The sequence below is a fragment of the Notamacropus eugenii genome, chromosome 2 (genome assembly GCF_028372415.1).
Source record: "Notamacropus eugenii isolate mMacEug1 chromosome 2, mMacEug1.pri_v2, whole genome shotgun sequence".
NCBI lineage: Eukaryota > Metazoa > Chordata > Mammalia > Diprotodontia > Macropodidae > Notamacropus > Notamacropus eugenii.
This window is the reverse complement of record NC_092873.1, coordinates 102,581,595-102,653,683: the sequence shown is the minus strand read 5'-3', so window position 1 is coordinate 102,653,683 and position 72,089 is coordinate 102,581,595. Positions and strand designations below refer to the sequence as shown.

Genomic DNA, 72,089 nt, shown 5'->3' with positions numbered 1-72,089 from the left:
GAAGCTTCTGCAATGAATTTATCATGTAGTTAGAAATGTTGGTATTTTTATCTCCTACAAGACCGTGAGCTCAGTAACAGCTGGAATCTTGCCATATATAACCTCTGGAGGCACCACCTCCAACACCCAGTACATGGTTTCCCAGGCAGTAAAAGCTTGATACAGGTTGAATGAAAGAACAAATGCATGAAGCGTTAGAATAATTTTTATTTATAGACTCCCAGGCCACACAATGAAGATCCAGAATCCATCAGGAGAGACAAAAAGGGAGGTAGGAAGACACGAAGGGTTGAAGACAATCCCAAAAGGCAGGGAGTTAAAACAAGGTTGGAAGTGGAGCTTAGGCCAGGCTGGCAAAGCCCACCCTGTTGTTGGCAAGGTCAAAGACAGAGTAGTAGTTCCTCAGGAAAACATCCCCAAGGATCCAGAGGGGCTCGCCACTCTCAGAACTCAGGTAAGTGGTCATCATCCCCACCTCACAGTAGGTGCTGTCACCCTGGAGGGGAGAAGAAGAGGAGTCCATTAACCATGAAGACCCACTTCCTCTAGGAAGTTGGCCTTGACTGTGGAAGTAGGATTCATTGAGCAGGGGATATTTGCCTTAGGCTTCAGATTCTATCTCTGGGCAGGAAAAGTTCTGAATTTTCTCTTGAAACCTTTCACTGATCACCCCATCTCATCAGGACCTGTGCCTCCCTTGGATTAATCCTGCCACTAAGGAGATGGGAAAGTAGGGGCACGGAATGAATACTCATTGCTTAGTATCATTGTTCATTCTCTTTGTTTAACCTCTTTTGCACTTATATTGGAAAATCCAGAAGAGCCCAGATTATGTTTTCTATCTGTCCATAACCTGCCAAAACATGCTTACACTCTGTGCCTAGCACCATGCTGAATACATTATTTAATGTTTGCTATTGAGTGACTGATCAGCAATATCACACTGAGCCACACTGGACTTCACAGCACAGTGCCTGTCACATAGTTAGCATTTAACAGAAGTTCCATTTATCATCTATATGTCCATCTCTCTCTCTCCCTACTTATCTATCTATCCACTTTTGCTCTCTGCCCCTGCAGTCCTCCAAGAGAATTTCCAAAATAGGGTCCAAGAGTCAGGTCCGGGAAGTTGCCCTGAAGGGACTAATCCAGGATCTAGAGAGGACTAAGTATTGACCTGTAACCATTCCTCTCTGCCAGTGACCCCGATTCTAGGACCTGCACAGTGGAACAGGCTGCCCTATGAGACACTGAGCTCCCCATCCCTGAGAGTATTCAAGCTGATGTGGAAGACTACCTCATGGAGATGTTGTAGCAGAGATGACTCTTTTGTGTGGGAGTTGGGTCAGATTACCACTGATACCCCTTCCAATACTGAGAGTCTAGTATTCTATCACATCACATCCTGGAAGAGTCATGTCATAGGGGTGTATCTGTTTCCCCCAGTCCCCTAATCCTGTCTTCTGTCATCCTTTTTATCCTAAGGAACATGGAGGACAGGGAGCAAGGTATATTTGAGGGTGTGATCCTCTCACCTACAGCTCAATTTTTCACCTCCCTCCCAAGAAGAAGAATAGTTGATCTCTCCTTTACCCTCCCTGCTCACAAGGACCACTCCTGAGCAGGCAAGAATGCCTAGTAGAGGAATGAAGGGGACTCACCTCAAGGATGTAGGCAGAGGGAGGAAGGGGGAAGTCCACACCATTGATGGTGAAGGTGAGTGTAGGCAGGCTGTCGATATTGCTGCAACTGACCAAGTACTGGAGGACAGAGACACAGGAAGAAGATATGTCTATGGGGGCAGGTACTTAAGAGCTCTACCCTCTCATGAGTCTCCAGAGCTTCTACAATATGTTCAGGAAAGTCTTTCTGGCCCAAGTTCTAGCTCCCATGATTACCCTCTCCATACCAATCCTGCCCCATACCACTAATCAAACCGTATGCCAACCAAAGGACTCCTAACTCTGATATCCTCATAAACAGAAATATGAGTCAGAGCAGCAAGGTTTTGAGGGGGAGCCAGCAATAATGATGGTAGTACTTTAAGGTTTACAGAGTGCTTTCCTCCTAGCAACCTAGTGAAATACCAAGCCCAAGTATAATTATCCCCATTTTGTAGATGAGGAAACTGAGTCTTAGAGAGGATCCCTTACAAGTCCATCTTCATCCTCCTCAGCTCCAATGTACTGCATCAGCTCAGAGAACATATCCTGGGGAACAGTGAGGAGGGAAGTGCCAGTGTCCACAATAGCTTGGCAACCATCAGAGCACCAGCCAGTAGACTCACCACCAATGGAGAACCTAAAGGAAGACAGTCACTGTTTAGAGACAGTTCTTGGTCGTTTTTGCTGCCCTCTCCTGCATTAAAGGATCTTTCTGCCATATCAGCCTCAATTTGTCCTTTGCTGACAAAATTCCACTCCTCTCATTTCAGAGAAAATCCAAAATTCCCAGCCTGGGTCATTTTGGTAATCCCCAAGTCAAAGCATTTCAATCTACTGGGTTTCTTCCCTCTACCTTGAGACAGCATTTGAGACAATGGCATTTATCTTACTTCAGTCCCCTTTCCAGATAAGAGGCATGGGTCCCACACCTCCATTCTCCTTACTCATATTTCTTATTTATGGACCCATCATAGAGCTGGTCCCTCTAGACTTGATCTCATCCTTTCTTTGTAATACCTATTTTATATAAAGACCCAGGATATCAACCCATGTTAGCCATGACTTTTCTCCCTAGACTTTGGCTCACTTCCCTTTGGCTCTCATTTTTCCACCCTGAAGGAATAATCTTCAGTAATACATCCATTCTGAGTCCCTCTCTCCCCTCCCTACCACACCTCACATACCCACTAATGCCAATCTGCCAGTAAGCTTCCTCAGTGACAGGGGTCCAGTTTATGTCTCCAGTGTACAGACTGGTGTCCACTCCTCCAAAAGTGACTTCACCTCCATTGTCAGAATTCTCATCCCTGAGGACACAGGAAATATTGGCTTTGAGAAATAGGCAGGGACAGGCTAGGGGAAAAGTATTTTTCTATTTCTTTTTCCTATTTCCTGCCACAAAAGTTCTTGCTCAGCCCATAGGTCCTGATTACTCATCAGCAACCCCTGCTCCACTGTTCTGCTTCCCACATGAAGGAGGCACAGGCCAGTCAAAGTTCTTCCTAGCACCCAGGGTCAAGTGGTAAGATAGCCTTGGATCTGAGTCCTGTGAGTTCATCCTGGGGCACTAGGAAGATAGATTTCCTAGGCCTCAGAATCTTTGGAAGAGCAGCATGGCAGAGTGGAGAGAGAGCTGGTCTCCCAGGGTCAAGAAGCTGGAATTCTAGACACACCACTATCTATAATGGCTATGTGAAGGTTAAGCAAATCACTTAACATTTCATTGAGATTTCCAGGGCTATAAATTGCATTGAAGCTGCTAGGTGGCACTGTAGGGGATAGAGGGCTGAAACTGGGGTTAGGAAGTCTCATCTTCCCTAGTTCAAAACCAGCCTCAGACACTTAATAGCTATGTGCCCATGAGCAAGTCAATTCACCCTCTTTGCCTCAGTTTTCTTATTTTTAAAATGAGCTGGAGAAGGAAATGGTAAACCACTCCAGAATTTTGTCAGGAAAAATCTGAAAAGGGGTCACAAAGTGTCAGACACAATTGAAAAACCACAAAAATAACTTTCACTGCTAGAGAGCTTCTATCTGGAAACCCCCTTTACCAATGAAATCTCAGGTCCCCTCTCTTTCTCTATCCAGCTGCTTTATCTCTGATGGAAGATGGAATTACACAACCTCCAAGATCCTTTCCAGTCCTAAAATGATGATAAAAACAGTGCTCTCTATAATGTCTCCTGGCTCTCTATCCCTCAGAGTCTGTGATTCCAGACTGGGAAAAGAGGAAGCACTATGACTGAAAAGCTCAGGCTGGCCTTCCACAGCTTCCCCAACCTCCCTTTTCAACACAAGTCCCACTGCTCGCGAAAGGCACCAGACTTGCCAGTCAGGTCAGTCTCCTCACTGTTCTACTCACCTACTGTAAGCCTATCAAGTCAATCCAGGTACTACCCCCTCTCCATCAACTAATCCCCAGTCAGCCTCTTGATGGAAGGGACCACCTCTTAGCTTCCCTCTCTGACTCAGCCCCATCCCCATTCCACCTTCATGGCAGCTAATCAATAAATACAAATGAATTCACTCATTTACCCATTGACAGGGGAGAGAAAAGGAAAGAGCCACAGTGAAGTGACTCTTAACCTTTTCTGGGTATGTCACAGACCCCTTTGGAGGTCTGGTGAAGCCTGTGACACCTACAAAAGAATCATATTTTCAAATGCATAAAATAAAATTCATAAGATTACCAAAGAAACTGATTATATTGAAAAACAGCTGAAATATATATATAATATACAAATATATATATATGTGCAAGTGTCCATATGTGTGTGTTTGTATATGTATGTATAGATATTCATAAAGCCCAGGTTTAAAAGTTCTGCCATAGAGAATTTCATGCCCTGGAATCAGGAGACAAGACAGGGTCAGGAGGAGGATGAGGGAACAGAGGAAGAAGTAAGCCAAGTCACCTACCCACTAAGGTAGAAGGCAAAGACAGCCTCATTCAGCAGGTCCTCCTGCAGGAAGCCCTGCATGACAGTGGTTGCCCCACCAGCACTGATGGCAGGATAGGCCAGGCCCAGGATCCCATCAAAATTGGAATACTCAAAGTCAGTGCCAGGCTCAGTCTCGCTCAGGCCAAACTCTTGCTTGGTGATGGAGATGTCCTGGATCTGTGGGAGTCGGGGAGAAGTCCATCAGGAAGGACTGGCTCAGAAGGAGGCCATGGGGACAACAGCTTTTCCCCCAGGCCTACAGATGAGCTTAGTCTCCCCACCTAAGTGAAGCAAATGAGGAGAGGGTCATGACCCACCCAAGCTCTGTCTTGATGTAACTCTTGTGTTGGGGAGGAGTTTGAGGAGCAAAGGCCATGGGGACTTGGGACCATCTCTGCATGGAGCAGCATGATACATAGCTCTGATCCTCCTCCCCACATGCCCCATGGTCCTTCAGGCTCCTGAAGCCAGACTAAGCTCACTACAGAATGAAGAAGAAAAGCCAGGGAATCAGAAGTTCTTTTCATCTATGACCAGTCTTTCCACAAACATGAAGAGAACCTAAGAGTTCAGCCTGCTGCCTCTGGCAGCTGGACTCCCACATGTCCCTGCTCCCAGGTGTCCAAGTCCTGCATCTGGAATGGAGCCCCCAGTGGGCACTGAGTGTCTACTCATTCACTCCCCTTAATCACTTCTTCCCCATAACCACTCACTGTCACAGTGTCATAGCCAAAGACTCCAGTCAGGCTCCCTGATCCATACTCAATAGAGAAGGTCTGGTCACTGCTGGTGAAGGTGGAAGAGTCACTGGGATTGAACTGGGTATGAGTGGCTGTTCATACAAAAAGAGAATGTCAGTAGATACCAATAACTCTGGATCTCATCACCCCATTTCCCACTTCTCTGCATGGTAGTGCAATGGAAAGGGCATTCATGGCATTAGAAGATTTGGGTTCAAGTCTCATCTGTGATGCTCAGGAGCCACATGACTCTGGGAAAGTCATATAACCTTTTAAAGCCTCAGTTTCCTCATCTATAAAATGGTGATAATAATATCTCTACTTCTCATCTTATGTAGTGGCTATAAGTCTGTCAGCAGCTAAAGCCTGATATCATGGGGCTCATCATTATTAACATTCTCCCTCTCTCTGATGGCCCTTCTATGGGATCACCTATTCACCTCCAGCCCTCAGCCTGGGACAGTGAAGGGCTGACCTAGCGGAGGAGAGGGGCAGGTCTCTCAGGGGTTGGGATTTATAGAAGACTGCCACAGATTTTTCCCTTTCATGTCTGTTCTTTGCTAGGTGAAATTCTCATGTTTTATCCTTGAAGAGTGCCCTTTATTCTTCTCTCCATTTAACCTCTCAGGTCTTTCTGAGCTCTAACTCCAAGGATCGAAATCCAACTTCAGGACACAGTTCAAATGTTGATTCCCTGAGCTCTCCGAGCCCCCTTGGTGCTCCCCTTCCACCAAACTCCTCCAATGCTGACTGTTGGTACCTCCTAATCTGACACATAATGACATCCTGTCTTAGGGAGGAGGGGAGGGCAACTCCTACCTGTGGTTCTGTGGCTCTGTCACCCTCACAGGGTGAAAGTTGCCTGAAACTTAGTCTTGTAAATAGAGCACTTAGCAGAGTGCCTATCACATAGCAGTCACTTAATTCATCCTAGCTGACCCACTGACTGAGAGTCTTAAAGAGTTGCCCTGGGATAGGAAGGACAAATTGCTGTTGGTCACTTAATCAGAAAGGAGGAGAAAGCAGGATTTGAATACAGGCTTTCAGAGATTTACCTAGAAGGCTTGGTAAGTGAGGTGACTTAAGGTTCGATCCACAAACACCTCACCTGGTGGGGGATAGCAGTTTCCACCTATTTATCTCCTCCATCCCTTCTCAGCTGCCATCATGCCTGACCACACCTTCCAATCCCTCTGAACTGTTTTTTTATACAATGTCCTGTTTCTGCCCAATGTACAGATATACTGTGGCCCAAACCCAAGGATATTCATCAGACCTAGAACAACTCTATGCATGTCCTGTCTACCTAGGAAGATGGCAGAGCCAAGATCAAATCTCACAGTTCCTTTGCATTCTCCCATGCTGTAGGTACAGAGTAGGTCCATTATAAGAATATGGAGGTTGGACTGGAATAGAATAGGATAAATGTGCTTCTGCTTGGCTCTGCTTTGGGTGTCCTATGTGATTGAAAACACTGCTAGTCCATTCTGACCCTGAAGTTCACCCAGCAGTCCTTTCTTGCCTCCTTTGAGGAAGGTGCCCTATTTTCTGCATGACTACTTTTCCCCTCCCTTTCTTTCCCAGCCACACCAGGGTACTCACTGCAGGCCTCGCTCTGGCAGTAGACGGAGCTCACCCACAGGTTGGAGGAGCCAGTGTCAAAGAGGACCAGGAAGTTCTGGGCTGGGGTCCCAATGCTGATCTCCCCATAGTAGGACACCTAGGGAGGAAGGCTGGGTAACTGTACTGCAGAAACCCATCCTGTGCCTGACACATAGTAATGGCTTGAGGAATGCTAATTGTCCTGCACACTCACATCATCCCCTGCCCACCTAAGGTCTAGCAGCATCTAGCAAGACTGGGCTGTGGGCCCAAGTCCCTTCCATCATTTCAATCTGCCTCCTTCTCCAGTTGCCAGCCATGGAATCACAGAAACTCAGGGATGGAAGGTCCTTCAGGGACCATCCAATCCAACCAATGCCTGAAAGAGGCTTTCTATAAAGTACCAGACATGTGGTCATCTAGTCTTGGCTTAAGCAGCTTTGGGGAGGGGAATTGATTGGCTCAGGAGGCATTTTTAAATTGCTTGAATGACAGCTTGAGTTCTTCCAATCCAAATTTGAGACTACATTTCTCCTTATTCAATTTCATCATGTTCAATTTCTCCAAGTGCTCTAGTCTCCCAAGGTCTCTGTGGCTCCTGATACTGTCATCCAACCTGTTCCTTGGCTATTCTCACTGATCTTTGTGCCACCTGTCAATGCAATAATATGGCGGATCCCATCCTGAGTCTCAGCATGCTCACCCCTATTAAAATTGCAGGTTCCTCCAGGCTAAAATTTTGTCCCTCTCTGTCAAAGTGGGAACTTCCTAAGGGTGGACAGCATGTCCCTTTTTTTCTGTCATCCAGGATCCACCCCCCAGGACATGCTCATCTTAGCTGACTGGTACACTGTGAGCTGTGCATCCCAAGACCCCAGGAGAGCTGAGTCAGCCTTCAGCCTGAAGAGAGAGAAGATGCTGACTCACATCCATGTAATTAGTGAGGGGCTCATAGCCAACAGCAAACTTGTTGAAGTACTTGGTGGCAGGGTCCTGTTTGTGGGTCTTCAAGTAGTCATGCAGTACCCCCTTCTCCTTCATCACCTGCTTCATGGACTTGAACCTCTTCAGAGGGACCCTGAGAGGGGGCAGGAGGAGGTGCTGTTAGTGCCACTGTCCCAGAACTCACTTCCTCCCTGACTCTGTCAATCTCATCCACAGTCCAGCAGCAAAGGCTCCACAGACCAGGGCAACAAGAGCTAAGTGACAGAAGGTATAACTCCCTCCTACCTTTGCCTATGACTCTGCAATCTGGTCTCTTTCAGACCCAGCTTTTCAGCACTGACGTCTTACTCTTTTTACTTCAACTACTATCTTTGACAGAAGACCTTCCAATTTGGCCTCCAGCAGGTAGTATGCTCTTTCCTTACTCAGAAGTTCCTCTAAATTGACTTTGTACATTGTTGTTCACTTGTTTTAGTCATGTTTCACTCACTGTGACCCCATTTAAGGTATGTTTGGCAAAGAAACTGGAGTGGTTTGACATTTCTTACTCCAGCTCATCTAATGGATAAGAAAACTGAGGAAAACACAGCTAATGACTTGCCCAAGGTCAGAGAGCTAGTAAGTGTCTGAGGCCAGGTTTGAACTCATGAAGCTGAGTCTTCCTGACTAGGCCTGGCACTCGGTATCCACTGCAGTGCCACATAGCTGCTTCTTTGTATACTTTTTCTTTTTACTTCTTTTTTTCTACTTTTCTCTTTGCACTGGTTCAATTTTCTCTGCACCACACTTCCATGCCCTATTCGCCTAGATGATACAGTGGAAAGAACTTAGGACATTAAGTGAGGAAGACCTGAGTTCAAATCAACCTCAGACATTAGCTATTTGTCTTTGGCAAATCACTTCACCTCTGTCTGCCTCAGGTAACTCAGTTGCAAAATGGGAATAATGATGTAACCTCTCCCTCAAGCCCATAGGAAGGGGACTCTCTTTTAATTGGTGGAGATAAATGCCCTGACCTTGGTGAGAGCGCAGGATAGAAATGGCAAGAGAGGAGAGAGCTCCAATCTTTGCCAGGTCCTTTTGGGATTCTTCAATTAAGAGTCCCTTTTGAGCTCCTCTTTGGGACTTTTCAGGGCCAGTCCCATTTGGGCCTCTTGGAGCACTAGTCTTCTTTAAGACTCTTCAAAGATTGAATTACCTCAGGTTCTTCTAGATTCCAACTTTAAGAGAGAAGATGGAAGAGGTCAATCTCACTTCAGGTTATTGAAGGAAAGGTCTCTGAGAGGACATGAGAGGAGCATGTCTATCCCCAGCCTGCTATTCTAGAGACTTAGGTTCGACCCAGGACATTCTCTCTTGACTGAGATGAGTTATTTCACTCCCAGTGAGAGAGTTTTATCACTGTCTTGCCTGGTATACATTCTCCTGTGCATACCTTTTCTGATTTCTATTTTGCTGCGATTTTGAGAAGTGAAATTTCTTTGAGATACTCTTATTGGTGTTCATCATGGAATTGGTATTTGATAAGTAAGAAGTCAAGTCCTGGATACAGAGCTTGAGGTCCCCCTTCTCCCCAAAATGACCAAGTGCTCAGAAGGTAGATGGAACCAAGTTATATCCTCTGGACTCAAAATATTTATGAGAGCAGATGGGCATAATGCTAGTCCAGAGAGTGGACTCCAGCCCCAACCTCCTGCTTCCCCTCCTGGCAGGAATGAAAGTCTCCCTTGGAGAAGGGTAAAAGAAGAAGAGCCTAGAAGGGTCTATTCTTCCTCCCTTAGAGCCCCATACAATGACAATCCCTCAAAACTTGTGTGTCCCTCTCTATACATGGGGCTCATCTCTTCCCATTCCCCATGATAGTTATTGTCTACCTCCCAGTGTTGTGAGGATCAAAACAGATAATATTTGTAAAGCACTTAGCATAGTGCCCAGCACATAGTAGGTGCTTCATAAATGCTTGTTTCCTTTCATCATCATGTCCCTCCCTCCCCATAGAATGTAAGCTTCTTCAAGAACTATTTCGTTATGAAAAGTTTCCTGTGCCCATCTTATACACAGTAAGTATCAATAAATGCTTCTGGGTTTTAATTGTGTTGTCATGTACATTGGAAATTTTAGGTTGGAGGGTGGGGATGGCAAGGATGAATCTAGGGTCAATTCTCTACCTATGACCATTTCCTGCATAGCTCAGTTTCTTTGGGATCTTTAATTGCCTTTTCAGAAGTCTCTCTGCTAAAGATTTACTTGATGATCACACACAATGGCTTACATTCCGTGTGCTCCTCCCTCTTTTCTAAAATAATAGACTCACAGACCTGAAGCTGGTAAGGACTTCAAAGGTTTTCTGACTCAACCCCCTCATTTTGACCCTCAGAAAATGAACATCCAGAGGGCTTAAGAGGCTTGCCTAAAGTCACCTGGGCTATAAGAATCTGAATCCAGATTCTCTAACGCAAAATGAAGGCTTTTACATCTTTTCCAAAATGTCACTTGATTCTCATCTAACTCATGTTACACCTAAGGGAGCAGAAAGATGGTTCAGTGGATAGAGAGGTAGAATATGGAGTGAGGAAGGCCTATATGCAAATCCTCCGTCTGATATTTACTAGCTATGAGACCCTGGGCAACTCACTTAACTTCTCTGTGCCTCAGTTCTCCTAACGTGTAAAAGGGAGATAATAATGCTTATTTCCCAGGGTTGTTATAAGGATCATATGAGTTAATATATGTAAAAAGGAAATGAGGGAAGTGAGGAGGATAGAAACAGGCATTTATATGGTGTATATTATGTGCCAGACACTGTGCTAAATACTTTACCAATATTATAAACATTTTGTGAATTTAAGGCACTATACAATGCTAGCCATCATCATCATCGTCATCATCATCATCATGAAACTGAGGTCTAGAGTAGTTAATTGACTTGTACATTACACTACAGGTAATAAGCAGCAAGATTCCAAACCATTCTGACTCCCAGTCAGGGCTCTTCCCGCTACACTGTGCTTCCTTCTCCCTCCTCTCTCCTGTGCTCTGTTCTCTGCCATCAGTTTTCTTCAAACCTTCCCCCACCCACACTCAGGACTTACTTGACGATCTTGTTTGCCTCTGCAAAATGGAGGCAGACAAGGGCAATAATCAGCCACTTCATCATGATTGCTTCCTCTTCAAGCAGCTCCTACAGACACCACCTGCTGAGGTCCTCTCTGAGCTGAAGGAACCACTGGGGCCTCCCATATATATACCCCCAGAGGGGCGTATCTCCTCTCCTCCCCACTTCCCCCTTCCAGCCTCAGTCAACAGAATAATCAGTTGGCGTAAGTGGCAGGTCAGGGGCCAAAGTGGTCTGAGCTTCTGATCCAGAGCTTGGCAGCTTAATCTGCTCTTAAGTACCCAGAGCCTCTTGGTCCCAAACAAATAGAGCCAATGTTAACATGATACCCAAGTACAAATTAGCTGTGGGACCCCCTCCCTTCTCCTCACATCCCAGGCTATCACCACTAGCTTGGGAGGGAGGAAGGAAAGGAGTGAAATAGTGATGTTAATGTTTCCTAGCTTACAGGGAAGGACTGTGCAGAGCAAAGTTTAGGAAGGACTTTCCTTGAGAAAGGAAGATGGAAAGACAATAATTTGGAAGAAAGAGTCCTTGAGGCCCTCTCTATGTAAGAAAAAGTTAGTCTGGACTAGAGGAGAGACCCACTTACACATAGGTTGAAGGATTGGTGGGACGCCCTAAAGATCCTAGTTGTGGCTGGTGGTTCTTTCTTCTCCTATATACCAGACATCAAGGTCAATGGGCTTGAGATCAAGAGAAAGAACTTAGGGAAGAATGACTATATTGAAATATCATTAAATTGGACAAGGACAGTGTCTGCAAGCTCCATGAGGGGAGAAATCATGAGGGAAAGAATCTTAGAATGCATTTAGAGAATGCATTTTCTCCAACCCCTTCCTTTGTTGAAGGAGGAAATGGAGGACCAGAGGGATTACATTTCTTCTGCCCTCAATCCTCCTCTGTCTCTCTTTCTTGGAGAGCTCATGTTCAGCACCCCATTGTTTCCACTATCATTCAGTTCAACAAGAATTTCCAATATGTCAGAAAAACCTGAAAAAAGTTACCCGAACTGATCCCGAGTGAAGTAAGCAGAAGCAAGAGAACCTTATTCTTAGTAACAGAAACATTATGTGATGATCAATTATGATAGACTTAGCTCTTCTCCGCAATACAATGATTCAAGATAATGCCAGAAGACTCATGACTGGAAATTCTATCCATGTCCAGAGAAAGACCTATGGTGCCTAAATGTAGATCAAAGCATTTTTGCTTTTTGTTTTTTCTTTCTCTCACTTTCCCCCTTTTTTCTCATTTTTCTTTCACAACATGACTAATGTGGAAGGAAATACATTTAACATGATTGTGCATGTACATGTAATAAAGAGAATTGTATCTATTGTGTCAGGCACTTTGCTGGTAGTTAGAGATACAAAGAAAAAAAAATCAATGTGTGCATACCCTCAAGGAGTTTATACTCTTCTGGGGGTGGGGTTGAGGCCAGCAACAAAGATCTGTGATATCAGTGGCTGGGGTAGTCCCTACACTAGGACAAATAATACCATTACATAGATTCCATAGGTAAGTGTCTATGACCAAAAAACATCTCCCAATGGCCAATATTCTTGTGTTGATTTCTTTTCCTCTTTGTTAAGGTTGGTTCTGTAATAATGAACCCCAGGTCCATAACTGGATCTAGATTTCCTAGCTTGATAGGACCTTCCCCTGGTAAAGCCTTTGAAAAACCAGTGACATTCACACAATGATGATATAAAGGAAAGGAAATTTAGTGAAGGCTTTTCTATATATTCATTTTAATAATGACAAGAAAAATAGAATCAGGAAAGGTAATCTATACTACATGGATATCTGTTTTGAGGGCAAAGTTGAAAAAACTTGTACCTTATCTGCACCAAAGATGCCAGGAAAGCATTCTTCTAAGAAGTTACTCTTACTATGCTAACTGGGACCTAAATTAGACCCTCTACTCTTTCTCTACTCTCTTGGCATTTTATTAGTTCCCGAAGGTTTAATGATCAGCTCTGTGCAGATGACTCCCAGATCTATATTTCTAACCATAACCTCACTCCTGAGTTTCAGTCCCACATCACTAACTCTCTATTGGACAGTGCTAACTGAATGTCCACAAAACATCCCATATTCAATATGATCCAAACAGGGCTCATATTTCCTCCCAAACTCATCCCTCTTCCTAACTTCTTTGCTTTCATCATGGACACCATCATCCTTTCAAATCTCAAAAGTTCTCAGTTAGCTTTATCCTTCACTCCTCACTCTCATATAGTCAATCAGAGGGCAAATCTTTTCATTTCTCTTTTCATAGAATCACTGGAATCAAGTCCCTTATCTCTGCTCACACAAGCATCACTTGTCATATCATCTCTTCCCTAGATTATTGCACCCACTTCCTGACTGATTCCCCTGTCTCACTTAATTTCCCTTCTCCAATCCATCTTCCCTACCTGCTTAAGTCATTTCCTTAAGGTTCAAATCGAACTATGTCACTCTTCCATGTAATGAACTCCAATGTCTTCCTATAACCGATGGTACAAAAATATGAACTCTTTGGTTTGGCTTTTAGGCTCCTTCACAATTCAATCAAACTCTAAAATCTCATTGTACGTTATTCTCTTTCCCACTTAAGCCAATCCAGTCTTCTCTCTGATCCTTACAAAGGGCACTCCATCTTCTGTTTACAGACTCTATGCCTAAATGTTTTCTCTCTTCATCTCTATCTCATCAAATCTTGCTTTTCCATGAAGTTGCAGGTCCCATATATACACACGCACACAAGCCACACACACCCATCTACATTTATACACACACACACGTATATACATTCATATATACATGTATACATATGCAAAACATCTTGTTGTGCATCATTTCAGTTATGTCTGACTCTTGGTTACCCCATTTGGGGTTTTCTGGGCAGAAATAGTGTATTGGTTTGCCATTTTCTTCTCCACTTCATTTTACAGATGAGGATATTGAGGCAAAGAAGGTGAAGTGACTTTCTCAGGAGCATATAGCTAGTAAGTGTCTGAGGCTGGATTTGAACTGAGGTCTTCCTGATTTTTGACTTGACAGTCAATCTACTACACCACCAAGTTGACTGTATGTATACATACAAACAAATAAAACTTAGGGACTCCCTAAGCCAGTATTCCTCATTGTAGGCTGCAGTTCCATTTGGGGCAAAATTCTTGACTTGTACCAAGGTTTTTCTTCTAAAAATCTTACCTTCTTAAAGTCACAGAAGTCCACTCCTGTAATTTCATTGGTGTAGGGAATTCTGGAGTGGAAACTGCTTCCATTGAGGGAGATCAGTAACTCACTTACCGTGTATGAGTCTTGGAGAATCTTAGCTTGGGCCACTGAGGGGTTTTGGGACAGTGGATAGAGTACCACGCTTGGAGTGAAGAAGACTGAATTCCAATCTGACCTCAGACAGTAATTAACTGTATGACCCTGGTAAACCAATTAACCTCTGTCAGTCTCAGTTTGCTCATCAGTCCAGTGGGACAAAAGTGGTCTGGGAAAGGTGTGGTAAGGATCCAGAGAGATAACATTTGGGAAAAGCACTTAGCACAGTGCCTGGCATTAAGCCTAATTCCTTCTCCCCCCTTCCTACTTTGCAGACCACCTGATCTATGCCTCTCACTTTACAGATGAAGAAACTGAGCCCCAGAAAGGCCAAAGGACTTGCCTAAGGTAATCACACAATTTGTATATGTGAGAAGCTGGACTCACCCCCAAGTTTTCCTGCCTTCAAGGCTGGCTTTCACTCCACTACACCACAGTGCCTCCAGCTAATGTAACTCAAAGGAATACAGAAATTTAAACCCAAACAAAGCTCTTCTCTAAAGAACATCTGTGAAGTAGGCAGTACTAGTATAGGATCGTGAGTTCATTGATTGAGAGCTGGAAGGAACTTAAGATGCCATTATTTTGCCCATATTATAGATGAGAAGTCTGAGACTGAGAGATTAAGTGATTTCTAACATCCCACTGCTTGGGAAGTTTCTGAGGCAGGAGTCAAACCCAGGTCTCCTGAACCTCAACTAGTGCTTTCTTCCCCATGCTATACTGCCTCTAAGCATCAATGAAGTCTTATGAACAATGTTACCAAGCCTTTCAAAAGCAGAATGTACAAAGAATGCTGGTTACCAGCTTCTGCAAGCATAACTTAAAATGCCAGGTATTAAGGGGGTCATTTCCATTCCTTGTGACCCCTCAAAAACACACTCTCCCAATGCTTCAGCGCCTATCTGGACATTACCAGTCAGCCTTTTTGGACTGTACCCAGAGACCTCCCCATCTCCACTCATTTCCCCTCAGCCCTAACCTCAGGTGATTACAAGAGGAATCTGGTGCCAGGAACATTGTCTTCTGTCCTGGTCATCTGTGGTGTATTTAGCAAGAGAACCCATCAGTCCATGTCTCCTACTGAATATCTCTTCAAAGTATGCTATGGAGCACCACATCCTTATTGTTCTCTCTGGAACATTTGTGGAGTACTTTTGATAATAATTTCATCCCTCTGGGTCTTGTTTCTTTCCCTGTCAAATAGAAGAGTTGGACTAGACAGCCTCTAACTTCCTTCCAACTCTGATACTCGGTAGTTCTATGAAGCTCTAGACTGTCTTGGCTTTGGCCATCCATTCACAGGGGATCATTCTGGAGACCACGGTCCTAGGAAGGACAAAAGTAGGAAAGGCATTTGCTCCCTTCTCTTCCAACCTTCTCCTGACCAGTAAGTTTCTGACAATCTCAGGCCAGTCAGGCAGCTCAAGAATGGTCCAGAAACTTTGGATTGCTTCTGCAAAGCTAGAGTCAATGATCTGGAATATGAAGTTGAACCAAAGTGGGAAGCTGGGTCACAGTAGGAAGTAGGAGCTGATAGAACAATCCAAGAGAAGTTCAAGGTAAGTATGAGAAGCTTTTTTTCTTCTTCTGGGTCTCAGAATAAAGGTTTTGACCACCCGAATAAGAAATAGAGGTGAGTTCCATCAGGTGTTTTAACAGGGTCTATGTATTTTCATTCCCCATGCCACAAGACCAGCCCCATCTTCCACCCTCACTCAAATGTGGTGCTGCTGGACAGTTCTCACCAGCATTACTTTCTCATGTAATCCTGGGCTAAGTCTGGCAATCAGTACTGACAAAGGAGCAGACTAAACAGATGGCTATAAAGAAATAATCCTTCCTGGGTACTTCGGGGAGAATTGTGAGGTTATTGCTTCCTGATTGTGTATGTATTAGTGGTCAGATCACCAGTAATTGTCTTCCATTACAGGACCTCAGGAAAGTCACTCAATTTCTGTCAGCCTCAGTTCTCCCACTTGTAAAAAAGGAATAGTAAAACTTTCTTAGAGGGTCACTTAACATTTCTGAACCTCAAAATGGGGATAAAAATCTTTTAATTTCCTCTCTCAGAGGTTTATTTTAAATCCAAAAAAAGAAAAGACATGCAAATAAACTGTTTTCTGGTTGTAAAATGAAGTATTAGGTTTTGGGAGAGAAGCATCATGGTAGACAAAGTACTTGGGGACAAGAGATCAATTCCTAATTCTGAGCATGCTCACTTCAAGCAAAAAATCCTGGGACTTGTCTTTGATCCTGCCACCAAATCATAAGTACCACTGGATATCTGTTCTGCAGTTGAACTCTTCTATGAGTGTTGACTTCCCTGATGAAATCTTCTTTGAGAGTAAGGACTATCTGCACTTTTTATTTACTTGCTCAGCACAGTATTTGGCACACAGTGATCTCTTAGGAAATATTTTTCCATTCAGTTCCATTCCAGGGTCAGGGTTTGTTTTTGCCTTTCTTGGTATGACCTGAGCTTATTACAGTGCCTAGAATAAGGTAGAAGTTTAATAAATGCCTTTTGATTTGATTTGATTTATCTTGTTTGAAATGCATTTTACTGATGTCATTGGTCTTTACATCATACTGTATTCTGATGGGAAGAAATTCTTCTCCTTTTCCAGCACGCAAGGCATGGAAAGCCACTGGCAAGTTATACCACATTCTGCCTCTCTGACATGAGGAGGGAGCTATAGCCGCCTGTCTCCTCACTGACCTTTGTACAGAGCCTGGAACCCAGTAGACATTTAATAGATACTTGTTAACTTGAGTCTCCTTGAGTTCTCTGGGTTCTTCAATATTTTTCTATTTCTCAGTGTGGTTTCCTTTTGTGGTATTTTCATTTGCATTGTGGCAATCGCTTTGTAGATTGATCTTTGGGTTCTCTTTATGTCACTATAGGATGTAACACAAATCTTGTCATTTTTTTCTGTAGACCTGTCATTCATTATTTGTTACTAAGCATTAATATTCCATCACATTGATATACTAAAGTGTTTTTTTTTTTAGCAATTCTCCAATTTGATGGGGATCTAACTTTATTTCCAGTCCCTTACTTCCACAAATTGTACTACTATGAATATTTTACTAATTACATAGGACCGTTATTTCTGTCTTGGGCTTCATCAGGCATATGCCTACAGGTGGGATAGCTGGGTCAAAGGGCATGGAAGCTCTATCAATTTTCTTGTATAATTCCAAATCGATATGTAGAATGACTGGACCCACTCACAGCTTTACCAACAGTGAGTTATTGTACTTGTCTTTCCACTGTCACTCCAGTATTGATTATCCCTATTTTCATCATCTTTCACAATTATCAGATAGTGTTGTGAAATCTCAAGATTGTTTTCATTTTCATTTTGTCAATTTAGGTGATTTGGAGCACTAGACAGTTCTTTGGAAAATTCATTCCTAGATTGGGCCTGAAAAATGAATATTTTATCTCTCTTCTGAAGACCTAAATACCTATATGTAGTAGATAATCTGGTACCTATCTTCTGATACATTAAGAATTGTCACATGAAAGAGGGATTAAATGTGTTCTGGCTGCTCTAGAGGGTATTCCTGGCATTCCTAGCACAACCAGAATCCTATAGGTACAAGTTTTGAGGAGGTAAATTTTGGCTTTAAGAAAAAGCTTTAAAAAAAAGAGTTTCCTAATTTTGGAGATATCCTAAAGAATTGATACGGAGTAGACAAATGGGGTGCATTTGCTGGGTATCAGCAGCTACTGAGTTTACTGTCACAAAGTGATGTCCATGTGTCTGGAGATCTTCCAGCGCAAGCTGGGTGATGTCTCACGAAGGATGTTAGAGACAGATTCCTGTTCAGGGGAAGATTACATTAGATGACATCTGAAGTCTCTTCCACATCTTAGATGCTTTCATTCTCTATGGGGGAGGGAGGATTTACAAGAGGTTTGCAATCACATCGTTCTTCCATTTCTTCTTTCATTCCATCCAAGGATTCACACAGAAACTGAGGGTGAGAGTTCAGAGAAGCTGAGATTCCCAAGTATGTGCTTTTCCATAAAGAAAACTTTTCTCCCTGAACTGCTTCAGATACAACCTTCCTTTCTCAGTTTGCTCATGTGTAAAATGGGGTTTCTGTGAGGATGAAATGGAATAAAACTTGTAAAGTACTATATGAATGCTATCCCACTGTCTACCTATGTATCTATGTATCTATCTATGTACCTATGTATCTATCTATCTACAGTCTCTCAGGGATATTATGCCACAAGCACCAGCTATGGATGAACCATAGAAGAGTCATTGAATTATGGTATTTTAAAGTTGAAGGAGAGTTTAGATATAACCTAATCCAAACCTTTCACTCAATGAATGAGGAAACTAAGGCATAGAAAGAAGTGACTGCCCTGAGGAACAGAACTTACATCTTCTGACTCCAAATGTTATTCTCTACCCACTGCAAGGAGAAAGAGGAAGCAGCTCACCTGTTCTGCTGGTAGGGAAAGAAAGTATGTTTTGTCTTCCTGAAAGTTATATATCCTTTGGAAATACTCCGTTCAATTTTGGACAGTACACTTAAAAATTTATTTTTATTAAGGGATTTTAGTCTTCATATCTCTTTCCTATCTAAATATATATCTTTTCCTCTCTTTCCCCACAAGCTATTTTGCTTTGTAACAATAATGAAAAAAAAGGATTTTTTAAAAATTCAAAAAAATAGTTTGCATAAAAGATTTAACCTTCACATCACCAGAAGCCCCTTCTTTATTCCTCACTTCTTTCTGCCTCATTCTCTGGTCCACTCTACCTCCACTGCAACTGCCTTGCTTTACACCCCAAATAGGGAACCCTTCCCCTGCTTTCAAGTTCCCCTTATGTGTCATCTTCCCAATTGGAATATAAGTTCACTGAAAGTAAGGAACATCTTACTTTCTTCTTTTTGTATCACCAAAACTTAGCCCGTTGTTTGACACGTACTAAGTATTTAAAAAGTGCTCTATCAGTCAACGAATCAAACAACATAGCAGCAGCAGCAGCATCACTAACATTTTTATCGTGCTCACTATGTGTGAGGCACTGTGCTAAGTGCTTTGCTATTATTATCTCATTAGAGACTCATAACAACCCTGGGAGGTATGGACTATTATTGTCCCTATTTTATAGATGAGAAAACTGAGCTGGACAGAAGATACATGGTGTGCCAGGTTGATAGAGCCAGTGAGTATCAGAGGCAGAATTTGAATCCAAGTCTTTCTGCCTGCAGGCCACGCTGTCTCCTACCCCATACATACAATATTCTGAACTCATCTCTGCAGAGAAAGCAGGGAGGGTACAAAGGAAGAAGTGGGAAATGAGAGATCAAAGTACATGGCCTCTCCCCTTCCTGAGAAGATCAGGGAAGTTCTTTGCTTGATCCTCAGTGTCTGGGACTGCTTCACGATGATTTATTGATTAAGGATCAGGAAGGTAGACTTCTCAAGAAGAGCTGTCCCCCAGGTGATCTACAAGAGCAAATGATGGGAGTATCCATCCTTTTTCTCCCTTTTCCATTGTGTTTTATCTCTAATTCAAGCTATCTTTTTAAATCTGTTTCCTCTGCTTTTCTAACCCTAAATTGTCCTTAGACTTCACTTTGCAGTCTTGGAATTACCTCATCAGTAATTTTGAGGTTGAAAATTCCTAAGTTAAAAGTTCAGGCACTGGTTTAGTAGAAGGAGATTGCCTCAACAGTGTGTGATTTGCAGAAGGAAGAAGATTGTTTTGCATTTAGGGGATCCAATCCATACTATGTTAGGGTTGGATATGAGGACCTTGCCTGTATTTGTGATAGTGCTTAACTTTGACAGTCCAAGGAGAATGAGAAAGATTTCTTCAGCAGCCACATAAAGGACATTTACCTTCAGTTTAATCCTAATAAGTGTAATTACTTATATTTATGTTGTACGTTTCTGTATTTATTCATGAGGTCCTGCACATCCCTTGAATATTAGGTATTTTCTGCATTGGGAAGAATAAAGGCTTTCCCATACCTGGAATCCCTCACTGTGCATGCACTTAGTGACTGAGCTAGAGTTGGGGAGGCTGTTTCCCACTTTGAGGAAGAACATAGACAAATGTTCTACCTAAGCTCATGCCTGGCATATAGTAAGGATTGAATAAATTATTGTTGAACTGATTTCATATTTTAACTCTCCATTTTTTCAGTCAGGAAAGGATACAGATCCTTCTGGAAAAGCAATCTGTGGGACCACCCTAGAAAAACCAAAAATATAGGTGATGGAGATATTGAAAAAAAGGAACCATATTTGTAAAAATAAAATCGCTTCGTGGGTGAAATTGGAAAGAATTATATAGTCACCTTAAGAATTAAGTTCCAAACACTTGTGCTCAATATGATCAAAGGTCATACAAAATTTAAGATATGGGATATAGCTTGCCAGTAGAAATCTGGTAATCTAAGAGATGGTCATTCCGCCCAAGCTCAGCGTGCCATTACATTACTTAATGTGGGTTATCTGCCCCTCGTTCCCACTTCCCACTGCCAGCCTCAGTCAACAGAATAATCAGTTGGCATTAATGGCAGGTCAGGAGTCAAAGGGGTCTGAGCCTCTGATCCAGAGCTTGGAGGCTTTATCTGTTATTGAGTACCCAGAGCCTCTTGGTCCCAAACAAATAGAGCCAATGCTAACATGATAACAAAGTACAAATTAGCTGTGGGACCCCCTCCCTGCTTGTCATGTCCAAGTCTATCACTCCTAGCTTGGGAGGGAGGAAGGAAGGGAGTGAAGTGGTGATATTATTGCTCTCTGGCTTACAGGGAAAGATTGTGTTGAGGAAAGATTAGGAAGGACTTTTCCTTGAGAAAGGAAGATGGAAAGACAATCATTTAGAAGAAAGAGTTCTTGAGATCTACTCCATGTAAGGAAAAGTCAGTTTGGACTAGGGCAGAGACCTACTTACACACCTAGTTACACCTACACATAGATTGAGGGATTGGTGGGATGCCCTCAGGATCCAAGCTGGAGGTGGCAGAGGTGGTGGATCTCTGCTTCTCCTACATACCAGACACCAAACTCAATGGGCTAGAGCCCAGGAGACAGACCTGTAGGAAATCTGATGCTATGTAGAATCATAAAATTGGGAAAGGACAGTGACTGTGTAAACTCCATGAGGGGAGGGACCATGAGGTAAAGAATCTTAGAATTCTTTGAGAGAATGCATTTTGTGCAACTTTTTCCTTTGCTAAAAGAGAAAACCGCAAGTGTTCATTTTTTTTTCTGTATTCCACTCTCTTCCCTCACTGCACTCCCATTCTTCATGAACTCAACTACAATTCCCTATTACTTCCGCTATAATTCAGCTAAATTTAACAAAAATTGCTAATATATCACAAAATCCTGGAAAGATTTACATGAACTAATTCAGAGTGAAGTGAGCAGAAACAGCAGGACATTGTTCCCAGTAACAGCAACCTTAGGTGATGATCAACTATGATAAACTTAGCTCTTCTCACCAGTAGAGTGATCCCAGACAATTCCAAAAAACACATGATTGATAATGCCATCCACATCCAGAGAAAGAACTATGAAATCTCAATGTAGAGTGAAGCATTTGCTTTTTGGGGTTTTTTTTCATGGTTTTCTCCCTGTTTTCTGATTCTTCTTTCACAACATGATTAATGTGGAAATATGTTTAATACAATTCTATATGTATGACCTAAAAAAAAAAAGAATTCTCAATATATCTTTTGCATCAGGCATTTTGCTATGCATACAAAGAAGAAAAATCAAGCTGTGTGTACCATCAAAGAGTTTACTTTCTCCAGAAGGTGGGGTTGAGGCCAGCAACAAAGATCTGTGATGTCAATGAGTTGAGGCAGTCCTCTCACCAGGACAAATAAGACCATTGCATAGATTTCATAGAGAAGTTGCTATGGCCAATATTCTGGTGATGAGTCCTTCTGCTCTTAGCTAAAGCTGGTTCTGTAACCATGAGCCCCAGGTCCATAAGTGGACCTGGATTTCCTGGGTTCATAGGATCATGCAAGAGCTTGAGCTTCCCTGTCTTAGAGAAACTAGTCACCTTCAAACAATGATGATAGAACAGAAAGGAAATTCAGCAAAGGCTTTTATATACATTCATTTTAATGATGAAATGCAAAATAGAGTGTTAGGATAATCTATATTGCATGTACACCTCTTTGGAGGGCAAAAGTAAAGAACTTGTACCAAAAATCCCAGGATTTCCCTATTCTAAGAAGTTAGCCCAGATAGTCTAACTGGGACCTAAATTAGACCCTCTACTCTTTCTGTACTTTCTTAGGATTTTATCATCTCATGAGGATTTAATGACCAACTCTGTGCTGGTTATTCTCAGAACTATATATCCATCCTGAACCTTGCTCCTGAGTTTCAGCCTCACATCACAAACTCCCCATGGGACATTACTAGCTTGTTGTCCCCCAAACACCTCATATTCAATATGATCAAAACAAAACTAATTATTGTTCCTCCCAAACTCAACCCTCTTCCTAACTTCCCTGTTTTGGTCTTAGACAACATCATCGTTCCAAGTCTCAAAGTCTCTCACTCAGCTTTATCCTACACTCCTCACTCTCACGTAGCCAACCAGGAGACAAATCTTGACATTTCTCCTTTCACAGAATCAGTGGAATCAGGCCCCTTGTCTCTGCTCACACAGCCACCACCTGAATCCCTTCCTCTCTTGCTTAGATTATTGCAACCACTACCTAATTGGTCCCTCTGCCTCACTTCTCTTCCCCAGCTGCTAAGGTCATTTGCCTTAAGGTTCAAATCTGACTATGTCACTCTTCCATTTGATAAACTCCAGTGTCTTTCTCTTACGTCTAAGATAGAAATAAAAATTCTTTTGTTTGGTTTTTAGCATCCTCCACAACCCAATGAATCTTTCAAGCCTCTTTGCACATTACTCTCCTCACTTAAGGCAATCTAGCCAAACTGGTCTCTCTCTGTCTCCTGTTTACAGGCTCCATGCCCAAGATGTTTTCCCTCTTCATCTCTATCTCCTTAAATCTTGCTTTTGCATCAAGTTTCAGCTTAAGTACCACCTTCTTCTACATGAAACATTTCCTAATTACTCCAGCTGCTAATGCCCTCTCTCCCTAACTACCTGGTGTCTAACTTTGCTGTTGTTGGTGGTGGTCAGGTGTGTCGAAATTTTCATATCCCATGGACCAGAGCAGGCAGGCCCTTTCCAACTTGAGAAGTTCATCTTCTGATGTTATATCTTTTAGCATTTTGATACTGTCCCTGGGATGTCCTTGGCAAAGATACTGGAGTGGTATACTATTTCCTTCTATAGTGGATCAAAGCAAACAGAAGTTAAGTGACTTGTTCAGGGTTTCACAGCTAGTAAGCATCTTCAGTTGGATTTGAACTCAGTCTTTCAGACTGCAGGCCCAGTGATCTACCCACTGTACCACTTAGATGTCACATACACCCACACACATACACACACATATATATGCAGACCATTTTGTTGTGTTTCAGTCATTATCATTGTGTCTCTCTCTTCATGACCCCCTTTGGGTCTTCATGACCCCCTTTGTGTGTTGGCAGAGATACTGGAGTGCTTTGCCATTTCCTTCTCCAGCTTCTCTTTACAAACGAGGAAGTGAGATAAACAGACTGAAGTGACTTGTCCAGGGTCCCACAGCAAGCAATTGAAAAGGCCAGATTTGAACTGAGGTCTTCCTGATTCCAAGCCTAACACTCAATCTACTGTGCCATCTAGTTGCAATCTAGTAGTACATGTACATAAACATCCATAAAATTCAGGAATCTCTAGGACAATACTCTGCAGTATTAAGCTGCAGCTCGATTTGGAGCAAAATTCTTCCCTTCCATCCAAGTTTTGCTTCTAAACGTCTTACCTTCTTAGAGCCCATAAAGGTCCCTAAATGGTTTCATTGGTGCAGCGAACTCTGGTGTGGAAAACTGCCTCCACTGAGGTAGATCAGCAACCCACTTGCAACTCAGGAGTCTTAAAGAATCATTACCTCAGCCACTGAGTGGATTGTAGGATCAGGGAACCCAGAGATAGCTGCTGGGTCAGGGGAAAGAGCAGCAACCTTGGAATGAGGACGACTGAACTCAAATCTGGCCTCAGACACTAATTATCTGTATGACCCAGGGCAAGTCAATTCATCTCTCTCAGCCTCAGTTTGCCCATCAGTCAGGTGAGACAAAGAGTAACACCTAGCCCAGGAGGTGTGTGCTTAGGATCCAATGAGATAACATTTGGGCACCCCACCCACCCCTCCTCCACCTCCTGCCTCAGAGACCATCTAGTCTGGCTCTCTCATTTTACAGATGAAGAAACTGAATCCCAGAAAGACTGTGTCTTGCCCAGAGTGATCACACTATTTGAATGTGTAAGAAGCAGGACTGGAACCCAAGTCTTCCTGCCTCCTTCACTCTACTATACCACACTGCCTCTAGCTAATATAACTCAAAAGAATACAGAAATGTAAGCTGCAGAAATCTCTTCTCTACATCACATGTGAGATGGGCAGTACTAGTACAAGATCATGTGATCATAGATTGGGAGCTGGAAGGGATTTCAGAGAACATTATTTTGCCCGTATCAGAGATGCATTATTTCCCAATATCCCACTGCATGGGAAGATTCTGAGACAGGATTCAAACCCAGATCTCCTGACCCTTAGCAAGTGCTCTCCTTCCAATGCTACACTGCCTCTAATGATCAATGAAGATTTTTGAACTAGATTCCTGAACCCTTCAAAAGCAGAATCCCCAATGAATACTGGTTACCAGCTTCTTCAACCATGATTTGTACTTCAGGAGAAAGGAGTCATTTCTATCCCCGGGCCCCCTGAAAATCCCATTCATCCAATGCCTCATCTCATTCCCCAACTATACATTTGAGAACTCCTCAGTCAATTACCTTCAAAATGAACCTTGGCTTTTTTGAACTATGCCAAGAGGCCTCCACCTCTTCAACACCAGTAATTTCCCCTCAACCCAAGACTCAGGAGGTCAGGGAAGGAATCTGGTGCCAGGAGCTCTATCTTCTGTCCTGGTCATCTTTAGCAAGAGAATCCATGACTCCATGTCTCCTATTGAGTATCTCTTCAGAGTATGCTATGGAGCACCACATCCTTGCTGATCTCTCTACAACATCTGTGGAATACTTTTGATAATTACCCATCTCACTGAGTCTCGTTTCCTTCCCCGTCAAATGGAAGAACTGGACTAGATAGCCTCTTTCTTCCATCTCTGACTTGCTGTAGTTTCATAAAACTCTAGCCTTCCTTGGCTTTGGCCATCTCTTCACATGACTCTATCGGAGATCTAGGGGATCCTTTCGGAGAACGCAGCAACAGAGAGGATGAATTTAGGAAGGACATTTGCTCCCTCATCTTTTGTCCCCTCCTTGACAGTAAGTCCCTAAAAATCTCAGGACAGGCATCCTGAAAGCAACAAGTATGTACACTTTAACACAAATATATACAGTTCCTCCTAGTCTTAACCACTTGCTTTGGGCTCTTCCCACAGGCTGAAAACTCTGAACAATGGAAGTTGGAAGGTTTGCCCTCAATGATGGTCAAGAAGGATTAGATTGATCTACAAAGCCAGAGTCAATAACCTGGAATATGGGGTTGAACCAAAGTAGAAAGCTGGGTCACAACAGTAAGTAGGTGTTGGTAGTGCAATCCAAGCAGAGTTTAAGTTAAGAGTGAGAAGGCTATTTTTTTTCTTCTTCTGAGGCTCAGGACAAAGGATTGGTCACTAGAATAAGAGAAAGAGCTTGAGTTCCATCAAGAATTTTTACAGGGCCTATGTATTTTCATTCCCCATCTCATAAGGCCAGTCCTACCTTTCATCCTCACTCAAATAACTTCTTGTTGGATAGTTACTACCAGCATTACCCTCTCATATAATCCTGGGCTAAGTCTGGCAATCAGGACTGACAGAGGAGCAGACTAAACAAGATGGCTATAAAGAAAGGATCCTTCCTGGGTTTGGGGGAGAGAATTATAAGAGGTTATTGTACATTTATTGTCTGTATACTGGAGTTTGGATTACCTGTATTTAAGTCTTCCATTGCAGGACCTCAGGAAAAGTACATAATGTCTCTGAACCTCAGTTCTCCCAACTGTAAAATTGAAATAGTACTACTTTCATTTGGGATCACTCAATACTTCTGAGTTTTGAAAAGGGGATAAAAATGTTTTATGTTTCTCTCTCAGAGGGTTGTTTTAGATCCAAAAGAAGACATGCAAATACATTATTTTGTAATTATAAAATAATGTATAAGGCTTTAAGAGAGAGGAGAATCATGGTGGAAAAGGTACTTGGGGACAAGAGATTAATTGGTAGCTCTGAGCATTCTAGCTACATGCAAAAAATTCTGAGACTTGTCATTGACCCTGCTACTGAATCATTAGGATCACTGATGCTCTTTCCTACAACTGAACTCTTCCTTATGTTTTAATTCCCTTAGTTCTTTCAGAGAGAAATATCGTACATTCTCAGCACAATATTTGGCACACAGGAAGCATTTAGGAAATATTTTTCCATTCAACTTCACCCCATGGCCAGGGCTTGCTTTTGTCTTTCTTGGTATGCCCTGAACTTAGTACAGTGCCTAGCATATGGTAGGGGTTTACTAAATGCTTTTTCATTTGATTTTACTTTTCTTGTTTAAAAAACATTTTACTGATGCCGTTTGTTTTCACATAATAGTCTTTCCTTCCTCTCCATCCAGATGTAACTGTCACTTGTGACAAAGAGAAAGTGATGAAACAAAAGCACCTGACAAATGGAAAACCCTCTGGCAATGTATACCACATGCTGCCTCTCTGACTTGATGAGCAAGTGATATTTCCCTGATTTTTGATTGAACTTAGCACAGTGCCTGGAATCCAGTAGGCAACTAATAGATATCTGTTAAATGAACTCTTCTGGAGTTTTTTGGGATCTTCACTTTTTTTTCTTTTTCTCATTGCGCCTTCCTTTTGGCGATGTTTCCATTTGCATTGTGGCAGTCACTTTGTAGGTTGATCTTGTAGATGGTAGTTTATTTCACTGTGTGAAGTAACACAAATCTTTGCAATTTTTTCCTGAATGCCTATCATTCCTTGTTTGTTACCATGCAATAATATTTAATCACATTCATATATCATCATTTTTTTTCAGCCATTCTCAAACTTGATGAGGAATTTAACTTTGTTTCCAGTTCCTTCCTCCCACAAACTATACTATTACAAATACTTTAAAACTCTTATTGGACTGTTATTTCTGTCTTTGACTTCACTGAGGCATATGCCCAGGGGTGGGATAGCTAGCTCAAAGGGTACACAAGCTTGATCATTCCTCTTGAATAATTCCAAATTGTTATCTAGAATGTTTGCACCTATTTACATCTAAACCAGTGGTGAATTATTGTACCCGTCTTCCCATAGTATCTCAAGTATTGATCATTCCAATTTTCATCACCTTTGCCATTTTTCAAAGAGTGCTGTGAAATCAAAATGTTTTTTAATATGCATTTCTATCACTTTTGGTGATTTAGAGGACCCAGAAAGTCTGTTGGAAAATTCATTCCTATACTGGGCCTTCAAAATGAATATTTTATCTTCTTTTCTGAAGACAAAAATACCTATATATGGTAGACCTGGTGCCTATCTTCTGATACATTAAAAATTTCATATGAAGGAGGAATTAAATTTGTTCTGGTTACCCTGGAGGGTATTACTGGCATTTCTAGTTGAACCAGGAGCTTATAAGTACAAGTTGTGAGGAGGTAAATTTTGACTTAAAAAAAGAACTTCCTAATTTTGGAGATATCCAAGAGAATCAAAATGGAGTAGAGGAATGGGGTGTGTCTACTGGGGCAGGAGGAGGTACTGGGTTTACTGTCATTGGGGGATCTTCTGGCAGACACTTGATAATCACTTTGTGGAACTGTTGTAGAGAAGATTAGTAATTTGGATAGAAGCTTGGACCAGATAACCTTTGAAGTCCCTCCCATATCAGTCACCTTCATCTCAGTCACAGAGCAAACCAGCAAGGATAGATCCAAGTAGAATGAAGTTTGATATCCTTTTTTTGCCATGGAACTAGGTGACTGGATCCTTAAACTGACAGTTACAGATACACAGAGTGGTTACAGCAAACAACTTTGTCCACTTTGGGAGATAAAAGGGATTGAGATAAGTTGTTCCTTCATTTCTGGAGGTCTGAATTAAATCATCCAGAGCATTTCCCCATCTAACTCTACCTCGAGATTATGCTAGACATTCCCCTTTTCTACCTGCCTCCACCCTCCTTTGTTCCTATTCCAATCTGAGCTTGCCTTGGTTAGTCGGATTCCTTTATTATCAGTCCACGTTACATCAAGCCTCTGGATAGCAGGTTTCTGCTCATCATCCACCAACTCAGGACTCTCTCAAGTAAAACCTTTCCCTTTTAGTTCTTCTTCAGTTCCTTTCATGCTGGGGTACACACTTTTTAATTTGTTTGGATAATAGCTCTAGTATTGGCAGAGAACTTTCCTAATGTGTAGATGAACATGTTGATAAGCCTATCTTTGGAAGTGTCTATTAGAGTATTTATAAATATATCTGTGGAAATATATTTATCTGTCAATTCTTCCCATACTCCTATAGGCAGACTGGAGGAGGTGATAGGTTCACTGTGTTCTGCCCTCAGTACAACACATGTGGAGTACTGTGCTCAATTTAGAGAGGAAGGAAATGGACAAACTGGAGCACATGCAAAGGAATAAATTCAGAATGATAAGAGGTCAAGAAACAATACCAAATGGAAGGATGACTTCACTGAACCAAGTGGTTGGCTCAAACATCATGATACATATAAAATACTATGCCAACTCTAAAGTTATAGCTGCTGAGTCAGATGGGTTGGGGTCAGAAAAGAGATTCAAGGAGTACATGATAGTAGACTTCAAGTATTTGAAGGGCTGTCCCAAAGAAGAAACTTGTTTCTGCTTGACCCCAGAGGAAAGACCTTGATCCTTAGGTAGAAAGTACAAAGAAGCAGACTTAGACTCCAGGGAAGGAAGATCTTCTTAAGAATGGGAGCTGTTCAAAAGTGTTATGGGCCACCTTCAGAGATAGTGAGGTTCATGCATCTGGAGATCTTTCAGCATAGGCCTGGTGATATCTCCTCAAGAATGTTAGAAAGGGATTCCTGTTCAGGGGAAGACTGAATACCTTCAGATGACATCTGAAATCCCTTCCAAATCTTAGACACTTTGCTTTTCTGTGTTTGAGGATGGATTTACAAGAGGTTGTTTAACACATCTTTCCTCCATTAAGGATTCACAGAGAAGGTGAGGATGAGAGGTCAGAGAAGCTGAGATTCCCCAATGTGTTCCTTTCCAACAAAGAAAACTGTTCTCCCTTAACTGCTTCAGGTACGACTCGTCTCAGTTTGCTCATCTGTAAAACAGGGATAATAACACCTACCTCCCTAGGTTGCTGTGAGGATGAAATGAAATAATACTTCTAAAGGTTTTTATAAACATTAAAGCACTGTATACATGAAATCCATCTACCCATGCATCCATGAATCCATGCATTCATGCATCCGTGCATCCATGCATCCATCCATCCATCTATCCATCCATCCATCTATCTATCTCTCTGTCTTTCTTTCTACCTTTTACCTATCGACAGTCTCTCAGGGACCTTATTCCAAAGCACTTGTCATGAATAATCCATAGAAGGTTCATTGGATTTTGGTATTTTAACATTGAAGGACCAGTTAGATATATTCTAGTCCAATCCCTTTATTCAAAGCATGAACAAACAGAGGCTCAAAAAGAAGTGACTGGCCCTGGGAGCAAAACTGAGATTTGAACTTTGTTGAAATGTTCAAATGTTATTCTCTCTCACTGCAAGGAGAAAAAGGAGGAAACTCATGTGCTCTGCCAGTAGAGAAAGAAAGTATGTTTTATGTTCCTAAAAGCTACATATACTTTGGAAATATTGTGTTGAATTTTGGGCATTACATTAATAATTACTTTTATTGATGAATTTTGAATTTTACATCTATTTTTTGTCCAAATGTACATCTCATCCTTTCCTCCCCACAAAGTTATTTTTTGTAACAACAAACAAAAAGCATTGTTAAAGAAAGCAAAAGAAACCCCTGCTTTATAACAACAACAAACAATTTAACCACAATGTCATCAGAAGCTCCTCCCTTTATACTCACTTCCCTTCTGACTCATTCTCTGGTCTACTCTACCTCCATCGCAGCAGCCTTGCCCTCCCCCACCCCCTGCACAAAGGGTGCCCTTCTCCTCCTTTCCAGCTCCGTTTCTGTGTTATCTTCCCAATAGGAATGTGAGCTCATTGAAAGTAAGGAAGGTCTTACTTTCTTGCTTTTTTATCACCATAACTTATCATACTGTTTGTCACAAAATAAGCAATTAATAAATGTTTTATCAAACAACCAAGTAATATATCATCATCATCATCATCATCATCATCAACATTTTGACAGTGCCCACTATGTGCCAGGCACTTGTGCCAAGTGCTTTACAATTATTATCTCATTAGAGCCTCATAAAAACCCTGGGAGGTAGGGGCTGTTATTATCCCTGTTTTGTGGAAGAGGAAACTGAGCAAGGGAGAGGTTATGTCATGTGCCCAGGTTAACACAGCTAGTAAGTATCTGAGGCTGGATTTCAATTCGAGTCTTTCTGACTGTACATTTCTGTGTCCCCTAACTGACATATATGCATTGTTCTGAATCCACCTCAGCAAAGAAAGCAGGGAGGGTACAAAGGAAGGAAGAGTAGGGAATGAAATAACAAAGTACATGGCCTCTCTCCTTGCTGAGAAGACCAGGAAAGACCTTTGATTGGTCCTTAGTGTCTGGGGATTTTTCCTAATGATTTATTGATTAAAGATCAGGAAGGCAGACTTCTCAGAAAGAGCTGTCTCCTATGTGGTCTACAAGAGCAAATGGTGGCAGGGTCCATTGTTTCCCCCTTTATCTCTAATTATCTTTAATTCAAGCTATCTTCTTAGATCTGTGTCCTCTGCTTTTCTGTGTCTAAGTTATCCTTAGACTTCGATTTTCAGCCTTGGGGTTATCTCGTGAATAATCTTGCGGTTGGAAATCCCTAAATTTGAAGCCCAGGCACTGGTTTAAGAGAAGAAGATTGCCTCAACAGTGTGTGATTTAGAGAAAGAAGAAGATTGTCTTGCATTTGGAGGATCTAATCCATACCTTGTTAGGGTATGATATGAGGACTGTGCCAGTATCTGTGATATTGCTGGGAGATGCTTAATGTTCACAGTCCAAGGAGAATGGGATAGATTTCTTCAGTAGTCCCACATAGACCTTTACCTTAAGTTTAAACCTAAAGAGTATAATTAATTATGGGTATGTTGTATGATTCTGTATTTGTTCATGGGGTTCTGCACATCCCTTGAATATTAGGTATTTTCTGCATTGGGAAGAATAAAGTCTTGCCGATACCTAAAGCCCATGCTGTGCACTGAGTGACTGGGCTAGAGTTGGGGAGGCTGTTCCCCACTTTGAGGAAGAACATATTCCAAAATCCTAATAAACTCATGCCTGGCATATAGTAAGAGCCTAAAAGTGCTTCTTGAATTGATTTCATATTATCAATCTTCATTGTTCAGTCAGGGAAGGGTGGAGGGCCTTCTGGAAAAGAAATCACTAGGACCACCCAAGGAGAACCAAAATTTTGGGTTAAACTCGTATTACTTGGTGACAGTAATACTGAAAAAAGGAATCATGTTTGTAAAAAATAATTTGATTGGTGAATTTGAGAAGAATTGTTTAGTCAACTCAAGCATTAATGTCTAAACTCTTGTGTTCCATACCATCAGAGGTCATAAGAAATTTAAGATGTTGGGATACAACTTGCCAGTAGAAATCTGGTAATCTAGGAGATGGTCCTTAAACCTAAGCTCAGTGGGTCATTAGAATGTTTAACGTGGGCTATCTCCCCTCCTCCCCACTTTCCCTGCCAATCTCAGTCAACAGAATAATCAGTTGGCATTAATGGCAGGTCAGGAGTCAAAGGGGTCTTTGCTTCTGACCCAGAGTTTGGCTCTTTAATCTCCTATTTAGTACCCAGAGTCTCTTGGTCCCAAGCAAACAGAGGCAATGCTAACATGATAACCAAGTGCAAATTAGCTGTGGGACCCCCTCCCTTCTCCTTATATCCAAGGCTATCACTCCTAGCTTGGGAGGGAGGGAGGGATGGAGTAAAGTGGTCATGTTAATGCTCTCTAGCTTACAAGGAAGGATTTTCCTTGAGAAAGGAAGAGGGAAAGACAATAATTTGGAAGAAAGAATCCTTGGGGCCCTCTCTGGACTAGGGGAGAGACCCACTTAGGTTTGAGGGATTGGTTTAATGCCCTCAGGATCCATGCTGCAGGTTGATGGACCTCTGCTTCTCTTTTATAACAGACACCAAAGCAATGGGCTAGAGCCCAGGAGACAGACCTTGAGGAAAACTTATTCTATTATAGAATCATTAAATTGCATAGGGGTGGTGACTGTGAGCTCTGTGAGGGGAGGGACCATGTGCAAAAGCAAGCACCTGACACATACGAGGGGTCCACTGACACAGGTTCTTAGATCTGCTTTTCTAAAAGAAAAAGCAACTTTTGAGGGGTCAGCAATCACTTTAATCAAGCACATGGATCATTCACTTATAACGGGGGAAAAGTCAGCACTCTGAACTTCAGAGAAAATACAGAGAAATCTAAATCCACAGACAAAGCTTCCAAACTGTCTGACAGTAAGCAATACATACATCACAAATCAACAGAGAGATGCAACTGCCTGACCATGCATACTTAGTTATCAGAGAGGGAAGCACCAACATCAGGGTTTTCAAAGCCAAGGGCTCCTTAGGAGCTTCCTAGAGTCTTATCTGGCCAAATAAAACACTTGATTAAGCCCCAAAGTAAAACTTCACCCTCAGGGTATTGATACATTTTTAGAGTCAGAAGGCATCACAACCCTTGAGAACTAATGCCTCATTAGAAACTTCAAAAAAGGTGTGAGCCTTCCTTCAGATCTTCCCAGGTCCATTAATAGGTGGGGAAGATCCTCTTTAATCACATTATTCAATCAGAGGCACTTGATAATACTAAAACCAAAAAGGCATTATCAATGCACCATGAGGGAAAGAAATTTACAATTCATTTGGAGAATGCATTTTGTCCAACTCCTTCCTTTGTTAAAGAAGGAAATGGAGGACTAGAGGGGCTAAATTTCTTCTGTTCCTCACCCTCTTCTCTGACTGTACTCTTTCTTTATGAGCTCATCTACAACAGTCCCTTGCTTCCACGATCACTCAACTAAATTTGACAAGAACTTCTAATATATCAGAGAAGCATGGAAAGACTTACATGAACTGCTGCTGAGTAAAGTGAGAAGAACCAGGAAAACATAATTCCTAGTAAGAACAACATTGTACAATGATCAAGTATGATACACTTAGCTCTTCTCAGAAATACAGTGATCCAAGAAAATTCCAAAAGTCTAATGACTGAAAATGCCATCTGCATCCAGAAAAGGAACTGTGGAGTCTGAATGTAGATCGAGGCTTATATTTTTTTTGCTTTTTGTTTCTTGCAGTTTTTCCCTTTCATTCTGATTTTTCTTGCAGAACATGATTAATGTGGAAATATATTTAATACAATTGTACACGAATGACCTAAAAAAGAGTATTTCTAATAAAGCTCTTACATAAGGCATTTTGCTAAGGATACAAAGAAAAAAATCTGGCTTTACATACTCTCAAGGGGCTTACGATCTGCAGAGGGTGGGGTTGAGGCCAGCAAAAAAGTTCTGTGATTTCAATAGTATGGAGTAGCCCCCAAATCAGTACAAACAGTAACCAATGCATAGATTCCAAAGATAAGCTACTATGGCCAAAACAACCATCACCCAATGGCTAATATATGATGATGAGCTCTTGTGCTCTTAGCTAGGGCTGGTTCTCTAACAATGAGCCCTATAACTGGGCCTGGACTTCCTAGATTGATAGGAGCATGCTAGAGCCTGGGCTTCCCTTGCAAAGCCTTTGAGAAACTAGTCACATCCACACAATGGTGATATACTGGAAAGGAAGTGAAGTGGAGGCTTTTATGCATACTCATTTTAATGATGACATGAAAAAAAAAAAGAATTAGGAAAGGCAGTCTATAGTACGTGTACACCTGTTTTCAGGGCAAAAATAAACAAGTTGTGCCTTAGCTTTACCAAAGACACCAAGTTAATAACCCTGTTCTTAGAAGTTATCCCTGATATGCTAAATGGGACCTAAATTAGACCTTCCACTCTTTCTCTGCTTTCTTAGGATTTTATCATCTTCCAAGCAGTTAATGACCTACTCTGTGTTGATGATTCCCAGATCTATATGTCCAGCCCTAACCTCACTCCTGAGCTTCAGTCCCACATTATTAACTCTCTATTGGACATTGCTAACTGGATGTCCCCACAACATCTCGTATTCAATATGACCCAAACAGAACTAATTATTGTTTCTCCCCAATTCACCCCTCTTCCCAACTTCCCTGCTTTCATCATGGACATCATCATCCTTCCAAGTCTCAAAGGTTCTCACTCAGTTTAACCCTTCACTCCTCACTCTCACATAGTCAGTCAGGAGACAAATCTTGACATTTCTCCTTTCACAGAATCAGTGGAATCAGGCCTCTTCTCTCTGTTCACACAGCCACCACCTGAATCCCTTCATCTCTTGCCTCGATTATTGCAGCCACTACCTAATTGGTCCCTCTGCCTCACTTCTCTTCCCTTCTCCAATCCATCTTCCCCAGCTGCTAAAGTCGTTTTCCTTAAGGTTCAAATCTGACTATGTTACCTTCCATTTCATAAATTCCAGAGTTTTCCTCTTAGATCTAGGATACAAATACAAACTCTTTTGTTTGGCTTTTAAAATCCTTCACAATACAATGACTCCTTCATGTCTCTTTGTACATTAATTTTCTTCCTACTTAAGGCAATCCAGTCAAACTGGTCTTCTCTCTGTTCCTTACACAGGGTACTCCATCTCCTGTTTACAAACTCCATGCCTAAATGTTTCCCTCTTCATCTCCATCTTTGTAAATCTTGCTTTTCCATAAAGTTGCAGCTTAAGCACCATCTTCTTCTACACGAAGCTTTTCTTAATTCCTCCAGCTGCTAATGCCCTCTGCACTTTGTTGTTGCTTTTCAATTGTGTCTAAATGTTTTCATTTTCTCTTTCACAGTTTTGTTTTGAATACAAAAGAAAACGCACAAATAAACTGTTTTGTAATGGTTTTGAGAGGGATGAGGCATCATGGTAGCAAACGTACTTGGGGACAAGAAATTTATTCCTAACTCTGAACATGGTAGCTCTATGCAAAAAAATTCTGGGACTTCTCATTGGCCCTGCCACTGAGTGTGAAGGACCACTGGGTCTCTGTCCTGCAGCTGAACTCTTCCTTAAGTGTTGTTTCCCCCAATTAAAATGAAAATTCTTTGAGAGCAAGCATTATACGCATTTTTCTCACCATATTTTTAATAGTATTTTTTCTCTGTAGCATGACAAGATGATTATTGGCATTCATTTTTACAAGATTTTGAGTTCAAAATTTTTCTCCTTCCCTCCCCTTCCCTCTTCCAAAAGTGGTAGGCAATTTGATATGTTATACATGTACTATCATGTAAAACATATCATATTAGTCAAGGTCTAGAAAAAAGAAATAGACCAAAATGAAAAATAACAACAAAAAGAATAAATTAAGTGGAAATTGTATGGTTTAATCTGCATTCAGAGACCTTTATCTGGATGAGGATAGAATTTTTCTCCCTGAGTCCTTCTCACTTGCCTTGGATCAGGTCATCACACAATGCTTCTGGTAATATGTACAATATTTTACTGCTTGATTTCACTTTGCATCAGTTTGTACAAATCTTTCCAGGTTTTTCTGAAATCTGCCTGTTCATCATTTCTTACTGCAAAATACTATTCCCTTACATTCATATGCCACAAGTTGTTCAGCCATTCCCTAATTGAAGGGCATCCCATCAGTTTTCAATATTGTGCCACATGAATAGGGCTACTATATGTATTTTTGTACATGTAGGTCCTTTCCCTTTTTTTATAATCTCTTTGGGATACAGACATAGTGCTGGTATTGCTGGATCAAAGGGGATGCACAATTTTATAGCCCTTTCGGAAGAGTTCCAAATTGCTCTCCACAATGGTTAGATAAGTTCACAACTCCTCCAACAGGACATGAATGTCTTGATTTTCCCACACCCTCTCCAATATTTATGATTTTCATTTTCTTTCATCTCAACCCATCTGATAGGTGTGAGGTGGGAGCTCAGTTGTTGTAATTTGCATTTCTCCTATCCAGAGTGATTTAGGACACTTCTTCATATGCATAATAGCTTTGATTTCTTCATCTGAAAACTACTTATTCATATCCTTTGACTATTTTTCAGTTGGAGAAAGGCTTGTATTCTTATCAATTTGATTCAATTCCCTATATATTCGCAAAATGAAGTCTTTGTCAGAGACATTTGCTGTAAAGAGCGATTTGCAACGTTCTGCTTTCCTTCTAATCTTGGTTGCACTGGTTTTCTTTAAACAAAAACTTTTTAACTGAAGAAGTCTTTGGATTAAATGTCATGGGGAGTCTTCTGGCAAACCCTTGACAACCACTTTGGGCAATTGTTGTAGAGGGGATTACAAATTTGGGCAGAATGTTGAACTAGACCACCTTTGAGGTCCCTCCCAACTGTGACAATGATTCTATGGAAGGACTGAAGATGTGTCTGTGCAAACATGGTAGAGACAGCCTCCAAGAAAAAGAGAGAAAAAAGAGGAGATATCCAAGAGCTGTGCAGGTATCACTGTGTGGGTGTAAAGCTGCCTTTATCTCAGTCACAGATAGGTCCAAGTAGAATGAAGTTTGGGATCCTGTTACTTTCATGGAACTGGGTGACTGAATCCTTAAGCTGATAGTTACAGATACACAGAATGGTTACAATGAACAACTTTGTCCATCTTAGTAGATAAGATAGACTGAGATAAGGCGTTCCTTCATTTCTAGAGGTCTGAATCCAGTCACTCAAAGCCTTTCCATCCCCATCCAGTTCTACTTCTTCCAGATTGCACTAGACATAATACTTCTCTATGTGTGTCCACCCTATCTTGTTCCTGATCCACACTGAATTTCCCTCATTTGGTCTGATTCTTTATTTCTCAGACCAAGTTAAATCATGATTGTGGGCAGGATGTTTCTGCTGATCATCTGCCAACTCCAGGACTCTCCTTCCCCTTTTATTCCTTCTTCTCCTCTTTCCATTCTGGAATTCAAACTTTTTAATTTTTCAGTCTAATAGCTCTAACATTGGCAAAGAACTCCACTGTCTCAGTTTGTTCATCTGTAAAAACAATAATATCACCTGCCTCCTAGGGTCACCGTGAAGATGAAATTAAATAATATTTGTAAAGGGTTTTACAAATCTTAAAGCACTATATAAATTCTATCTATCTATCTATCTATCTATCTATCTATCTATCTATCTATCTATCTATCTATCTATCTATCTATCTATCTATCTGTCTGTCTGTCTGTCTGTCTGTCTGTCTGTCTGTCTGTCTGTCTGTCTGTCTGTCTATCTATCTATCTATCTATCTATCTATCTATCTATCTATCTATCTATCTATCTATCTTCAGTTTCTTCACAACCTTACCACAAAGACCTCGGGTATTAGCCATGGATGATCCATGGAAGGATCATTGAATTATGTATTTTAAAGTTGAAAGAGAGTTTAGTTATAACCTAATCCAATCCCTTCACTCAACGGATTAAGAAACTGAGGCCCAGTTTCTTCGGCCCTAGGAGCAGAAGTCATATTGGAATGTTGGTCTTCTGATTGCAAATGTCATTGTCGTTGTCTCTCCACTACAGAAGAAAGAGGAGGATGGAGACCCTGCCGGAAAAGTAATCACCATGACAGTCCAAAGAGAACAAAAAATTTGGTTCAATCTTGTATTTCTTGGTGATGGAGATGCTAAAAAAAAGACACTATATTTGAAAAAAAATTCATTGGCAAATTTGGAAAACGTTATATGGCATCATGAGTGTTAAGGTCCAAATTCTCCTGTTCCATATGATCAGAGGTGATAATAAATTTAAGATATGGAACACAGCTTGTCACTAGAAATCTGATGGTCCAAGAGACAGTAATTCTTCCCAAGATCAAGGAGCCATTATAATGCATAATGTACTGCTGATAGTTATTCACCACAGTGGTTTAACTGGCATCCACATCTGATACGAATATATGGAAACATCCTATTGTATTGTGTGGTAACACAGTAGCTATTAAAGACAAAACAGCCCAAGTCCCTCGTGTTCCATAACAAGCCCATTTCCACTACTATCACTTTTCATTCAACAATGACACCTTGGACAAGCCCTTCTTTAGTCTTCAAGAAAATGTATTGGGAATCCTAATTTGGAGTTGGTTGCCATGCCTGTTCTCTGACAGCACTTCCAGAGGTTGTCATGGATCCTGCATTGGCAGCACAGTCTGACTGCTCAGACAAATGGGATGGAAGTGAGAGCCTATGGGAAAATGAAGCTGAAGGCCAGAGCCTGAGATTCAGGTTTATAGGGAACTGCCTTGTGATGATACTGGTGTAGAGTGCTCCCTTCTATTTTCTATCTGAGCAGAACAGATCCTTGGGATGCCAAGTAAATGAATGACCTTAAGACTAAAAGCAGCAGTTTAGACGTGGTTTTAACAAGGGGCCTATGGAGTGTTCCAAGAGCACTGCACCTCTGGGATGAGGACGTGCTGAGCTCTATTCAGCTTTGGTGTTCACTTTTCATCCAACTCTCACCTGTGGCTCCAAGAAGGTATAGCATGAGCAGCCGCCACACCCTGTAAACCATCTGGGCAGAGAGAATAAATCAGGTTGGGGGTAACTGACAGGCTGGGCTCGAATCTGTGGGTGAGTTAGGAGAATGTTTACCTCAAGCATGTGAAGGCTTCCCTTGGGGGAATGGGTAGATGAGAACCATTTGTTCCTATGGCCAAGAAGGAGGGGGAAGCAGGCACTGTGCTGCACTTAGAGCTGGGTCAAAGTCATTCATTGCCTCCTGGACCAGCAGCAGTCATCTTGACTTTTGTGCTGTCATTGACTCAGGAAGACAGTGAGGCTGAAAACTTTGAGCAATTCTACCTCACTTAAATCCAATTCACCAAGAAGTCAAGAAGCCACCAGGGATGGCATTGGTCCTCTTCAAAACAGGACAAACAACAACAAGCAGTTTAAACTATATAATTAATATTTTGCACCTCATTATTTAACAGTTTGGGATACAGTTACTTACCCCTTGAGTTGCAGATCTAAGATTGAGTCTGTCCAGTCACAAAGTTCAGGGACAATGTTCTGTTTATTACTCTGATACTCATTCCTTCTTCATTGTGAGTTCTTAACCTGGGGTTTAAGCCTTTTTTAAAAATTGGATGACTATATTTTAACATAATTGGCTTCCTTGGTAATGCTATGGACTTTATTTTAGGCTGGTATTCTGCAAATAGGTTCATAGGTTTCACCAGACTGCCTGAAGGGTCTATGGTTCAGAAAATGTTAAGAATTCTGGACAGACAAGAATAAGGTTGTGTTGAAAATACCTAAAAAAAGAAAGAAATTTCCTTAGAATTTTGCTCTAGGATCAGACCATAATTATCCAAAACAGACAAACTAATGCAGTTGAGGTCAAGTCTCTACAAAAAAATTTGGTTCATATGAGCCCAGAGCCTTAGGGAAGGGGGAATGGGAAGTTAATATTTTTTATAACAATGCCTGATTGTCAACCTTGTTATGATGCTTAGACTAACAGTTGTGATGTGCTGGAGGGCAGAACCTTCCACTAGGAGAGAGGGAGAAATAAGAAGACTGAGATCTGGATCCTACACTTGGGAGGTCGTGGTAAAATAGAGTAGATATGCTCATAGTCCTTGTCCATGAAGACCTCCTTAGTTGTGGAAATATTCCAGACAAAGAAAGGAGACTTGGCCTCTGTACTTGGGATGAAAGCGACTTGGATTATTTTAAAAAGGTAAACACATTCTAAGATGTAGGAGGCACAGATTAGAAAATGGGAATATAAGGAGTTAGTTGGGGGATCCAACTCTGATGGAACAGGGTACACAGTGGAAATATAAAGAACTAAGGAGGCAGTGTGGCACACAGGTAAGTGTGGAGCCCAGGAGTGATCACTAGAAATACTATTTGAGGAGACCCAGTGCCTGGCACATAGAGTAGGCATTCAATAAATTCTTGTTAATTGATTGGTTGATATACATTCCAGAACAAACACTTTGAGCTGACTAAAATAGTAGAGCATGAAGGATAAAGCAGTCCCAATTGGACACTTCACTTCAACCCTAAAAAGAATATTTGGAAGCCAGAATGATCCACTGATCAGGAATGATCTTCCCTCCCATACCATCTCATAAAACTCAGACTTCACATAACATTTTCTTCAAAGCTTCTGCAATGGATTTATCATGTGGTTACCAATGCTGGTATTTTTTTCTCCCTACAAGACTGTGAGCTCAGTAACAACTGGGAGCTTGCCATGTATAACCTCTGGAGGCACCATCTCCAACACCTAGTACATGGTTTCCCAGGCAGTAGAAGCTTGATACAGGTTGAATGAAAGAACAAATGCATGAAGCGTTAGAATAATTTTTATTTATAGACTCCCAGGCCACACAATGAAGATCCAGAATCCATCAGGAGAGACAAAAAGGGAGGTAGGAAGACACGAAGGGTTGAAGACAATCCCAAGAGGCAGGGAGTTAAAACAAGGTTGGAAGAAGAACTTAGGCCAGGTTGGCAAAGCCCACCCTGTTGTTGGCAAGGTCAAAGACAGAGTAGTAGCTCCTCAGGAAAACATCCCCAAGGATCCAGAGGGGCTCGCCACTCTCAGAACTCAGGTAAGTGGTCATCATCCCCACCTCACAGTAGGTGCTGTCACCCTGGAAGGGAGAAGAAGAGGAGTCCATTAACCATGAAGGTCCACTTCTTCTAGGAAGCTGGCCTTTATTCTGGAAATGGGATTCACTGAGAAGGAGTTATTTGCCTGAGGCTTCAGCGTCTTTTTCTGGGCAAGGAAAGTTCTAAATCTTCTCTAGAAAGGCTTCAGTGATCACCCCATCTCATCAGGACCTGAGCCTCCCTTGGATTAATCCTGCCACTAAGGAGATGGGAAAGTAGGGGCAGGGAATGAACACTCATTGCTTAGTATCATTGTTCATTCTCTTTGTTTAACCTCTTTTGCAGTTTTATTGGAAAATCCAGAAGAGCCCAAATTATGTTTTCTCTCTGTCCATAACCCCTCAACAGATACACTTGCATATACACTGTGCTTTAGTACCATACCGAGCACATTATTTAGGAATTGTTATTGAGTGACTGATTAGCAATATCACACGAGCTACATTGGACTTCATAGCACAGGGCCTGTCACATAGTTAGCATTCAGCAGAAGTTTTATTTATCATCTGTGTCGATCTTTCTATGTCCCTACTTATCTATCTACCTATCTACTTTTGCTCTCTGCCCCTAACGTCCTCCAAGAGAATTTCCAAAATAGAGTGCAAGAGTCAAGTTGGGAAAGTTGCCCTGAAGGGACTAATCCAGGATCTAGAGAGGACTAAGTATTGACCTGTAACCATCCCTCTCTGCCAGTGACCCCAATTCTAGGACCTGCACAGTGGAACAGGCTGCCCTATGAGACACTGAGCTCCCCATCCCTGAGAGTATTCAAGCTGATGTGGAAGACTACCTCATGGAGATGTTGTAGCTGAGATGACTCTTTTGTGTGGGAGTTGGGTCAGATTACCACTGATACCCCTTCCAATACTGAGAGTCTAGTATTCTATCACATCACATCCTGGAAGAGCCATATCCCAGGGGTGCGTCTGTTTCCCCCAGCCCCCTAACCCTGTGTTCTTTCATCCTTTTTATCCCAAGGAACATGGAGGACAGGGAGCAAGGTATAACTGAGGGTGTGATCTTGTCCCTCCTCTCACCTACAGCTCAATTTTTCACCTCCCTCCCAAGAAGAAGAATAGTTGATCTCTCCTTTACCCTCCCTGCTCACAGGGACCACTCCTGAGAAGGCAAGAATGCCTAGTAGAGGAATGAAGGGGACCTACCTCAAGGATGTAGGCAGAGGGAGGAAGGGGGAAGTCCACACCATTGATGGTGAAGGTGAGTGTAGGCAGGCTGTCGATATTGCTGCAACTGACCAAGTACTGGAGGACAGAGACACAGGAAGAAGATGTCTATGGTGGCAGGTACTTAAGAGCTCTACCCTCTCATGAGTCTCCAGAGCTTCTAGAATATGTTCAGGATAGAGTCTCCGTGGCCCAGTTTCTAGATCCCATGATTCAGCCTCTCCATACCAGTCCTGCCCCAGATCACTAACCAAAGGACTCCTAACTCTGATATCCTCATAAACGGAGATATGGGTCAGAGCTGCAGGGTTTTGAAGGGAGCCAGTAAAAATGATGGTAGTACATTAAGGTTTACAGAGTGCTTTCCTCCTAGCAACCTAGTGAAATACCAAGCCCAAGTATAATTATCCCCATTTTGTAGGTGAGGAAACTGAGTCTTAGAGAGGATCCCTTACAATTCCATCTTCATCCTCCTCAGCTCCAATGTACTGCATTAGGTCAGAGAACATATCCTGGGGAATAGTGAGGAGGGAAGTGCCAGTGTCCACAATAGCTTGGCAACCATCAGAGCACCAGCCAGTAGACTCACCACCAATGGAGAACCTAAAATAAGACAGTCGCTGATTAGAGACAGGTCTTGGTCGTATTTGCTCCCCTCTCCTGCATTCCAGTATCTTTCCGCCATATCACACTCAATTTGTCATTTGCTGACAAAATTCCACTCCTCTCATTTCAGAGAAAATCCAGGTTGAGGAATTCCCAGCTTGGGTCATCTTCGTAGTCCCCAAGCCAAAGCATTTCAATCTACTGGGTTTCTTCCCTCCTCCTGAAGACAACATTTGAGACAATGGAATGTATCTTACTTCAGTCCCCTTCCCAGATAAGAGGCATGGGTCCCACACCTCCATTCTCCTTACTCATCTTTCTTATTTATGAACCCATCATAGAGCTGGTCCCTCTACGCTTGATATTATCCTTTTTTTGTAATACCTATTCCATATAAAGACTCAGGATATCAACCCATGTTAGCCATGACTTTTCTCCCTAGACGTTGGCTCACTTCCCTTTGGCCCTCATTTTTCCACACTGAAGGAATAATCTTCAGTAATACATCCATTCTGAGTCCCTCTCTCCCCTCCCTACCACACCTCACATACCCACTAATGCCAATCTGCCAGTAAGCTTCCTCAGTGACAGGGGTCCAGTTTATGTCTCCAGTGTACAGACTGGTGTCCACTCCTCCAAAAGTGACTTCACCTCCATTGTCAGAATTCTCATCCCTGAGGACACAGGAAAAATGTTGGCTTTGGGAAATAGGCAGGGACAGGCAAGGGAAAAAGTATCCTTCCCTTTCCCTACTTCCTGCCACAACAGTTCTTACTCAGCCCACAGGTCTTTATTACTCATCAGGAACTGCTCCCCTACTGCTCTACTTCCCACATGAAGGAGACACAGACCAGCCAAAGGCCTTCCTAGCAACCAGAGTCAAGTGGTAAGTGAGCCTTGGAACTGAGACCTGTGAGTTCATCCTAGGGTAGTAGGAAGATAGAGTTCTTAGGCCTCAGAATCTCTGGAGGAGCAGCATGGCAGAGTGGATAGAGAGGTGGTCTCCCAGGGTCAGGAAGCTGGGATCCTAGACCCACCACTGTCTAGAATGGCTGAGTGAAGTTTACCAAGTCACTTACTTTCTCATTGCAATTTCGAAGCCTATGAATTGCATTGAAGCAGCTAGGTAGCACTGTAGGGGATAGAGTGCTGAAATTGAAGTTAGGAAGTCTCATCTTCCTGAGTTCAAAACCAGCCTCAGATGTGCCCCTAAGCAAGTCAATTCACCCTCTTTGTCGTAGTTTTCTTATTTTTAAAATGAGCTGGAGAAGGAAATGGCAACCCACTCCAGTATCTGGCCAGAAAAAATCTGAAATGAGGTCACAAAGAGTCAGACACAATTGAACAACCACAAAAATAACTTTCACTGCTAGAGAGCTTCTCTCTGGAAACTGCCTTTAATCAATGAAATCTCAGGTCCCCTCTCTTTCTCTATCCAGTTGCTTTATCTCTGATGGAAGATGGGATTAGACAACCTCCAAGATCCTTTCCAGTCCTAAACTGATGATAAAAACAGTGCTCTCTGTAGTGTCTCCTGGCTCTCTATCCCTCAGAGTCTGTGATTCCAGACTGGGAAAAGAGGAAGCACTATGACTGAAAAGCTCAGCCTGGCCTTCCACAGCTTCCCCAACCTCCCTTTTCAACACAAGTCCCACTGCTCCCGAAAGGCACCAGACTTGCCAGTCAGGTCAGTCTCCTCACTGTTCTACTCACCTACTGTAAGCCTATCAAGTCAATCCAGGTACTACCCCCTCTCCATCAACTAATCCCCAGTCAGCCTCTTGATGGAAGGGACCACCTCTTAGCTTCCCTCTCTGACTCAGCCCCATCCCCATTCCACCTTCATGGCAGCTAATCAATAAATACAAATGAATTCACTCATTTACCCATTGACAGGGGAGAGAAAAGGAAAGAGCCACAGTGAAGTGACTCTTAACCTTTTCTGGGTATGTCACAGACCCCTTTGGAGGTCTGGTGAAGCCTGTGACACCTACAAAAGAATCATATTTTCAAATGCATAAAATAAAATTCATAAGATTACCAAAGAAACTGATTATATTGAAAAACAGCTGAAATATATATATAATATACAAATATATATATATGTGCAAGTGTCCATATGTGTGTGTTTGTATATGTATGTATAGATATTCATAAAGCCCAGGTTTAAAAGTTCTGCCATAGAGAATTTCATGCCCTGGAATCAGGAGACAAGACAGGGTCAGGAGGAGGATGAGGGAACAGAGGAAGAAGTAAGCCAAGTCACCTACCCACTAAGGTAGAAGGCAAAGACAGCCTCATTCAGCAGGTCCTCCTGCAGGAAGCCCTGCATGACAGTGGTTGCCCCACCAGCACTGATGGCAGGATAGGCCAGGCCCAGGATCCCATCAAAATTGGAATACTCAAAGTCAGTGCCAGGCTCAGTCTCGCTCAGGCCAAACTCTTGCTTGGTGATGGAGATGTCCTGGATCTGTGGGAGTCGGGGAGAAGTCCATCAGGAAGGACTGGCTCAGAACAGCTTTTCCCCCAGGCCTACAGATGAGCTTAGTCTCCCCACCTAAGTGAAGCAAATGAGGAGAGGGTCATGGCCCACCCAAGCTCTGTCTTGATGTAACTCTTGTACTGGGGAGGGGTTTGAGGAGCAAAGGCTATGGGGACTTGGGACCATCTCTGCATGGAGCAGCATGATACATAGCTCTGATCCTCCTCCCCACATGCCCCATGGTCCTTAAGGCTCCTGAAGCCACACTAAGCTCACTACAGAATGAAGAAGAAAAGCCAGGGAATCAGAAGTTCTTTTCATCTATGACCAGTCTTTCCACAAACATGAAGAGAACCCAAGAGCTCAGCCTGCTGCCTCTGGCATCTGGACTCCCACATGTCCCTGGTCCCAGGTATCCAAGTTCTGCATCTGGAACAGAGCCCCCAGTGGGCACTGAGTGTCTACTCATTCACTCCCCTTAATCACATCTTCCCCATAACCACTCACTGTCACAGTGTCATAGCCAAAGACTCCAGTCAGGCTCCCTGATCCATACTCAATAGAGAAGGTCTGGTCACTGCTGGTGAAGGTGGAAGAGTCACTGGGATTGAACTGGGTATGAGTGGCTGTTCATACAAAAAGAGGATGTCAGTAGATACCAATAACTCTGGATTTCATCACCCCATTTCCCACTTCTCTGCATGGTAGTGCAATGGAAAGGGCATTCATGGCATCAGAAGATTTGGGTTCAAGTCTCATCTGTGATGCTCAGGAGCCACATGACTCTGGGAAAGTCATATAACCTTTTAAAGCCTCAGTTTCCTCATCTATAAAATGGTGATAATAATATCTGTACTTCTCATCTTATGTAGTGGCTATAAGGCTGTCAGCAGCTAAAGCTTGATATCATGGGGCTCATCATTATTAACATTCTCCCTCTCTCTGATGGCCCTTCTATGGGATCACCTATTCACCTCCAGCCCTCAGCCTGGGACAGTGAAGGGCTGACCTAGTGGAGGAGAGGGGCAGGTCTCTCAGGTGTTGGGATTTAAAGAAGACTGCCACAGATTTTTCCCTTTCGTGTCTGTTCTTTGCTAAGTGAAATTCTCATGTTTTATCCTTGAAGAGTGCCCTTTATTCTTCTCTCCATTTAACCTCTCAGGTCTTTCTGAGCTCTAACTCCAAGGATCCAAATCCATCTTCGGGACACAGTTCAAGTGTTGATTCCCTGAGCACTCCTAGCCCACTTGGTGCTCCCCTTCCACCAAACTCCTCCAGTGCTGACTGTTGCTACCTCCCAATCTGACACATAATGACATCCTGTCTTAGGGAGGAGGGGAGGGCAACTCCTACCTGTGGTTCTGTGGCTCTGTCGCCCTCACAGGGTGAAAGTTGCCTGAAATTTAGTCTTGTAAATAGAGCACTTAGCAGAGTGCCTAGCACATAGCAGTCACTTAATTCATCCTAGCTGACCCACTGATTGAGAGTTTTAAAGAGCTGCCCTGGGATAGCAAGGACAAATTGCTGTTGGTCACTTAATCAGAAAGGAGAAGAAGCAGAATTTGAATCCAGGCTGTCAGAGATTTACCGAGAAGGCTTGGGAAGTGAGGTGACTTAAGATTTGATCCACAAACACCTCACCTGGTGGGGGATAGCAGTTTCCACCTATTTATCTCCTCCATCCCCTCTCAGCTGCCATCATGCCTGACCACACCTTCCAATCCCTCTGAACTGTTTTTTTTAATACAATGTCCTGTTTCTGCCCAATGTACGGATATACTGTGGCCCAAACCCAAGGATATTCATCAGACCTAGAACAACTCTATGCATGTCCTGTCTACCTAGGAAGATGGCAGAGCCAAGACCAAATCTTACAGTTCCTTTGCATTCTCCCATGCTGTAGGTACAGAGTAGGTCCATTATAAGAATATGGAGGTTGGAGTGGAATAGAATAGGATAAATGTGCTTCTGCTTGGCTCTGCTTTGGGTGTCCTATGTGATTGAAAACACTGCTAGTCCATTCTGACCCTGAAGTTCACCCAGCAGTCCTTCCTTGCCTCCTTTGAGGAAGGTGCCCTATTTTCTGCATGACTACTTTTCCCCTCCCTTTCTTTCCCAGCCACACCAGGGTACTCACTGCAGGCCTCGCTCTGGCAGTAGACGGAGCTCACCCACAGGTTGGAGGAGCCAGTGTCAAAGAGGACCAGGAAGTTCTGGGCTGGGGTCCCAATGCTGATCTCCCCATAGTAGGACACCTAGGGAGGAAGGCTGGGTAAGCATACTGCAGAAACCCATCCTGTGCCTGACACGTAGTAATGGCTTGAGGAATGCTAATTGTCCTGCACACTCACATCATCCCCTGCCCACCTGAGGTCTAGCAGCATCTAGCAAGACTGGGCTGTGGGCCCAAGTCCCTTCCATCATTTCAATCTGCCTCCTTCTTCAGTAGCCAGCCATGGAGTCACAGAAACTCAGGGACAGAAGGTCCTTCAGGGACCATCCAATCCAACCTATGCCTGAAAGAGGCTTTCTATAAAGTACCAGACACATGGTCATCTAGCCTTGGCTTAAGCAGCTTTGAGGAGGGGAATTGATTGGCTCAGGGGGCATTTTTAGATTGCTTGAATGACAGCTTGAGTTCTTCCAACCCAAGTTTGAGACTACATTTCTCCCTATTCAATTTCATCATATTCAATTTCTTCAAGTGCTCTAGCCTCCCAAGGTCTCTGTGGCTCCTGATACTGTCATCCAACCTGTTCCTTGGCTATTCTCACTGATCTTTGTGCCACCTGTGAATGCATTAATATGGTGGGTCCCATCCTGAGTCTCAGCATAGTCACCCCTATTAAAATTGCATGTCCCTCCAGGCTAGAATTTTTTCCCTCTCTGTCAAAGTGGGATCTTCCTGAGGGTGGACAGCATGGCATGTCCCCTTTTTTCTGTCATCCAGGATCCTCCCCCCAGGACATGCTCATCTTAGCTGACTGGTACACTGTGAGCTGTGCATCCCAAGACCCCAGGAGAGCTGAGTCAGCCTTCAGCCTGAAGAGAGAGAAGATGCTGACTCACATCCATATAATTAGTGAGGGGCTCATAGCCAACAGCAAACTTGTTGAAGTACTTGGTGGCAGGGTCCTGTTTGTGGGTCTTCAAGTAGTCATGCAGTACCCCCTTCTCCTTCATCACCTGCTTCATGGACTTGAACCTCTTCAGAGGGACCCTGAGAGGGGGCAGGAGGAGGTGCTGTTAGTGCCACTGTCCCAGAACTCACTTCCTCCGCGACTCAACCAATCCCACCCACAGTCCAGAAGCAAAGGCTCCCCAGACCAGGGGCACAAGAGCTCAGGGACAGGAGGTAGACCTCCCTCCTACCTTTGGCTGTCTCTGACACCTAGTCTCCTTCAGACCCAGGTTGTCATCAGTGATGTTTTCCTTTTCTCACTTCAGCTACCATCTTTGACAGAAGACCTTCCAAGATGGCCTTTAGCAGGTAGTATGCTATTTCCTTAGTCGAAGGTCCTTTATGTTGACTTTTCATGTTGTTCAGGCTTCTCAGCCAACTCTCCATGACCCCATTTGGTGTTTTCTTGGCAAAGCTACTGGAGTGTTTTGTCATTTCTTCTCCAGTTCATTTTACAGATGAGGAAACTGAGGCAAATGTGGCAAATATCATGCCCAGAAAAAACCAGCTACTATGTAAGTGAGGCCAGATTTGAACTCATGAACAGGAATCTTCCTGACTTCAAGCCTGGCACTCTATATCCACTGCAGTGCCACCTAGCTGCCTCTTTGTATACTTTTTCTTTTTACTTCTTTTTTCTATTTTTTCTCTGCAGGGGTTCTATTTCTCTCTACCTTACTTCTATCCCTCAGCCAGCTAGAAGACATGGTAGAAAGAGCTCAAGATCTAAAATTAGGAAGACGTGAGTTCAAATGTTCCTCAGACACTAGCTATTTGACCTTGGACAAATCAATTCACCTCTGTCTGCTGCAGTGAACTCATTTGTAAAATGGGAATTATGATGTAACTTCTCTCTCAAGCCCGAAGGTGGAGGACTCTCTTCTTATTGGTGGAGATCAATGGACTGCCCTGAGTGAAGGGGAAGGTTGGAGTTGGCAAGTGATGAGACAGCTCTAATCTTTCCTTTTGGGACTCTCCAAGCAAGAGCCCCCCTTGACATCCTCTTTGGGCCTCTTTAGGGCCAGTCCTATTTAGGATTCTTGGTGCACGAGTCTTCTTTAGGGCTCTTCAAGGTTGCTTTAGGTTCTTCAAGGTTGCTTGAATTGCTTTAGGTGCTTCTGACTTCCAGTTTTAAGAGAGAAGATGGAAGAGGCCAACCCTTTCCTGGGTGGGGATGGCAAGGATGAGCCTAGGGGCATTAGTTCAGTCCTTTCCTATGGTCAGTTACCCATGGTCCATTTCTTTGAGATCCCTCTTTGCCTTTCAGAAATCTTGGAGCTACTGACTTACTTGATGATCACACAATGACTTACCTTTCCTCTTCCTCCTCCATCTTTCCTAGCATCATAGGCTCACAGACCTGAGGCTGGTAGGGACTTCAGAGGTCCTCTCACTCAAGTCCTTCATTTTGACCCACAGAAAACTAACATCCAGGGAGCTTAAGAGGCTTGCCCAAAGTCACCTGGGTAATGAGGGATAGATCCAGGATCTGAATCCTGTTGCTCTAACTGCAAAGTCAAGGCTTTGATATTTTTCCCAAAATGTCATTTCAGTCTCATCTAACTCATTTGGTAGCCAAGGGAGCAGAAAGATGGTTCAGTGGATAGAGAGGAAATACACTGAATCAGGAAGGCCTGTATGCAAATCCTACCTCTGATACATACTAGCTATGAGGCCCTGAGTAACTCGCTTAACTTCTCTGTGCCTCAGTGTTCCTAATGTATAAAAGGGGGATGAAAATAATAATACTTATTTGCTGGAGTTGATGTAAGGATCATATGAGTTAACATATGTAAAAAGGAAATGGGGAAGTGAGGAGGATAGGAATAAGCATTTCTGTGGTACACACTATGTGCCAGGCACTGTGCTAAATACTTTACAAGTATTACAAGCATTTTGCGAATCTTTAGGCACTATACAATGCTAACCATCATCATCATCATCATCCTCATCACTATTATCATAAGGAAACTGAGGCCCAGGGAGATTAATTCACTTGTACATTATACTACAGGTAATGACCTGCAGAGCCTGGATTCCAACCCAGTTATTCTGACTCCCAGTCAGGGCTCTTCCTAGTACACTGTGGTTCCTCCTGTCTTCTCTCCCCTGTGCCCTGTTCCCTGCCATCATTTTTCTCCAAGCCTGCCCCCTGCCCCAGCCTCAGGACTTACCTGATGATCTTCTCTGCCTCTGCAAAATGAAGGCAGACAAGGGCAATGATCAGCCACTTCATCATGGTTGCTTCCTCTTCAAGCAGCTCCTACAGACACCACCTGCTGAGGTCCTCTCTGAGCTGAAGGAAGCACTGGGGCCTCCCATATATATACCCCCAGAGGGTGGTATCTGCCCTCCTCCCCACTTCCCCCTGCCAGCCTCAGTCAACAGAATAATCAGTTGGCATAAATGGCAGGTCAGGGGCCAAAGGGGTCTGAGCTTCTGATCCAGAGCTTGGCAGCTTCATCTGCTCTTAAGTACCCAGAGCCTCTTGGTCCCAAACAAATAGAGCCAAAGTGAAACATGATAACCAAGTACAAATTAGCTGTGGGACCCCCTCCCTTCTCCTCACATCCTTGGCTATCAGCACTAGCTTGGGAGGGAGGAAGGAAGGGAGTGAAACAGATGTTCTTGCTCTCTAGCTTACAGGGAAGGACTGTGCAGAGGAAAGATTAGGAAGGACTTTCCTTGAGAAAGGAAGATGGAAAGACAATCATTTGGAAGAGAGTCCTTGAGGCCCTCTCTTTGTAAAGAACAGTTAGTCTGGGGTAGGGGTGTCTGTTAGTGGGCTAACCCACTTCCAGAAATGTTGAGGGATTGGTAGAATGTCTACAGGATCCAGACTAGGGGTGGTGGGTCTTGCTTCTCCCATATACCAGACATCAAAGACAATGGGCTTGAGACCAGAACACAGTACTTGAAGAAGACTGATTGTATTGAAATATCATTAAATTGAGCAGGGAGAGTGACAATGTAAACTCCATGAGGAGAGGGACCATGAGGGAAAGAATCTTAGTATTCCTTTAGAAAATGAATTTTTTACTAACTCCTTCCTTTGCTAAAAGAGGAAAAGGAGGAACAGAGGGATTAAATTTCTTCTGCCCTCCAACCTCTTCTCTCTCTGCACTCTCATTCTTCATGAGCTCATGTACAGAACCCCATTGCTTCCACTATCATTGGGCTAAATTTAACAAGAATTTCTAATGTATCAGAAAAACCTGGAAAGACTCACATGGACTGATGGTGAGTCAAGGGAGCAGAACCAGGAGGAAACTGTATACAGTAACAGCAATATTGTGAGATGACTAACTTTGATAGACTTAGCTCTTCTCAACAACACAGTGATCCAAGACAATCCAACAGCCTCACAAATGAAATTGCTGTCCACATCTGGAGAGAGATCTAAGGAATCGGAATGCAGAATTCATTTTTTTGTTGGTTTTTGTCTTTTCTCTCATGGTATTTTTCCTGTTCTCTGATTTTTCTTTCACAACATGACTAGTGTGGAAGAAAATATGTTTAACATGATTGTCCATGTATAACCTAAAAAAATAAAGTCAATGTATTGTATCTGTTTTGCTAGGCACTTCGCTGGTGGCTAGAGATACAAAGAAAAAAATCAAATGGTGCATACCCTCAACAAGTCCCCATCAGAACAAATGGCACCATTGCATAGATTCCATAGGGAAGTTGCTATGCCCAAAAAACCTCATCACCCAATGGGCAATATTCTGGTGATGAGTTCTTCCACCCATAGCTAGGCCTGGCTCTGTACCAGTGAGTCCCAGGTTCATAACTTAGCCTAGATTTCCTAGCTTAACAGGGTCATATTAGAGTTTTGGTTTCTCTGGCAAATCCTTTGATAAATCTATCACATTCAAACAATGATGAAATAAAGGAAAGGAAATTTAGTGGAGGCTTTATATATACACATTTTAATAATGACTTGCAAATTAGAATTAGGAACGCTAATCTGTAGTACATGTACATCTGTTTTGAAGGCAAAGGTAAAGAACTTGTACCTTATCTGCACCAAAGATGCCAGAAAAAACTTCTTCTAAGAAGTTACTCATTGTATGCTATTCATTAACCTAGTTAATTAAATTAGACCCTCTACTCTTTCTCTGCTCTCTTGGTGTTTTATCAGCACCCACAAGGTTAATGATCAACTCTATGCAAATGATTGCCAGATCTATATATCCTGCCTGAACCTTGCTCCTGAGTTTCAGTACCACATCACTAACTGACCACATCACTAACACACTATTGAAAAGTGGCAACTGGATGTCCACAAAACATCTCATCTTCAGTTTCATCCAAACCAAACTCATTATCCTTCCTCCCATACTCACCCCTTTTCCTAATTTCCATGCATTCATCATGGACACCATTATCCTTTCAAGTCTCAGAGTTTCTCACTCCACTTTACCTTTCACTCCTCACTGTCACACTGCCAATCAGGGCACAAATCTTGCCATGTTTACTTTAACGGAATCACTGGAATCAGGCCCCTTGTCTCTGCTCACATAGTCACTACCTTAATCCCTTCATCTATTGCCCAGATTATTGCAGGAAGTCGTCAGCCTCACTCTCTCCTCCACAGTCATCATAGTCCAGTGGCAGGACAGAGTCAAGATGACTGGAGATGGCTCAGGATGCAGCGGATGATCTTGGCGTCTTCTGCGTCTAACCAAGCTCTAAGTGCTCCACATCACCTGCATCAGCTGCCTTCATGGCCACTGGAACAAATGGTTTTCATCCACCCATTCCACCAGGGGAAGTCTTCACATGCTTTGGGTAGACACCCCCGTAACTCACCAATGGGTCTGAGACCTCTTGGTTACCCTCAACCTCGTTTGGTCCATCTGTCGAAACAGCTTACCAGGGTGTGGCCACTGCACATGCTTGAGCTTCTTAGAGCCACAAGTGAGAGTTGAGTGGAACGGGTGGACACCAAAGGTGAAAGGAGCCCTGAAAAGGGCTCAGTAGCCATCATACCAAAGGCACTGGTCCTCCCTGAACACACCCTACTTCACGACCTCTGCCTCACTTACTTCCAATTTACACAGGAATCAAAAGACACCACCCATACCATTTTACTATTATACCTCCAAGTCCTTCAGTGACAGGCATGTGATGTAGCAGCAAGTACAGATACATTAGGAGCTGTAGTCACAACCCTGCATACAGGTGGCCCAAGCCAGAGGGTTGTTTCTCACTGAAAGCAGCAGGGGGACTCGGCAGCCTCCTGGGTGTCTGAGCAGGCTTTTAAGGATCACACTGCTCACTTCTTGGTGTGAGGAAGGGGAGCTAGAAAAATGTGCCCAAAAATTGTCTGCTCACTCAACTCTGGCCTGATTACCCCGGCAGGCAGGGAATCCCACTATGTGGTCAAAACCCCCCAAAAATGTACAAATTGTACAAAAACATCTGCAAAGATGATTCCACTCACCATAGACACATGAAACATGGAACATGTGCACACTTATAGACAACACAAAATCCCCTAGACCTGAAAGACGAACTGCTCTTGTTGCAAGAGAACTCAACAGGTATCTCATCCAAATAGCAACCCTGAGTGAAACAAGGCTGGCAAATGAAGACCAGCTTACTGAAGTCTGAACTGGATGCACATTTTTCTGAAGTGGCCAAAGTGAAGGGGAGAGCTGTGAAGCTGGCCTAAGTTTGGCAATCGAAATTAATCTAGTCAGCAAGCTGGTATGCCTGTCAAAAGGACTGAATGACAAACTCATGACAATGCGATTGCCACTTGCAGGAAAATGCCATGCCGCCACCACCAGTACATATGCTCCCACCATGATGATCCCTGATAAGGTCAAAGAAAAATTTTATGAAGACCTAGAGACCCTTATCATCAATGTGTCAAAAGAGGACAAGCTTATATTTCTGGGTGACTTTAATGCTAAAGTAGGCTCAGACTACCGGACTGGGCTGGGAGCCCCAGGAGGGAATGAACTTGGAAACAGCAACAGTAATGGTCATTTCCTGCTGAGGACTTGTGCATCACATGAACTTCCCATCACCAGCACTGCTTTCCATTTACCTAAATGCAAGAAAACTTCATGAATGCACCCTTGCAGCAAACATTGGCATCTAACAGACTATGTGATTGTAAGGAGATGAGACAGAGAGGATGTGAGGGTGACAAAGGCCATGTGTGGTGCAGAGTCCTGGACCGATCATAAACTTATCCTTTCCAAGCTAAATATTTGCATTCATCAAAAGTGCTGCCCCCAAGGTAAAATGACTACCAGAAGAATTAATGTCAGCAAATTAAGGCTCTTCTTTGAGCGTGAACAGTTTGTTGGTAATGTAGAGTGAAAGCTGAGTCAACACACAGTTGGCTTCAGTAGAGCATAAAAGGAGTGGGCAGCTTTCAGAAATTTGGTGTACAGCACTGCATTTGCTCATCTGGGTCAGAACACTTGCAAACACCAGGACAGATTTGAGTAAAATATTTGAAATCCAGAAACTGATAAATTAAAACTGAGAACTAAACAGTATTTGCTAGTAAGATAGTTCATCCACCTCTAAGAAGGCAGCATTTAATTCCATCAAAAGTAAAGTACAAGCAAAGCTTAGAGAGATGCAGGATTCCTGGCTCAGTCAAAAAGCAGATGAAATTCAGTTTTACGCTGATTAGTAACAATCCAAAGCACTTTTATGATTCCCTGAAAGCTATTTATGGTCCAGAAACCTATGGTGCATCACAACTACTCGGTGCTGTTGGAGCCACGCTGATTAGTGTTAAGGACATGATCCTAAAGAGATGGGCTGAACACTTCCACAGTGTTCTCAACAGACCATCATCAGTCAATGCTGAGACCACCGATCATTTGACTCAGGTAAAAGTCAATCCATCCTTAGCTAAACTTCCAACTGAAGAAGAGGTTTTGAGATCTATCAGGCCCTTTTCATGTGACCAAGTACCTGGTGCTGATTCTATTCCAGCTGAGATTTACAAGGTAGGGGGACCATTGGTCATACAAAAGCTGACTGAAATTTTCCAGGTTATATGGCAAGAGGAGGCTATCCCCTAGGATTTCAAGGATGCCTCCATTGTCCATCTCTATAAAGCTAAAGGGAATGTATTGTACTGAGACAATCACAGGGGGATCTCTCTCTTAGTCATTGCTGGCAAGATTCTTGCTAGTCCTCTTTAGTAGGCTGATCCTTCACTTGGAAGATGGTCATATACCTGACAGCTTGCTTGGCTTCAGAAAGGGCCAAGGAACAGTCGATATGGTGTTTGCTGCCTGACAACTCCAGGAGAAATGACAGGAGCAGGACAGAGGTCTGAGCACAATGTTTGTATATCTGACCAAAGCCTTTGACCCTGTTAGGTATGAGGGCTTATGGAAAATTATATCAAAATTTGGTTTCCTAGAGAAGGTCGTCATCATTGTAGGTGAATTTCATGATGGCATGTTTGCCTGGGCTCTGGATAGTGGACAATGCTCTTGCGCCTTCCCAGTCACCAGTGGAGTGAAAGAGGGCTGTGTGCCTTTTACCTCTTTAGCTAAATGCTTTTTAGCATGATATTTTCAGTCATGTTGTCAAGTGCTTTCAATGAGAATGAACATAGCATCAGTCAACTACATACTGATGGTAAGTTCTACAATTTGAAAAGGCTACAGGCCAAGACCAACATGGAGGGAGTATTGGTGCATGCTTTTCTATTTGCAGATGATTGTGCACTCAATGCAGACTCTGAAGCTGAGATGCAAGAAAGTGTGGATCAATTCACTGCTGTCTGTGCTAATTCTGGCCTGATAATCAATACCAAGAAAACACAGGTGCTCCATCAGCCACACAATCCATATGTGGAACCATTAGTTACAACAAGTGGAGAAGTTTTGAATGCTGTGGGTAAGTTCACTTACCTTGTAGTGTACTTTCCAGGGATGTACACATTGACAATGAGGTTGATGCATGCATTGCCAGAGCTAGCTTAGTATTTGGGAGGACCTGAAGAAAAGTTGGGGAGAGAAGAGGTATTAGACTGACCATGAAACTGAAGGTCTACAGAGCTGTTGTGCTGACCTCATTGCTGTATGCCTGTGAAACATGGACAGTCTACCAGCCCCATGCCAGGAAACTGAATCGCTTCCATTTCAACTGTCTTAGGAAGATTCTGAAGATTACCTGGCAGGATAAGGTACCAGACACTGAGGTCCTTGCTCAAACTAAACTGCCAAGCATTCAAACTCTGCTTCAGAGAGAGCAACTCCAATGGACTGGTCAAGTTGTTCGAATGCAAAATGTACATTTGTCAAAAAGACTATTTTATGGAGAACTCACATGGAGCAAGCAATCACATGGTGGTCAGAAGAAGTGATACAAGGACACTCTCAAGGTCTCTCTCAAGAACTTTGGATTTGAGTGTGGGACATGAGAGACACTGGCACAGGACCACTCAGCATAGCATGCCCACATTAGAAAGGTTGCTATGCTCTATGAGCAAAGCAGAATTGAAACAGCACAAAGGAAATGTAGGATGCAAAAATTGGAGTCCCCACCCCAAATGTTCACACGGACTATCTGTGCCCACTCTGTGGTAAAGTGTTCCAAGTTTGTATTGGTCTGATCAGTCACAGTCTTGCATGTTGAAACTTCATTTTATCATGGTGATGACATTTTGTTCCTCTTGGAGAGCAAAGGATAACAACCAACCAATCATGAACCAAGATTATTGCAACCACTTCCTGATTGGTCCCTCTGCTTCACTTCTCTTCCCTTCTACCATCCATCCTCCCCAGCTGCTAAAATTATTTTCCTTAAGGTTCAAGTCTATGTCACTCTCCCATTCAATAAACTCCATTGTCTTCCTATCATCTGTATGAGAAAAATATGAACTCTTTTGTTTGACTTTTAGAGTCCTTCATTATCCAGTGATTCTTTCAAGCCTCATTGTACATTACTCTCCCTCCTAATTAAGACAATCCAGTCAAACTGGTCTTCTCTGTTCCTTACACAGGGCACTATATCTCCTGTTTTCAGGCTCCATGACTAAAATGCTTTACCCCATCATCTCTATATCATCAAATCTTGCTTTTCCATCAAGTTTCAGTTTAAGTATCATCTTCTCCCTCATGAAGCTTTTCCTGATTCCTCCAACTGCTACTGCCCTCCCTCCCTAACTACCTGGTGTCTAACTTTGCTGCTGTTGCTGCTCAGTTGTGTCTAACTTTTCATGACCCCATGGACCGCATGTTGGGCTGTTTCTAACCTGAGGGACATATCTTCTGATATTCTATCTTTTAGCATTTTAATACTATCCCTGGGATTTTCTTGGCAAAGATACTGGAGCAGTTTGCCATTTCCTTCTGCAGTGGATTAAGGCAAGCATAAGTTAAGTGACTTACTCTGGGTTACACAGTAAGTACCTCTCTGAGCTCAGATTGAAACTCTGGTCTTTCAGACTGCAGGTCCAGTGCTCAATTCCCTGCACCACCTAAATATACATATAACGACCATACATATAACGTTCCCCCCCCCCCCCCCCGCCACACACACACATAAAACATGTTGCTGTTGTGAGTTGTTTCAGTTGTGCTGACTTTTGGTTACTCCATTTGGAGTTTTCTTCCCAGAAATACTGTAGTAGTTTGCTATTTCCTTCACTAGCTTATTTTACAGATGAAGAAGTTGAGACACATAGGGGGAAATGACTTTCCCAGGGTCACACAGCTAGAAAGTGACTGAGGCTAGATTTGAACTCTGGTCTTCCTGATTTCTAGCTTGACACTATTCACAATGCCACCTATTTGCCTACATATATACGTACAAACAAATAAAACTTAGAGACGGTTTAGGCCAATATTCCTCAGTTGCAGGCTGCAGCCCAGTTTGACACTATCTCTACCAAAGTTTTCTTTCTAAAACTCTTACCATCTTAAAGCCATAAAAGTCCACTCCTGTCATTTCGTTGATGTAGGGAATTCTGGTTTGGAAACTCACTCCACTGAGGTAGATCAGCAATTCACTTGCAACTTAAGAGTTTTAGAGAATCATTGTCTGGGCAGTGAGTGAATTGTAGAATCAGAGGCAGTTCGTGGGACAGTGGATAGAGCTCCAGGTTTGGAGTCAGGAAGACTGAGTTCAAATTTGGCTTCAGACAATATTAACTGTATGATCCTGGGCAAGTAACTCCATCTCCATCAACCTCAGTTTGCTCATCAGTCCAGTGGGGAAAAAATAGCCTGGGAGGGGTATGGTAAGGATCCAAAGAGATAATATTTGGGAAAAACACTTAGCACAGTGCCTGGCATACACTAAGTCTAATTCCTTCTCCCCCCTGCCTACTTCAGAGGCCATCTAGTCTACCCCTCTCATTTTACAGATGAAGAAACTGAAGCCCAAAAAGGTCAAGTGATTTGCCTAGGATGATCACAAAATTTGTATGTGTAAGAAGCAGGTATCAAACCCAGGTATTCCTGCCTTCAAGGAAGGCTTTCGATCCACTATACCACACTGCCTCTAGCTAATGTAACTCAAATTAAGACAGAAATATAAGCTATACAAAGCTCTTCTCTACAGCACATCTGCGAGGTGGGCAGTATAGCATAAGATCTTGGGATCATAGAATGAGAACTAGCAAGGACTTCAGAGGCCATTATTTTCCCCATATTACAGATGAGGAGACTGAGACTCTGAGAGATTAAGCTATTTTCCAACATCCCACTGCTTGGTAACTTTCTGAGATAGGAGTCAAACCCAGATCTCCTGATCCTTAGCTAGTGCTGTCCTCCCTATGGTACACTGCCTCTAACGATCAATGAAGTCTTGTGAACTAGGTTCATGAGCCCTTCAAAAGTAGAATCTCCAACAAATGCTGATTACACTCTTCTCCAAATATGATTTGTGTTTCCAGGGATTAAAGAGGCCATATTCATCTCCTGTGCCCCTCAGAAATTCACTCTCCGAATGCTTCATTCCCCAGCTGGAGTCCTCAATCTATTACCTTCAAAATGTACCCTGACCTTTTTGAACTATACCCAGAGGCCTCTGTATCTCCAGGATCAGTAATTTCCTCTAAACTCAAGGTTCAGGAAGTGGCAGGAGGAATCTGGTGCCAGGAGTACTATCTTATTTCTTGGTCCTTTGTGGTCTGTTTAGCAACAGAATCCATGACTGCATGTCTCCTATTGAGTATTTCTTCAGAGTGTACTACGTAGCACCACAGCCTTATTGATCTCTCTGTAACATCTGTGGAGTACTTTTGATAATTACCTCATCTCACTGGGTCTTGTTTCCTTCCCTGTCAAATGGAAGGGTTGGACTAGACAGCCTCTAACTTCCTTCCAGCTGACATGTTGTAGTTCTATGAAGTTCAAGCCTCTCTTTGTTTTGCTCATCCCTTCTCATGATTCTACCTGAGATCTTGGGGATCCCTCTGGGAACCACAGCCTTAGGAAGGGTAAACTTAGGGAGGACATTTGCTCCCTTACCTTCCATTGCCTCCTTACCAGTAAGTCTCTGCCAATCTCAGGACAGACATCTTCAAAGCAACAGATATATACAGGTTAATCCAAATATATACATTTGCTCCTTGTCTTGACCACTTGCCTCAGGCTCTTCCCACAGGCTGAAAACTCTAAAAGATGGCAGCCCAAGAGTGATCCAGAAGCACTGAATTGGTTCTGCAAAGCTAGAGTCAATGACCTGGAATATGTAGTTGAAGTAGGAAGCTCAGTCACAATAGGAAGTAGGGGTTGACAAAACAATTAGAACAAAGTTCAGGCTAAATATGAGAAGGGCTTTTTCCTTTTTCTGAGGCTCCCAACAAAGGATTTGGTCACTAGGATAAGAGAAAGACTTTGAGTTCCATCACGCGTTTTTACAGGACCTATGTATTTTCATTCCCCATCTCATAAGGCCAGCCCTATCTTCTTTCCTCATTCAAATGTGGTACTGCTGGACAGTTCCCATCAGCTTTACTCTCTCATGTAATCCTAGGCTAAGCCTGGCAATCAGGATAGACAAAGGAACAGACTAAACAGGATGGTTGTAAAGAAATGATCCTTCCTGGGTACTCTGGGGAAAATTGTAGGAGGTTATTGCATATAGATTGTCTGTGTACTAGAGTTCACATGACCCATAATGAAGAAATTCACTGTAGGTCCTCAGGAAAGTCACTTAATGCCTCTCAGTCTCAGTTCTCCCAGTTGTAAAAAGGGAATAATGTTACCCTCTTATGGAGTCACTTAACATTTCTGAACCTCAAAATGGGGATGAAAATCTTTTAATTTCCTCTCTCAGAGGTTTGTTTTAATCCAAAAGAAGACATGCAAATAATTTGTTTTGTAACTATAAAATGAAGTATAAGGTTTTAAGAGAGAGTCATCATGGTGGAAAAAATACTTGGGGATAAGAGATTAATTCCTAGCTCTGAGTATGCTAGCTACAGGCAAAAAATTCTGGGACTTGTCACTGACCCTTCCACAGAATGCTAGATACCACTGAGTCTCTGTCCTGCAGCTGAACACTTCTGTAAGTGTTGATTCGCCTAATTAAAAGGAGAGTTCTTTGAGAGCAAGGGTTATCTGCCCTTTTTATTTTCAGCACATTCAGCACATGCCATTTTCAGCACAGTATTTGGCACACAGTGAACATTTAGGAAATATTTTTCCATTCAGTTCCCTCCCATGGCCAGGGTTTTTTTTTGCCTGTATGCCCTGAACTTAGTACAATGCCTAGAATATGATAGGAGTTAAATAAATACTTTCTGCATTGATTTGACTTTTGTTGTTTAAAATTCATTTTACTGATAACATGTCTTTACATTATAGTCTTTTCTGATGGAAAAAAATGCACCTTTCTTTCCAGTTAATTGATCCTTCTGACAAAGAAAATAAAGGAAAAGCTACCGATGCATGAAAAACCACTGACAGTGTATATGATATTCTGCCCCTCTGATGTGAGGAGAAAGCGCTATTTCTGTCTCCTCATTAGACTTTGTACAATGTCTGGAGTCCAGCAGACATTTAATAGACGTTGGTTAATTTCACTCTCCTGCAGTTCTCTGGAATTTTGAATTTTTTTTCTGTTTCTCAGGCTAACTTCCTTTTGGGGATGTTTTCATTTGCATTGTTGCAGTCACTTTGTGACTGATCATTGTAAATCGTAGTTTATTTCACTGTATAAGGTTAAACAAATCTTGCATGTTTTTTTTTCCTGAAGTCCTCTCACTCATTGTTTGTTACTGAGCAATAATATCCCTTCACATTCATATATCATAGTTATTTTCAACCATTCTCCAACTTGATGGGCATCAGACTGTGTTTCCAGTTCCTTCCTACCTTACACTAATTGTAGTACGGTGAATATTTTAGTATTTATATAGGACCATTATTTCTGTCTTTGACTTCCCTGGGGCACATGCCTAGGCATGGGACAACTGACTCAAAGGTTATGGAACATTCATATTGATATCCAGAATGTTTGGACCTATTCACATCTTTACCAACAGTGAATTAGAAACATCCTCAAGGTTGTTTTTAATATGCATTTCTGTAACTATTGGTGATTTAGAGAACCAACTAAATTTTTTGGAAAATTCATTCTTAGCTTGGACCTGCAAAATGAATATTTTGTCTTCTCTTCTAAAGACATAAGTACCTATGTATGGTAGGTGAGATACATCTTCTGATATACTGAGAATTGTCATATGAAAGACAGATTAAATTTATTCTGGTTGCCCTGGTGGGTATTCCTGGTATTCCTCGTAGAACCAGGAACCTGTAAGTACAAGTAGCAAGAAGGCAAATTTTGATTTTAAGAAAGAGCTCCCTAATATTGGAGCTATCCAACTGAATTGACATGGAGTGGGCAAATGGAGTGTATTTGTTGGGGTATCAGTAGCTACTGAGTTTACAGTCACTGGAATTATTCTCGCAGATACTTGATAACCTCTTTGGGGAATTGTTGTAGAGGGGAGTACAAATTTGGGTAGGGTGGTGGACCAGACAACGTTCGAGGTCCCCTCTAACTGTGTTGATGATTCTATGAAAGGACTGAAGATGTGTTTATGCAAATATGGTAGATTGGCTCCAGGATAAGCAGAGAAAGAAGAGGAGATTCCCAAGAACTGTCTGGGTATCAGCTGCCTTCATCTCAATTCCAGAGCAAACCATCAAGGGTTGCTCCAAGTAGAATGAAGTTTGGAGTCTTTTTGCTTTCACGGAACTTTGTGACTAGATACTTAAACTCGCAGTTACAGATACACAGGGTGCTTACAATGAATAACTTGGTCCATGCTGGGACATAAGATGGACTGAGATAAGGTGTTCCTTCATTTCTGGAGGTCTGAACTCAATTACCCAGAGCATTTCCATCCCCACCTAGCTCTTCCTCTCCCAGATTATCCATGACACCCCTCTTTTCTACCTGCTTCCATCCTGCTTTCTTCTTCCTCTAAACTGAGATTCCCCCATTTACTCTGATTCCTCAGTTCTCAGAGCAGGTTACATCAAGTCTCTAGGGAGCAGGTTTCTGCTGATCATCCATCAATTCTAGGACTCTCTCGAGTAAAGCTTTTCTCTTTTACTCCTTCTTCAGTTACTTCCATGCTGTAGTCCACACTCTTTCATTTGTTTGGCCTAATAGCTCTAGTGTTGACACAGATCTCTCCTAATGTGTAGGTGAACATGTTGATAAGCCTATCTTTGGGAGTGTCTATTAGAGTATTTATAAATATGTCTGTGGGAGTATATTTATAGGTGTCAATTACTCCCATACTTCTGTAGGAAGCCTGAAGAACCACTGTGCTCAGTCCTCAGTACAGCACATCTGGAGTCCAGTGCTCAGTTCCAGGAAGGAAATTGATGAACTGGAGCATATGCAGAGGAGTAATCTCAGAAAGATAAGAGAACAAGAGAAAACACGAAAAGTAAGGACGACTTGAATGAACCAGTTAGTGGGTCAAATCACATAAAATGTGTAAAGCACTGTGTCAACCTTAAAGAGCTCTGTATCTTCTAACAATGAGCCAGGTGTGTTTGGTTTGGGGAAGAGATTTGAGAACATGATAGCTGGCATCAAGTATTTGAAGGGCTGTTCCAAGGAAGAAGCTTTGTTCTGGTTGGCCCCATAGGGAACCTTAGCCAGAAGGTCCAAAGAAGTAGATGTATTCTATAGGGAAAGAAAATCATGCTAAGAATTGGAGCTGTGCAAAGTGGAATGGGCTGCCTCCTGACACAGTGGGGTCCGTGCCTTTGGAGATCTTCCAGCACAGACTGAGTGATCTCTCATCAGGGATGCTAGACAGAGATTCCTGTTCAGGGGAAGATTGGATTAGATGACACCTGAAGTCCCTTACAGATCTTAAATGTTTTCATTCTGTGTGGAGGAGGGACAATTTACAAGAGGTTCTCAATCACATCGTTCCTCCATTAAAAATTCATACAGAAAGTGCGACTGAGAGTTCAGAGGAGATGAGATTCCCAAGTATGTTCTTTCCAACAAAGAAAACTTTTCTCCCTGAACTGCTTCAGATACAATCCTTCTGTCTCAGTTTCTTCACGTGTAAAATGGAAATAGTAATACACCTACCTCCCCGGATTTCTACAAGGATGAAATGGAATAATACTTGTAAAGTACTTCACAAGCTTCAAAGCACTATATGAATGCTATCTACCATCTATCTATCTATCTATCTATCTATCTATCTATCTATCTATCTATCTATCTATCTATCTATCTGTCTTTCATCTACGTATCTATCCATCTGTGTTATTTATCTATCTATTTTTGTCCAGTCTCTCAGGCATATTATTCAACAGGTACTAGCCATGGATCATCCACAGAAAAATCACTGAATTATGGTGTTTTAAGGTTGAAGGAGAGTTTAGATACTACCTAGTCCAATCTTTTCACTCAATGGATGAGGAAACTGAGGCCTAGAAAGAAGTGACTGCCGCTAGGTACAGAACTGAGATTGGAACATAGATCTATGCCTTCAAATATTTTTCTGTAACTACACCTGGGAAAAAGAGGAGGAAATTCATCTGCTCTGCTGATAGGGAAAGAAAGTATGATTTCTCTTCCTGAAAACTACATATTCTTTGGAAACACTGTGTTCAATTTTGGACGACATATTTTATAAAAATTACTTTTATTGATAGATTTTGTTTCTAGTCTCTTTTTGTGTAAATATATATCTCATCCTCTCCTTCCCAGTAACCAAAAAAAAAAGATATTTTTAAAAGTTTTGTTTTTTTTTTTTAAAAAAAAGGTTTTCATACAAAAAATTTAAACATAATATCTTCGGAAGTCCCTTCCTTAATCCTCACTTCCTTCTAACTCATTCTCTGGTCTATTCTACTTCCATCTAAGCTGTCTTGCCCTCTCCCATCCCCTGCATATGGGATACTTTTCTCCTGCTTTCCAGTTCCCCTTATGTATCATCTTCCCAATGAGAATGTCAGCTCTTTGAAAGTAAGGAAAGTCTTGCTTTCTTGTTTTTGTATCACCAAAGCTTAGCACACTCTTTGGCATATACTAAGTACTTAATAAATGCTCTATCAATCAGTCAAACAAATAACACATCATCATCATAAGATCATCACCATCATTAGCACTTTCATAGTGCCCACTATGTGCCAGGCACTAAGCTAAGTGTTTTACAATTGTTATCTCATTAGAGACTCATAACAATCCTTGGAGGTAAGAGCTATTATTATCCCTATTTTACAGATGTGGAAACTGAGCTAGACAGAGGTTATGTGATGTGCCCATTTTTACACAGTTAGTATCTGAGGCTGAATTTGAATTCAAGTCATTCTGACTGCAGGCTGCTGTGTCCCCTAGCTGCAATACATGCAATATTCTGAACCCATTTCTGCAAAGAAGGCAGAGAGGATACAAAGGAAGGAAGAGAGGAAAGAGAAATCAAAGCACATGGCCTCTCCCTTTTATGAGAGCACCAGGGAAGTTGTTTGATTGGTCCTCAAGTGTCTGGGGTTGGTTCATGATGACATTGATTAAGGATCAGGAAGGTAGACTTCTCAGGAAGAGCCTTCCCCCAGGTGATCTATAAGAACAAATGATGGGAAGGTTCATCCTTTTCTCTCTTTTCCATTGTGCTTTATCTCTAATTCAAGCTATCTTCTTAGAACTGTGTTCTCTGCTTTGCTAAGCATGTTATCCTTAGACTTGAGTTTCTAACCTTGGAGTTACCTCATAAGTAATCTTGAAATCGAAAATCCTTAAGTTTGAAGGAAAAAGATTGTCTTGCATTTGGAGTATCTAATCCATACCATGTTAGGGTTGGAAATGAGGACCTTTCCAGAATCCGTGATATTGCTGGGAGATGTTTAACTTTCACATTCCAAGGAGAATTGGAAAGATTTCTTCAGCAGCCCCATATGGACCTTTACCTTCAGTTTAAATGTAATGAGTATAATCAACTATGCCTATGTTTTATCGTTATGTAATTGTTCATGGGGTCTTACACATCCATTAGGCATTTTGTGTATTGGGTAGAATAAGGGTTTTCCCATAACTGAAACCCACTGCGTACTCTGTGCCTGGGCTAGATTTGGGGAGCCTGTGTCTTACACTGAGGGAGACTATAGACAAAAGTCCTGCCTAAGCTCATGCCTGGCATAGAGTAAGGGCTTAATGAATGCTTGTTGAAGTGATTTCATGTTTTAAAATTCTACTTTTCAATCAAGAAAGGGTGTAGAGACCCTTCTGGAAAAGAAATTACTATGATCACTCAAGGACAATTTGGTTCAAACCTGTATTACTTGGTGATGGAGATACTGAAAAAAGAAACATATTTGTATAAAATCATTTGATTGTTTATTTTGGGAAGAATTATACAGTCACCTTGAGAATTAAGGTCCAAACATTCATGCTGCATGTGATCAGTGCTCATATTAAATTTAAAATGTGGGATACAACTTGCAGTAGAAATCTGGTAGTCTTAGCAGTCTAAGAGATGGTCATTCCACCCAAGCTCAATGGGCCATTAGATTACTTAACATAGGGTATCTCCCCTCCTCCCCACTTCGCACTGCCAGCCTCAGTCAACAGCATAATCAGTTGGCATTAATGGCAAGTCAGGAACCAAAGGGGTCTGAGCTTCTTATCCAGAGCTTGGCTGCTTAATCTGTTATTAAGTACCCACAGCCTCTTGGTCCCAAATAAATAGAGCCAATGCTAACATGATAAACAAGTACAAATTAGCTGTGGGACCCCCTCCCTTCTCCTCATGTCCAAGGCTATCACCACTATCTTGGGAAGGGAGAGGGGATGGAGTGAAGTGGTGATGTTATTGCTCTCTAGCTTATAGGGAAGAACTGCGCAGAGAAAAGACTAGAAAGGAGTTTCCTTGCGAAAGCAAGATGGAAAGACAATCATTTGGAAGAAAGAGTCCTTGAGGCCCTGTGATCACTCTGTGTAAGGAAATCAGTCTATAGTAGGGGAGAGGCTCACTTACACAAGGACTGAGGGATTGGTGGGATGTTCTGAGGATCCAAACTGGGAGTGGGTGGTATTCTGCTTCTCTTATGTACCAGACACCAAAGTCAATGGTCTAGAGCCCAGGAGACAGGCCGTGAGGACAATTCATTCTATTATAGAATCATCAAATTTATCAGGGACAGTGATAGTGTAAGCTCCATGAGAAGAGGGATCATGAAAGAAAAAATTTTAGAATTCATTTAGAGAACGTATTTGCCTAACCCCTTCCTTTGCCTAAAGAGTAAATGAAGGACTAGAGGGGTTAAATTTCTTCTGCCCTCCACCCTCTTCTCTCTCCACACTCTCATTCTTCATGAGCTCATCATTACAGTAGCCCATTGTTTCCATTATCATTCAGCTGAATTTAACAAGAATTTCTAATATGTCAGAAAACCCTGGAAAGACTTACATGAACTGATACAGAGTGAAGTGAGCAAAAACAAGAGAACATTGTTCCCGGTAATAGCAACATTATGTGATGATAAACTATGATAGATTTAGCTCTTCTCAGCAATGTAATGATCCAAGACAATCCAAAAGACTCATGATGGAAAATGCTATCCACATCCAGAGAAAGAACTTAGGAGTTTGAGTGCAGATTGAAGCATTTTTTTTTTGCTTTTTGGTTTTATTTTTGTGGTTTTCCCCTTGTGTTCTGATTCTTTTTTCACAACATGATTAATGTGGAAATATGTTTCATATAATTATACTTGTATGACTTTAAATGAAGAATTTCTATTGTATCTGTTGTCAGGAATTTTGCTAGGGGTACAAAAATTCAACCTGTTTGTACTCTCAAGCAGCTTGCTTTCTGTGGAGTGTGGTGTTGAGGTCAGCAAAAAAGATCTGTGATGTCAGTGACTTGGAGTATTCCCCACACCAGGACAAAAAGTTACCACTGCATAGATTCCGTAAGTAAGTTTCTATGGACAAAAAACCACATCACCCAGTGGCCAATATTCTGGTCATGAGGTCTTCCACTCTTAACTGGGGCTATTTCTATAACAGCAAGCCCCAGGCCCATTACTGGACCTGGACTTCCTAGCTTGATAGGATCATACTAGAGTTAGGACTTCCCTGACAAAGTCTTTGAGTCACCTCCACATAATGATGCTACACTGGAAAGAAAATTTAGTGGAGGTTTTTATATACACTCATTTTAATAATGAAATGCAAAAAAAAAAAAAAGAATTAGAATGGGTAATCTACAGTACTTGTACATCTGTTTTAAGGGCAAAAGTGAGAACTTGGATCAGATATACCAGGATAAGCCTATTGAGAGAAGTTAGCCCTGACATTCTAAATGGGACCGTCTACTCTTTCTTTACTTTCTTGGCATTTTTTCAGCTCCCAAAGATTTAATGATCAACTGTTTGCAGATGATTTCCATATCAATATATCCTGCCCTAACCTGGCTCCTGACTTTCAGTACCACATCACTAACTGCCTATTGGACAGTGCTAACTGGATGTCCCCAAAACATCTCATATTCAATATGATCCAAAGAAGATTCATGTTTCCTCCCAAACTCACCTTTCTCCTAACTTCTGTTTTGGTCATAGACAACATCATCCTTCCAAGTCTCAAAGGCTCTCACTCAGTTTCACCCTTCGCTCCTCACTCTCACATAGTCAACCAGGAGACATGTCTTGACATTCCTCCTTTTGCAGAATCACTGGAATCAGGCCCCTTGTCTCTGCTCACACAGCCACCACCTTATTCATATCATCTCTTGCCTAGATTATTTCACCCACTTCCTCATTGGTCCCACTGCCTCCCTTCTCTTCCCTTCTCCAGTGCATCCTCCCCAGCTGCTAAAGACATTTTCCTTAAGGTTCCAATCTCCATTTAATAAACCACAAAGTCTTTCTCTTACCTTTAGGATACAAATATAAACTCTTTTGTTTGACTTTTAACGTCCTTCACAATCCAATGAATCTCTCAAGCCTCTTTATACATTACTATCCTTCCCACTTAAGCCAATCCAGACAAACTGGTCTTCTCTATGTTCCTTGCACAGGGAATTCTATCTCCTCTTTACATGCTCCATGCCTAAAATGCTTTTCCTCTTCATCTCTATCTTGTCAAATCTAACTTTGCCATCAAGATGCAGCTTAAGCACCATCTTCTTCTACAGGAAACTTTGCCTAATTGCTCCAGCTGTAATGCCCTCTCTTCCTAACTACCTGGTTTCTAACTTTGCTGCTGTTGTCATTCAGCTTTGTCTAACTTTTCGTGTCCCCATGGACCAGAGCAGTCAGGCTCTTTCTGACTTGAGGAGTTCATCTTCTGATGTTTTATCCTTTAGCACTTTAATACTGTTCCTGGGCTTTTCTTGGCAAAGATACTAGAGTGGTTTGCTACCTCCTCCTGCAGTGGATCAAAACAAACAGAGGCGAAGTGACTTGTTCAGGGTTACACAGACCATAAATGTCTTAAGTCAGATATTAACTGTGTTATTTCAAACTCCAGGTCCAGTGCTCTATCCATTAAACCACCTAGATGTCTCCTACATACTCACCTATATACATATACATACATATATATATGATATACGCACACATACTATGTAAAAATTTTGTTGTTCTTCAGTTGTTTTTATTGTGTCTGTCTCTTCAGAACTCCACTTGGGGTTTTCTTAGCAGAGATATTGGAGTCATTTGCCATTTCCTTCCTTTGAAGATGAGCAACTGAGACAAACATAATGAAGTCATTTGCCAAGGGTCATACAGAGGTTTGAACTGGCCTTCCTGATTGCAGGCCTGAGACTATCCACTGGACAACCTACTTACCACTTAATAGTATATATACATAGATACCCATAAAAATTAAGGAACCTTATATACTCTTTATATCAGTATTCCTCAGTTGTAAGCTGCTACTCTGTTTGAGGCAAAATTCTTCCCTTTCACCAAAGTTTTGCTTCTAAAAGTTTTATCTTCTAAAAGCTCAAAAACATCCAGACTCGTGATTTCATTGGTGTAGGGAACTCTGTTGTGGAAACTCCTTCCTCTGAGGTAGATCAGCAATCCACCTGCAATTTAGGAGTCTTAAAGAATCATATCCTACGCTACTGACTAGGTTGTAGAATTAAGGACCTCAGAGGCAACTAGTGGGACAGTGGATAGAGCACTGTCAAATCTGGCCTCAGAAACTAATTATCTGTATGACCTTGGGAAAGTCACTTAATCTCTCTCAATCTCAGTGTCCTCATCTGTCAAGTGTGACAAATAATCAGACTTAAGCTGGGAGGGATATAGTAAGAATTCGATGAGATAATGTTTGTAGACACCCCTATCCCCAGTTTCAGAGGCCATTTAGTCTCTCATTTTACAGATGAACAAACCCAGAAAGTCAAAATGACTTGCCCAGGGTGATCACACAATTTGTATGTGTAAGAAACAGAACTGGAACCTAAGTGTTCCTGCCTCAAGGCTGACCTTCAGTATGCTATACCACACTTCCTCTAGCTAATGTAACATTCAAAAGAATATAGAAAAAGCTCTTCTCTACAACACATCTGTAAGATGGGCAGTGCAGGCATATGGTCATGGATTCATAGAATGTGAACTGGAGGAGACTTTAGAGGTCATTATTCTTCCCATGTTATAGATGAAGAGATTGAGGCTCTGAGAGATGAAGTGATTTCTCTCCATCACATGGCTTGGCAAGTTTCTGAGACAAGAGTCAAACCTAGGTCTCCTGACCCTTAGCTAGTATTTTCCTTCTGATGCTACACTGCCTCTAACGATCAGTGAAGGCTTATGACTAGGTTCCTGAGGCCTTCAAAAGGAGAAATCCCAATCAATGCTATTTACCAGCTTCTCCAGCCATGATTTATACTTCCAAGATGAAAGGGGCTGTTTCCATCTTCAGTGCCCCCTCAAAAACACATTCTCTCAATGCGTCATCTCCTCCTCCCCCAACTGGACCTTCTAGGACTCCTGCATCAGTTACCTTCAAAATGAGCCCTGGTCTTTTTTTTTTTTTTTTTTACTATAAACAGAGATGTCCACATGTCTAGCACCAGTAATTTCCCCTAAGCCCAAGGCTCAGGAAGTCAGGGGAGGGATCTGGTGCCAGGAATATCATCTTCTATCCTGGTAACCTGTTGTTGTTTAGCAAGAAAATCTATGACACTATGTCTTCTATTGAGTGTCTCTTCAGAGTGTGCTGTGGAACACCACCATCCTTGCTGATCTCTCTGGAACATCTACGGAGTACTTTTGACAGTTACCCATCTCACTGGGTCTTCCCAGTTTCCTTCTCTGTCAAATGGAAGGGTTGGACTGGAAAGCCTCTAACTTCCTTCCACCTCTGACACACTGTAGTTCTATGAAGTTCTAGCCTCTCTTTGTTTTGATCATTCCTTCTCATGACTCTACCTGAGATGCTGGGGATCCTTCTGGAGACCACAGCATTAGGAAAGATAAATTTAGGAAGTATATCAGCTCCCTTATCTCCCATCTCCTTCCTCACCAGTAAGTCCCTGACAACCCCAGGACAGGCATCTTGAAGGCAACAAATATATAGAGTTTAATCCAAATATATACGGTTGCTCCCAGTGTTGCCCACTTCCCTTGCACTCTTCCCACAAGCTGCACACTCTGAAAGATGACAGCGGGAAGATTCACCCTCAGCAATGATCCACAAGCATTTAATTGGTTCTGCAAAACTAGAAAATGTTACCTGAAACACAGCCTTGAACAGAAGTAGAAAGAACTA

At 42.3% G+C, this 72,089-nt stretch overlaps 2 pseudogenes; both read right to left on the bottom strand.

The window, feature by feature from the left end:
* Positions 1 to 340: 340 nt before the first annotated feature.
* On the bottom strand, positions 341 to 11,047 carry LOC140523649 (gastricsin-like; annotated as a pseudogene).
* A 30,122-nt stretch (positions 11,048 to 41,169) lies between these two features.
* Positions 41,170 to 51,114, bottom strand: LOC140523648 (gastricsin-like; annotated as a pseudogene).
* Between the last annotated feature and the right edge of the window lie 20,975 nt (positions 51,115 to 72,089).